At 30.3% G+C, this 72,089-nt stretch overlaps 4 protein-coding genes and 1 pseudogene across 8 annotated transcripts in view; 1 reads left to right on the top strand and 4 right to left on the bottom strand.

Annotated features, from left to right (window-relative positions):
* The window catches only part of LOC129304163 (anthranilate synthase alpha subunit 1, chloroplastic-like), a 3,398-nt gene extending 2,759 nt beyond the window's left edge, over positions 1-639 (bottom strand). Inside the window, exons 1-2 of the mRNA XM_054943852.1 lie at positions 494-639; positions 52-236 (exon numbers count right to left, since the gene is read on the bottom strand). Coding sequence (XP_054799827.1) covers positions 52-236; positions 494-554 — 246 coding nt within the window. The 5' untranslated portion in view covers positions 555-639. The remainder of the gene's footprint in view (positions 1-51; positions 237-493) is intronic.
* Positions 640-11,259: 10,620 nt separating this feature from the next.
* Positions 11,260-16,439, bottom strand: LOC129303322 (probable zinc metalloprotease EGY2, chloroplastic). 3 transcript variants are annotated; one of them, XM_054942565.1, is made up of 13 exons: positions 16,301-16,439; positions 16,039-16,204; positions 15,867-15,939; positions 15,106-15,237; positions 14,531-14,581; positions 14,326-14,436; positions 13,758-13,832; positions 13,538-13,643; positions 13,356-13,449; positions 12,942-13,095; positions 12,090-12,297; positions 11,743-11,903; positions 11,260-11,581 (listed from the first exon to the last, which is right to left on the bottom strand). In XM_054942565.1, the coding sequence occupies exons 2-13, from the start codon at positions 16,191-16,193 to the stop codon at positions 11,333-11,335; spliced, it is 1,569 nt and encodes a 522-aa protein (XP_054798540.1). In that variant the 5' UTR covers positions 16,194-16,204; positions 16,301-16,439; the 3' UTR covers positions 11,260-11,332. The 3 variants fall into 3 exon arrangements, with proteins under 3 accessions (XP_054798540.1, XP_054798539.1, XP_054798541.1); XM_054942564.1 differs by having other exon boundaries at positions 16,039-16,361; XM_054942566.1 differs by having other exon boundaries at positions 15,106-15,234; positions 16,039-16,360.
* Positions 16,440-18,141: 1,702 nt separating this feature from the next.
* Positions 18,142-26,134, bottom strand: LOC129301879 (uncharacterized). 3 transcript variants are annotated; one of them, XM_054940504.1, is made up of 8 exons: positions 25,858-26,134; positions 25,597-25,746; positions 23,888-25,516; positions 22,272-22,376; positions 22,089-22,190; positions 19,786-19,927; positions 18,505-18,811; positions 18,142-18,335 (listed from the first exon to the last, which is right to left on the bottom strand). In XM_054940504.1, exons 4-8 carry the CDS (start codon positions 22,329-22,331, stop codon positions 18,263-18,265), a joined length of 684 nt encoding a protein of 227 aa, XP_054796479.1. In that variant the 5' UTR covers positions 22,332-22,376; positions 23,888-25,516; positions 25,597-25,746; positions 25,858-26,134; the 3' UTR covers positions 18,142-18,262. The 3 variants fall into 3 exon arrangements, with proteins under 3 accessions (XP_054796479.1, XP_054796477.1, XP_054796478.1); XM_054940502.1 differs by lacking the exons at positions 23,888-25,516; positions 25,597-25,746; positions 25,858-26,134 and adding an exon at positions 22,545-23,543; XM_054940503.1 differs by lacking the exons at positions 23,888-25,516; positions 25,597-25,746; positions 25,858-26,134 and adding an exon at positions 22,545-23,542 and having other exon boundaries at positions 18,142-18,401.
* A 5,492-nt stretch (positions 26,135-31,626) lies between these two features.
* On the top strand, positions 31,627-31,963 carry LOC129302548 (uncharacterized; annotated as a pseudogene).
* A 1,144-nt stretch (positions 31,964-33,107) lies between these two features.
* LOC129303612 (auxin transporter-like protein 1) lies at positions 33,108-37,674 on the bottom strand. The gene is made up of 10 exons (XM_054943037.1): positions 37,492-37,674; positions 36,993-37,107; positions 36,648-36,850; positions 36,372-36,557; positions 36,156-36,268; positions 35,874-36,057; positions 35,677-35,774; positions 34,747-34,954; positions 34,360-34,617; positions 33,108-33,698 (listed from the first exon to the last, which is right to left on the bottom strand). The coding sequence occupies exons 3-10, from the start codon at positions 36,828-36,830 to the stop codon at positions 33,468-33,470; spliced, it is 1,461 nt and encodes a 486-aa protein (XP_054799012.1). The 5' UTR covers positions 36,831-36,850; positions 36,993-37,107; positions 37,492-37,674; the 3' UTR covers positions 33,108-33,467.
* Between the last annotated feature and the right edge of the window lie 34,415 nt (positions 37,675-72,089).

The raw sequence follows: 72,089 nt of genomic DNA on the forward strand, positions 1-72,089 counted from the left end.
TCTGTATACTTTGAAAATGATGAAGCTAAGATCGAAATTAAACAAACTCACCACATTTGAAACTTGAAAATTGGGTTCTGCAGACTCGAAAAGAAAGCTGGGAGCCTCCCGGTCGTCTTCCTTGACCAAAATCCGGTAAGCTAGAACAGGGGTAAGCTGATCAGAGAATATGCATCGATATAAAGGAATCAAATTTCCACTATGTGAAGCTTCTACGAACTTTATTTCCTCATCAGCTGCAAAGTAAATCAAGAAATGGATCAATGAAACAGTACTGCCGCTTCGTTAAATACCCCTGCCCTGTTTTGAGTATAATGCCATACAAAAAATATGGAGCGTTTAAGTATAGTTTGAAGTATCAGAGGTTGATTGGAGAAGCACTTCAATCTTCAAGCTGCTTTCACCAGGAAGGAACAACGCATCTAAACACTAAAAATTAGAACTTTTGGAAAGATTACAGAAACTCAAAATGAGAGCACCTGAAAACACTCACCATAGGAAGGTGGGCTTGAGAGTGACGAGCACCTTAATGCGACTGAGGTCAGGCCACTCATTGAAACGCCAGTGCCCCGTGCCGGAGAGGAGCGGCGGCTGAAGGGCAGAAAACGGGGAGAGAAGGATAGAGAATGCGTTGCAATGGTGGACATGAAATTGAAACATGATGGGGTGGTCGGGATCTGTGCAGATATCATGTGGGCAAGGGGCATTGTAGAGTGGCTCAGTAGTCCTGGAGGATCTCTCGGTCGTAAGAAACTCAGATTTATAGGATTTTCTTGCGATCATGAAGTGAACATTCCTCCCATTAAATTGGTGAAGCGCTTCCCATGTGATCATCATCATTGATGAGCATGGGCGTGCTGATCAACATAAGCTGTGAAGCATGGATAGTTCAAAAAACTTTAAAAAAATTTTAATATGTCACTTGAAAACCTTAACAAAAACACTTACTCGCTCCGTTTAGAAATGGTTTGTATTTTTAATTGAATCATATTAATTATTTATTTTCAATCTAACATTATTTTTTTTATATTCATTCCTATTAAATATTCTATAATAAATATAAAGTTATTCATCACACTTAAAAAAAAAGACAATTATTACACTTCGAAAGACTAAAAATATCTTATATTTTTGAACGGAGAGAGTAATATTTTGATTGATTGCTATAAATATTTTTATATTACTTTAAAAATTCTTGTTTAAAAATTAAAATACTTATACTTATATTATAAAATGTTAAAATATTTATTATAAATATTTTCTTACCCATATCTTAAAATTTTAAAAATTTATTATATCACTATATCATGTTGTATCATATCTAATATTTGTATCTGTATCTATGCAACCTGGTCATAACTATGCACTCTACTGCTCCTCACTGTTATGGCATTTTTAAAGATTTTTTTTTTTTTGCTTTGGTTATTAATACAAGACATGTGCTGTTTATAACACAATTTAGAAAAATAATAATGACATTTTATAATTTTTTTTAAATATAAATATAAACTTTTAAAAATATTTCTTTACATTATAACATCATTTCAATTTTCTTTTCACTTAAATAACAATATTAAAAAAATATCATTAATAAAATTTTAATTTTTTTAAATTGTCTTATATTTTGAGATAAAAAATTTCTTCAAAGTTATTTTATAATATGAGGGGAGGAAGTATCATTTTTTTTAGTTTTACTTCTTTTCTAAATTTATGTGTCTCTCTTTATTTTCAACAAGAATAAAGTTGAAATTTTTCCTTTTTAATATATATTTAATGAATTAGTTGTCCTTAATTTAAGTGAAATAGTTGAAAATGATTTATATTTCGTCTAGTCCTATTTATATGGCAGAGAGAGAATATTTAATTTAGATAAATTTAATTTTTTCATATATTCTCTTGCTTTTTGGTGAAATTTAATCTATTTTTTAACCAACAAATTTAATCTATTTTTAAGAAATAAAAAGTCTTTTAAATGTTATTTTTTAAAAAATTCACTCTGGTTTTCCCTTTAATTTAGCATAATTATGAGTAAAATTAAATAAAAGAGTGACTTAAAAGTTGAAAGGATCATTATGGGGTCTTTGGGATATATCTTGATGACATGTGATTGAAATATGATTCATATTGGAAACGAAATAGTATGATTTCTCTGGAACCATCGCATAATTACAACGATAAACATGAACACCATAAGAAAATTAAGCCGTGAACGTGATGACCTGCCAAAAATATAAGCTTTTGTAGATTTAATTTAATCAAAGTCTGCCCAAATTAAGCCTCATCATCTCCCCTCGTCTCTATAATTGGTATAGAAAAGCCACATCAACAAAATTTTATTTTATTTTTTCATACTAAACGATTTAATTCATATTTAACAAATCATTAAAAAAAATATAATACTTCATATTCGTCTTCAAATAAAATAATATTTTCTTTAACAAATTAAAGTTTTTTTTCCAACAATATAAAGCTTCAAAAATTATAACTATTCAACTTTTTATAGGAGATTTATAACTATCTTATGCGAGCGCGCATATATATTAGGGAAAATCACTCTAGACAAATTTAATGTTTCGAATAAACCTATAACTAAATACTGCTTTGAAATTCTTAAAAAACATATAAAATGTAACAAAATATTTGTAAAAAAGTTTACACTTTAAAATAGAGAGAGCATTTGGAGAAAATTTAATGTTTCGATAAACCTATAAATTATAAAGTGACTAATTAAAATGATAAAAAGCATGGTATCTTGTATAAAATATTTTTTTACAATTCTTTACCGGCATGTCATTCCAACTTCAATTTTTCGTTTTTCTATGCTCACCTATATATGGACATCCCAACCAAACATGAGGTGTTCATGCTGTGAAGAGCATTAAATGAAGAGAAATAGAATGAATTCATGTGTATGCCTGGTACAAAAAAAAAAAAAACCTTACTGTTTTCCTTAAAAAACTGTAAAGCATTTTTAGCATTAAAGGTATAATTCATGTGTTTTTTTTTCAAAAATACTTATAATAAATATATTATTTTAGGCTTATTTTAAAGTAAAATATCTTATTAAATAAGGATAAATATAAAAAGATGTTATTAATTTAAAAATAATTAATTATTTTATCAATAATATTTAATTAAAAATATCTTATATTTTTTAAGAAAGTGAATATAAATATGAAAGCTATAAATTAAAATATCAAAAGCTAAGTTGGAAATGACGGAAACTTCAGTTGAAAATCCTAAAAGCCAAGTTACTTGAAACATGTAAAAGGTTTAGTTGGAAACATTATTTATAGAGCAATTTTCTCATATTCAATTTTTCTTTTGGGTATTTCTAATATGTCTGCATTATTTTTTCCAACTTAACTTTCAGTCTTTTAAAATTAAAGGATGATGTAAAAAATTATACCTGAAAACGATTCTAATGGAGGCTTCTAATTTCCAACTTAGATATGTATAGAGACATTTTTATTAGTTGATTTGTTTCATAATGTCAATAAAGGATTAAGGTCCTTAATTAATTGATATTTTAAAATTTTAAGGGCTTTAATTGTCTTTTTTTTTTTGTTTGTTTCCAGTTTCCAAATTCTCATTTCTCCAAATAAATAAATAAATAAATATATATATATATATATATATATAAATTGCCAACCTCCAAATCCCTATCTATATATGTGTGTTTGGATAAAACTCAGGCCGACGTGCCTTTATCAATTAGATCCAATTTTTCAATCAAATCTTGTTATATGTGGTTTTCATTGTTAACAATGGTCTAAACAAATTTAAAATTTTACCCATGACAATTTATGTTATGAAAAAAATTTATGTGCTAAATTTTGACTGGAGAATTAGATCTAAATCCCTAATAAATATAAGCACATGGATTTAATCAGTTTTCTTAGGCAAACATACTTTCTCTCTCTTATCTAAAATATTGGACATTTTTTCTAAGTTATTGTTCGTCCAAAATACTGCATACTTTGAAAAAAAATAACATTAAATTCTTTTTTTTTCACAAATGTCTTTATTAATGTATCATAAAGAGAGATGATACAAGAAAGAAAATAAAGGTAATTAAGGTACTCCCCTATAAGGCAATTAAGATGCATTAATTTTAATGGGAGGGTACATGGTGATAATTTTTTACCCATTTAATAGCATAAAGCATAAAAAGATTTTAACAAACTTTCTTAATTTTTGTGAAATTAGTTAAAAATATTTTATTTCTCTGATCTTACTTATAAGTGACTCTCAACATATTTCACTATAATCAATGAAAGACTTTAAAATTTATTAACTTTATTTAAAAATTTAATAAACTTTCAATTTTACTCCTATTAAATAACATATTTTCTCTCACTATGATTTAAGATTGAAAAGGAAAAATTATGATTAAAAAAATTGATGACATGACTTATAAATAGTATTAAAAAAATTCTTCCATATATGCATGCTGATGTGGCAGAGTAATAAAATGAGAAAATGACAACCAAGGACTTCATAAAAAAATTGATGCTAAATTAGTAGCAAAGCTCATAAAAATACTTGAAATATAAATTGATAACATATATATATTTAACATAATTCAATGACTTGTCAATATTGAAAGAATAAGTTATTAAAAAATTAAAAAAGTTTGATTTAAAGGTTGACAAATTTTTTTTAACGTATGAACAAGTCATGTTAAGAATATTTATAAATAATTATTTAAATATAAACAACAGTAAATTTATAATTAATGACAACTCACATAATTGCTTGAAAACAAGTAATAATACACAAACACGCGCGCGCGCATATATATATATATTGCAATATATAATTAAAGTTATTTTGTGGTTTAGTGGTGGTACTTTTTTTTTTTTTTTTTAACAATCAAAGAGTCAAAGGTTTAAATTTTCTCTTGATCCCTTAATACATTTGACTAGATTTGACCTCTAGTCATTGTTAGTTCCAGTGACCAGCAGCGGTAGCAACCTCCTTGCTAGCTCCAGAGCTTTGGCAACCAGCATGGTGACTCTGACGACCGATGACAGTGACCACTTTTTTTATATAAAAAAAAGATTGAAGAACATTTGAATCATTCCACTGAAAATTTAATTGCAATCTAGGCCTTTAAGTCTACAGAACAATAGCAAATTCTGTTGGGTGTTCTTTGCTAATATCTTGGTTTTGAGGGTCTTCATTGAGATTCTCGCTAATTTTTACTCAATTTTCTGTGCCAGCTACCAAATTAGCCTGTTATACACGTGGATGAAAGCCAAGCCACAGTGAAATATCTCAATTATCATGTTATTTCTTCGAATTTGACATCGTTTATTTTTTTTGGGGCCAATCTTCAAGATTGGCATTACAGATAACCAATGGCTTCAAAGTGTGCGTGTCTCACCAAAATAATTGACGTCATTCGGTGGGAATAAAGAAACTCACGTGATAATCATTTCTTTTTCGGATACAGGCAAAGTCCAATAGAAATTGAACTGAAACTAATCGTGGGCAAATCAAATTTATTCTATTTCTATACAGTATATCAAGTAAGCTTTTAAGAGGCTCACTCAAAATTTATAGTTTACATTCCTGTGAGAAGCTTCAATTAACTAATCAATCCACACGAAAATTTCCTCCTCGATAAATATGTGCCACGTGAATATTCCAACTAACATCAATCATAGTTAGATTTGACGAAGGAATCGATTCTTCACACAAGAACATGACAATATCTGCTTCAACATATGTACAAGTGCAGTAGAATCAGATTCAATGATAACCTTTCTTAAACCCAAACTTTGTAATAAGAAGAACCCAGATCATAAGCCGTATAATTCCGCCTCTAAAGCTGCACACTTACCCACTCTATTAACAAAATTCCTTTTCCAATCACCAATAGAATCCCGTATGATCTCTCCACAACCAACGTCCCCTAGTCGCCCCTTAGCAGCACCATCAAACTCATGTGATAATCATTTTAAATGGCTAAACAAATTATTAAAGTGAAAACTTTCTTACTCCCTTCCTCTCAAATTATAAAATACTTTTAAAAAAGATTTAACATTTCAAAATATAAAACATCTTGATATGTTTTATAAAACTAAAATTTTATTAATAATTTTTTTATTATTACCCTTTTTATATATTCTCTCTTTTTAATATTCTTTTATTAATGGAGTATTAAATAAAGAATATTTTTAAAATTTATATTTTTATTTTTAAAAACTAAAATGATAAAGTGCATTTAATGAGTTTTTTAATATATAAAATTTTATTTAAAAATATTTTATAATTTAAAATGAAGGGAGTATTATTTTTTATGTGTTGACGATATTTCTTTAGATTTTGGCCACGCATGACGAGACACCAACTATTCACACCTGCTCGTCTTATGAGGAGATGCGTTGCAAATTAAAATGAAGTGATAATAATTTTTTAGTCTTTTGATTTTAATTCAGTTATCAATTTTTAAAATATATAAAATTCAAGTCCCTCAACCACAAATATACCAGGTTGATATAGTAATAATTTTTGAAATATTTTAGGAGTTGAATAAGAAAAATAACTTTGGTATTTTATAAAAGCAAATTGTTTTGAAAAGGAGTTTAATAATTATTTCAAAATGTAAATAAAAAGCAATGAACCAAATCATTCAAACAAGCAACATGAATTATAATTCACTTATTAGAATAACTTACTCTAATTTAGTTAATTTATTTTCCTTTTAGTTAATTATTCTTGAGGTGTCATAATTACCTTTTAGTGCATTAAGATGTGTTTAATTAGCATTGAATTGGTTTCTGCCTAACTCAAATACTCTCATTAGATCTTGAAGCTACATTGTAGATCTTAAATTATTCTCGAAGCAATATTATAAATAAAATAATTCAAGAAATGAGTCCAATTAGGCATTGCAAAGTCTATTCAACTATCCACACTAGATTGGACTACTAGAGCTTTTTCTTAGATACATAGCAGATGCACTAAAAAAAAGGGAGAAAAAGAATCAATACAAAGAAAGAGATATTTACTAATTGTGTTTTCCCTTTAGCCACCCACCTCTCTTGATAATGTGAGAGGATTTCATGAATCAGTAAATTCCGATCATAATAATTCACCTAATATTAGAGAGAATTAATATGATGGAATATTTTGCAATAAATGTGGGGGAAGACTTCCTGTTTTGGAGCCAATCAAGAATTAATCCACCATTAATTCTTGATTTTCAATCAACTCTCATTAATCCAGAACATGTCAAATATCCACTTATTAATTTGACATAATGACCTGATTCCCATCAAAAGCAAATTAGTAACTTCTAATAATTCCTAATTTAGTTATATCTGTCTATCTTTTTAAGTTTAAGTTAGATTTTCAATTTTCAGTTTATCAAATAACCTACAGACAAATTATATAATGTTCATCTTTATAGAAAGACAAATAAATCAAGAAAAATAAATATAAATAGAAACCATAAATTATTATAGACAAAAATTAATGTTTAACAAAAAAATAAATAAAACCAAATAAAATAACAAAACCATCACAGGCAAGCTACTCCCTACTTTGAAAGGACGTTTTGAAAAAACTCAAAAAAATTCCAATAAAAAATAAAATAAGAATAGGGAAAAGGGAAAAACTCCCAGCTCAAAACCAAAATAAATAAATAAATAAATAATTCCGTACTCTACCTCCAAGCTCTTAAATATGAAATTAGATCATCAAAATGAGGCTCCCTAATTGTTGTACAGCTTTTGCAGCTTAAAGCCCTAGAACCCTGCTTGGCCCAAGCGTATTTTTAAAAGATAATTAAGATATTTCATTTAATAATTTTATCACGTGCTAGCACATGTATCAGATGGACTTCTGCCTGCGGTGGAGCCACGTTGTGGAACGACCACGCGGGCAAAACAAGAACACTCGCTCTCGTCCGTGACTAAAGATTGTTCCTTCACTCCTTGTCTGGCGCCGGTTTGGAACAGAGGGCTTGAACCTTCTTCCAGCTCCCCTCATTCGTGAACGGTCTTGAATTGCACTGCCCTTATCCCCAAACGATTTGGAACAGAGACATCATCACAATCATGGGATACATTGAGCACTTTCTGACCGGTTTTGATCACAAGCGAGGATTCTTCTCTCCAACGTGTTTTTGGTCTCTCTTTGCCTCTCCTTTCTCTACGATATAATCATGTTTTCCCTCTATTTTATGCCATAATTCAATCGAATTGGAACCAAAACCTATCCAAAGATGTGTATAAATTGGGCCCATTAGTAAACTAGAAATATATACAAATGATAATGGCTTGAAAGTTGATCAAGTGGACCGGATATTTGATTAATCTGTGAATTCTTGTATTGTCAAGTTTAAGAGCAAATTGTGACGGAGACAATTGCCTGCAATGAGCATCATTTATATGGGTCAGACAACGAGAGAACACCGGACTTCACTCACCCGAGCCACCTCATTGTTAAATTATTAACATGGATGATGGTGAATGAATTGTTTTCCACGTTCAAAACAGGTGTGAATAGTGATTTAGACATTTGCTTGCAATGAGCACAGTTTGAATTTATACAGTCCAAGACAACGAGGCAACAGGGGACTTCATTTTAAAGTGAACGTGATTGACAGAATTGCCACAGCCCTTGATGCAATTAAACGTTTGTCACGTTGATGTTAAGAAACCAACTTGTTCACCTTTTGATCATATCTTTCACATGCCTTCAGCTTTCATGATTATTGGCTTTATTCTGCTGTCCTTTACCTGTACTGGAATTAAGTACTGCTATTTACCTATTCTATTCTGATAACCAATACTATGCTATGAAAGTCATTGACAATTAGCTAGCAATAACAAGTTCAAACCAATTTAACTGCCAGGCAAGTGACCTTGCACTCTGAGTTTGTACCTTTGCAGGAGAATCTGCTGATTTGACGTAATCTGATTAATGGGTAACTAGTAATAAATAACTGACCAGAGCTTTAAAATCTGTTAGTCCTGAAAATTTGCATAAATAGTACGAGAGTGGCTTTGTTTTGAAAGTTGTAAAAGCCTCTTTTCAACGGATTGCAATCATACAATCATAGGCCGATAACATGGATTGCCTTCCCAGCTTTACATGCATGTGCTGGAAACAGTTAAGTGAGACCCGTAAAATTTTTTAAAAAAGAAACTTCTAACATAACGATCAGTTTATTTTGACCCAAAAAAAAAAAAAAAACACACTGCCAGTTTATTATGAGGACAAGAGAGATGAGGGGGATAAAAAGGAAAAATCAGAATTAAAGATCACTGGACATAATTAATTGCTCTGCTCTGCAGGACTAAATAATTTTGATATTATTCCACAAAATAAAAAAACCTATACGTAATTAAAATTTATTATGAAAAAACAAATATCCCTTTATATATATTTGTTGTGATGAAAAAATTGATTATTATTAAAATAAAATTTATTCCTTAAATTATAACACTTATTTCTCTCAACCACCAAGAAGTAAATTTTTTAAAATTATTAATAAGAAAATGTATTATTATTAAAATAAAAATAAAACTTATTTTTTCTTAAATAGAGATTCACTAAACCATAACTTATCCTTCTCCAACCCAACGTTAATTTTTTAGAGTTGTTAATAAAAAAATTAATTATTATTAAAATAAAAATGAGAACATTTTTTTGGACGTGGCATTTATTAAGAGAATATACATGCACGCATTAATAAGGATTTATTAATAAGAAAATTTATTATTGTTAAAATAAAAATAATTTTTTTTTCGAATAGAGATTCACTAAATCATATTCCCCCTATTTAAAAATATAAAATATTTTTTTATCAAATCTCACCCCTAATAAAGTGATTAACTACTTTCAAACTAACCCTATCTTTTCATATTTATCCTTATTAAACATCCTATAATAAATATAAAGTCACTATTAATAAAGATACTTTTTGAAAAAATAATAATAATTACACCTTAAAAATTAAAAATGCCTTGCATTTTTTAACGAAGGGAATCACACTTATTCCTCTCCATCACAATGTTAACTTTTTAGTTGTTAATAAAAAAATTAATTATTATAAAAATAAAAATGAGACTTATTTTTTTCAATCGAATGGCCACTTATTAAGGGCATATACATGCACACACACATATGAGAGATTGTTTTATTTTTTCACAATAAATTTTAATTACATTTAAATCCTTTGATCTTACATAATAATATTAGTCCAATAGAATAATTAATTGTGTCTAGTGCCCCTTGACTCTGATTTTTCCTAAAAAAAACAAAGATAAAGGTACAAATTTGGCCCCAAACTATTTTTTTAAGAGTATCTGATAACTTAAACTATCAAATGGTGTAAAATAAATTACAAACTTTAAAAGATAAAGCATCCAGTAGCCTGCTGTTAATTTCAGCTAACGAACATTATGTGGAGCCAACAATGACACATGGCACAACATATGCACAACACGTCAGCATGATAAATGTGCAAATTTAATCATGAACTATTTTTGAAAGAGTGTTGGATAGCCTCTACTTTAAAAAAAATAGATCATCCAACACCTTCCCCTCAATTTTGACCAAACATCATTTATTTTCATACTTATGAGACCCATAAAGCATTAATCTTTCAACTTTTTTGACTTCATTTTCAATCTCAATTCCAAAAGAAGAGATTCAAAGAGTTTTTATTGAAAAATATTCACGAAGGCAACGTTAACAAAATAAAAAAAATAATTCATCACTAAATTAAGTTAGAACCAATCTTTTCACATGTATAGTAAAATCAAGCTTCTATCTTTTTGACATCATCCTTGTGAATGTCTTCAAATAAAAACTTATTGAATCTCTTCTTCTGAAGTTTATATTGAGAACAAATGCAAGAAAATTAAAAAGATTAATGCTTTGTGAACTTCATATGTATGAAAATAAACAATGTTTGGTCAAAATTGAGAAAAAAGTGTTGGATGGTCTATTTTTTATAATAAAGGCTACACAGTGCTCCTCGCAAAATAATTCGCAGCTAAATTTACACCTTTATCATACTAATGTGTCGTGCACGTGTCGTGCCCCATGTTATTATGAGCTCCACATAACGTCTGTTAACTGAATTTAACTACGAACAACTGGATGCTCCATTTTTAAAAATTTATAATTTATTTTATACCATCTGATAGTTTAAGCTATCAGACGTTCCTGAAAAAATTTGTGGTTAAATTTGCTATTTTATCCAAAAAAAAATCCAATCGTTTGCCTATATCATAATTCACGCGCAAATCCTACCACGTACTCCGAAAAAATTATGGTTCGGCCATAGTTCAAGTGGACGTTAATGCTGCTAGAAACTCACAAGGACTTCGTCTGTAAATGGGAAAGGGTATGGCAAACATACTAACAAGCCAAGTAGCAAAACTGATACTCCAAGAGCAACATACTTCTCACCAGGATCTGTTATTTCCTCAGAGAGAGGAGCAATGGGACCTCTTTGTAAGAAGAAGATGAGAACTACCCAGTAAAATGCCACGTCGTTTAACAGAGATGATAATCCAAGAAGCACAATTGATGCTGCAGTGAAGCGGGATGATGCCTGTGCAATTGACTCTTGTCAGTACTTCTACCCAATAAGAAATGAAGTGAACGGCGTAAGATCTTATATTGAAAAATGTTCGCTCCACTTTGCAGGCATATTGAGGCTCCCTGCGAAGTGACTGAAGGTTCCAATTATTACTACTTTACTATATAGGGTACCTTTCTTCCCCATAGGGCAAACGATATTCTTCCACCATCAAGTTCTCCAGCTGGGATGCTGTTGATGGCATTAATAAGGAGGCCTGCCCAAGCCCAAATAACAAGAGGATTGACAGAAATTGGAGTTCCTTCTTTGAGCACGTTGCCGAGAAGCAGCTTTGCTAAAAATAATAAAGAAAAGAAGTTCACGAGACTCGCTTTATATTCTTTTTCTAAATCCTTAGCGAACCAAGCAATAAATCAATATGACTAGCAAACAGGAAGTTGGGGATGTAATTAAGACTTCTTTTAGCAGATAACAAATGCATATATGAAGCGATTTTCCCCATCTAAAGCATGGAGCTTACCGATGCCACCAGCAAGAAATGACTCGTGAAACACAGAAGCATCAACAACAATACCGATACCATCACTTGGGGGTAAAATAAAGCCTAACAACAGAAGCACAAGACCCAAGGTAAACCCAGCTATTGGTCCTGCAGCTGCAACTTTGAGAAGATCTTCCCGATTGGACACAATGTTTCTTATCCTCGTAATAGCACCAAAAGAGCCTATCTGCCACCACATCACTCATCAGAATATCCAAACCATCATGTAGTAAGTTATTAAATAGCACATGTCAAACAACAGGAAAAATTGTTTGTAATGCCAACCAAGCATCTGCCAGGATATTGAAATCATGCCATAGCAATTTATGGAGCACAAATTTAAGAAAAGAAAGAATAGAAGGCCTTGTATTATACTCTACGTAAAATGCTGTTATATAGACTACTCCTGGAGTATTAAAAGGATTTATCTTCGTCATGCAAATCAGATTCTGGGATAACTTTTCAAGGAAAACAATGCAACAGCAAAAATTCCCAGATGGCAAAAGAATCAAGCTATCTGATTAATGGCCAGAACATTGTTTAACAGAAAACACAAAAAAAATAGACAGATTTCAATGACATAAATCAAAAAACATAATGTGTGCGCGTGTGCGTGTGTTGAATATTGCTTTATCCATGCATCCTCAACATCAATATAAAATATAATCATTGGGAAGTCAAACTATTCATTAGCCATGAACAATATGACTCATCTCATACTTCGTGCAATGCATGGAAAAATGTGTCAATTGTAAAAAAAGAAAAGAGAAAAAGAAAATAAACGTAGAAAGCATCATTCGAACCTAAAGATAAAAGCTTTTATCACACAACCTGCCAGCTAGGAACAAAGTATGGCACCCCAAGCTTGACTCCAGTCTCTTTGGCAACCAAATAGTGACCGAGTTCATGTATCCCCAAAATAAGTGCAGTAACAACGGCTCCAGGTAGGCCATCCTTTAATAAGTTGAGATTGTCAAAAGTTGATCTGGATGATTAATAATACAACTGTTGGTAAGACAACAAGATGCAGGACTAATTTTTTTTAAAAAAAAAAATCCAAGCTCTTTGCAGATCTGCCAGAATATCTCTTTTATATGCTTAATAAAAGAAGATCAAAGGATATGGATTCCATGGTAGATACGAAATCAAGTGGACAAAACAAACTTTAAATCACAAATCAATTTTGAGGTAACTCTTGAAGAGAAAGAGAAAGGTTAAGTTCTAATACAGAGGGAAATCACTAACAATAAATTAGATTGCAATGCAGGGACATTGCGAAGCAGTAAGGTAAACACTGTAACGAGTCCAAAAGCTCCAGCAGCAAACCACTCAGGTACAGCTGTAGAGAAAAACCAAAGCCATAAATACAAATTATAAGCTCCACTAACACATTTTGTATCCTAGATTTCACAGGGGCTCATCAATACCAGTTGTCTCTGGTTGTAAGGTTGATCGTGGAACTACTACAGCCACTGGTTTATCATCTTCAGGATTGATCAGAAGGAAAAGCTTGTATTCATCTCCAAATTTATCCTGTGACAGAATTTATCCAGCAATCACGTTCAGTAACTGAATGTAGGACATAATTAGTCTCCAATTCACAAATAATAATAATAATAATATAAATAAATAAATAAATATGCATACCTGCATTCTCCTTGATATCTTTTCATAACTTTTTGAAGCTTGCCCTCTTAGATTTCCTTTGAATAAGACTCCACCCTGGCAAGGTAGGTAAAGCCCAATGTTTTTATGAGTGACAAATCTAAAGCTTAACATGGGGGAGGGGGCAAAAATTAAAGCTAAATGATGATTTTTTTGGAGGAGGGGGCCTACAACTAATTTTAAATTTTTTACAACTATAAGAAAACAAATTTTAAAAGGAAATTTTAAGTTTTTCTTCCTTTTTTTTTGGGGGGGGTGGGGGAGGGGCTGGAAATTCAGCTGCTTGCTCCCTTATAGATTTTTCAATGGCTTTTATGTCAAGAATTTTTGCATATCTAGCTTGGTAAGTTGGTATTGGTATCATGTTTAATTCAATGTAACATGTAAAATGACTTCTGCAAGGACATTATTTCTGAAAAATTTACTCCAATTATTATCATCAATGTCATGAAAAGAATTTGAAGTCTGAAAATAAATTCTTAATAGTATACAGAACCATTTTTGAAATGATGTGACTACATCTTGTGTGCTTAAGCAAGTGAGATCTCACCTCATATGGGTCCTGGCTTGTTATGAAAAAAGTATCAAAGCCAAAAACTTGGTTCTTAAGAACTTCAATCGTTTCCTTTGGAATTTGTATTGCTTCCTCCAGTTGCTGTGGCTGCTTGAAGATATGAAAACCAAAAATACAGAAAAATTAAAAAAGGAGTATGCCACTTCTAATGCAGGAAAGGCTGAAGATTAGTTATAATCACCTTCACACCTGGAAGAGGTGAACCACTTGCAACTTCTACACTATCTACACTCTGTTTACATGAGAAACCCAAATAATACAAAATAAGACAAGTAACATATACTGCTCCTAATTCCAAATGAAACAATTTCTCTTTTTTACATTTTAAGAAAGAAATTGGAAAATAAAGTAGAGCTCATGGTAGAAACAAGTTTTTGGGCGGGAAAAAACCATTCTTGTGTGGACAATTAATTAATATGACCTAATAGAGAATAAGTCCGAAGGTTTAATTATTGAGGCAAGCATTAGATAATGCTCATCAGATAATTTTCAGACTTTCAGCAAACTTGAAAGAAGTACAGTTGGCTAACTGTAACTGCAACAAACATTAGCACCTTTGAATGTCATTAATGCATAAAAGAATTCATGTAAATTTAATCAAGTAGCTTGTAGAGTGCTTTATGTCCATGGGCAAAAGAATGCTGAGAGTCAATGGACATTCGTAAATAAAAAGAAAGTAAAATAGGGCAATGCACCCATTTCCAAGCAAGAATGTGTGCGTCAAAACTCAATCTAAATATAGGAGTCATGGATTACCTGCTCATTATTTTGACCTAGATTTTCATCGTCAAATTTGTTTACTTGCTCCCCATCTAAAGACTGAGAGACATTTTGCTCAAGAGAATTTACCGAAGATTGTGTTTCTCCATTTTCATGTGCCTCTTTCTGCTAAGAACATTCAAGAAACGTCCCTTGGCAAGTAAGAATATAATCCATTAAAAGACCCACCTATCACATAAAACTAGTCATCTTGAGTACAGAGGGTTCAGGGCTTTTATAAAAATGAACATTTTACGTCGCTCTATTAGCTAAAGTATAAAAAAATATCCCATGATCATGAATTTGCTGAAACATGAACATTTCAATCGACAGTCTAAGGACCCGTCCATTACCAGCAGCAACTTATTGAATTGACGCTCATACTTCTGCTTGATGGCATCATTTAGAACTTTTAACAAGCCAAGCACTAATGACAATATTAGCACCAGGCCACCCTTAGTATGGTAATCAAAATTCTCAACTTTATATGCACTTCTTTCCACAAAAATAAGTACAATTCCGTCTTCCAAATTCTACTCAAATCTCTTCCGTAGGCCAATTACCTTTCCAACAAGTAGAACAAGTTTTAAAATTTTTTATCAACATATTTTAACACAATCCAAAGAATCCTGAGCATGTTAAACCAATGAGAAAGGGTTAGTAGCACTAACAGAGCTCTGCCTTGAACATGTTTACGACGTAAAAATGATCAAAACGAAAAGAAACTTGAAATGGAGGCAGTAATTGATTGGAAGTACCTCCTCGTTGTCACCATCTGGTTCGGAATGTGGCTCAGTAACTCTACAAGCAGTTTCTCGCTTCCCATTTGATCTTAATCGATAACCATATCATCATTTGAAGCTAAATCAGTTCATCGCGAAATAGAAATCGACTCCCATCAAAACCAGCACAAGGGAAACAAACCCTTACCGTCGATTCCGAACTATCTTCAAGCCACTCCGAGAAAACCGTAAATGCCGATAACCATCGGAAGGAGGCAGGCACGGTTGAAATCGAATATCACAGCAAAAGCTGCATCGGGATAGAAGGATGAGATTCCCGCGAAAAGTTGCCGCAACACTCATCGTTACGCTTCCTTATTTGAATGCAGAAAGAGCTCTAATTCAGATGAAACCCTATTGCCATTATAGATTTTAAACTAGCCAGGGAAATTTAAGTCGCAAGGCCTTACAGTCCAAGGGGCTGTAATCTATCTGGGACGAGCCACGATTTCGTTGGGGGTTGGGTTCCTTCTGGCTTCTGCGCAGATATTTTCCACCGTTTCGAGAACAGGGAACGGCGAATTCGGCCAGCGAATCAACTTTTGACACGTGTTAAGTTATGGATCATAGTGCTAGACTTCGTGTTCTTTTCTATTAATTAATCTTAAATAATAAATTCTGCATTGCGCTTTTCAGAAAGATACTTTCCATCCCTGTCTAGCCAATGCTGAGTCGAGTATGTATGTAATTTTCTGCTACGTGGGCGTCTTCTCTGTCTTACGAGATTATGGGAATGTTATTACCTTCTACATTGAACATGTTCTGTACTTCAATAAGCTAGTTTTTTTTGTAAATCATAATTTTATAATAAAATGATATGAGATATAGATTAAGTTTACCCAATTTGTGGGCCCTTTCGAGTTGCCACTCAAAACATCATGAATTGATCATTGGGATTGTTACGTCCCACATTAAAAAAATCTAGAAAGAATCTTATATGTGTGTGTGTATATATATATATATATTAGTGGGTACATTATACACTTTATTAAATTAGTTTTTTGGAAAAAAAGTAATTCATTATTGACAATATTCTCTCAAACACGCTCCAATCCACAAACAGTCTGTCAAAGTTCTAGTTTTTAAGCTTGTGTCTCAATAATGTAGCATGAGAGGCATAGTACATTTTTAAGATTATAATATGAGAGAATTACATTCAATCCACTTTCAAAAAAAATTTATCACAGATAAAAACCAATAAAAAGTTTTATTTGAAAAAAATCAAACCAAGTTTCTATTTTAACAATAATCCGTTCTGCATTAACTCTCATCTATGATTAATTTTTTTGGGAAGAGCTTGACTGTGATTTTCCTGTATAATATTTAGCCTAAACTTGAGGGAAAATGAAGCAGTCTATATACCTTGACCTGATGTTGAAGTATGATATTCCTTCAAAATGTAAGAAATAACAATTCCTTACAGCTAGCACTCAATCCCCATATTTTGGAAAGGGGTAATCATTTGCATCCTTAATAGGTTTATGTTGTCACTTGTCACCATATCAAGTAGTCACATAATCCGAAAGAAAAATGACCAAGAACGAGAGAGGGGCCAGACCCCTAAAACCTCCTTGGCTAAGTTGATTTCGCAACTGAGTTTGACAGACGGATGTATAATTCAAGGCCGTTGCTAAGTAAACTAATGATAAGGAGGCTGAGTGGATCGGGTATTAAGAAAGCGAGCCACTTCTTCCACATTCTACATCCATCCAAGGGTTGAGAAGCAGGTTGAACTTGAACTTGCCAGATTTCATGCGTCTTAAGTATTACAACACTCTGTTTTACAGTCTATCACAAGAACGAGTGATCGAAGAACACTCAGGATGCTTTTCATGAAGTTAAGGACTTTTTTTTTTTTTCAGGTACAAAGAATAGGTTACACTGACAGAAGAAATATCTCACTTGAAATATTAAAAACAAAATATAAATACCTTTCAATTAAATTATTACATCTACAAAAGTTGATATTCAAATTCCAACCACTTACTTAAATTACCCTACTGTTCACACCAACTTTGATTGGTTATTAAGGACATTTTTAAAATGTTATAATAATTTTTAACAAATAGAAACCTCCTAACTAATTTGATTTGATTAAAGAATTCTTGTAAAAAGGGCAAGAAGGATTTATTATTATTATTATTACGTAAGGTAAGCTAGAAGCTTAAGGAATCGAACCTGCAACCCTTTATTGAGAAAAATAAACTTCACGCCACTATGTCTAGGCCATAGGATAAGACTACGCGCAGTATGTCAAAAATCACATCAACACAATCTAATCCAATATGCTGAGAAAATCTCCTTTCACATCCAGTACAACAGCATCACAAATAAGCTCCATTTCCCACACCAACAGCCATCGTTATAATCCATCATGTATTCCCTATATGGTGAAGAGAACTCAACGTGTATTCCCTATATGGTGCCCAAGACAATGTATATACCCTTCACAAAAATATAGTTGAGATCAATCTTCTGACATGTACAGACCAAGTCTTGTAGAGAAAGGATCTAAAGAAAGAAAGCAAAAGGGGTTAGCTTATCATATCATCTGGTTTCTCATCTCAACTACTCAAGGGGTTAGCTTATCAAGTCATCTGGTTTCTCATCCCACCTACTCTTGCGCCTTCCCCGTTTGCCACTTTTGGGAGCTGCATTCTGCTGAAGCAACTTCATTAGCTCTTCAGGCAATGGCGGCACAGGGAGATGAATTAGATCATTCTCATCGTCTGCATCGCTGCCAATCCATCCATAGCATGGCTTACGCCTCTTGATAGGAGCATCCTCGCATGGTTGTGAAGGTTGGGTCACCGGAAGCTTCACATTCTTAGCACCTGAATTTCTGTTGCTCCTAATGGCATCATCAACAGACTTTCTCTCATTTTCTGCCCCCAACCGGAATTGAGTTGAATCCTCAACATCTGGGAAAAACAGTGTTCTGAAATGAATAAAAGGACAGGAGAAAAATTTTCAATGATCTTTTGCATACAAACTTTTTTTCCTTCCTTTTCCTCAGTGATGATTTGAACTGAAACATACCTGGCATTTGAATTTGTCAAGGCTTTAGTTTTAGATGAACAAGGTTTACTCCCTCTTTGCAATTACCATCCATTGATCGGAAATTGTTGGCTTTAATAAAGGACAAAATTTAGGTGAAGTTCCTTAAATATTTGTTTTCAAGTTTTCCAATAAAAATATATCCCATGAAAAAATCACACACACAGGTCAAATGTATGAGGCTAGTTGGTAAATACTATGAAAGGGGGAGGTTTTTTTTTTTTTTTTTTGGGGGGGGGGAGGGAGAGCTGATAGGGAACGCTGATAGGGAACACCAAATAAGCGTAGTGTACTTAATCTAGTCCTTTAATAAAACAATCAAATATCAGCCAGTGGGTTATCGATCAGGTGCATGTTTTTTTTTTTTAAAAAAAAATAGATTTATGGGTGAGTCCAACTTAAAAATTACCGTATGCTTGGCTGTGTTTGGAGCTGAAAGTTCAGGAAACTGCTACTCTTGCCAGCCCAGTTAACTTATTATTACAAGATATCAAAGATGACAGGGGCTGTTAAAGTTCCACAATACAAATTGAACTTGAAAGATAGAAACTTACTTGAAGGACCAAAGTTATAACTTAGTATCATTGATGTTTTAAGAATGCTTTAGGTTTTAAAAATTTATAGATAGAATGAATGATAACTTTGAAAAGCATTAGTAGCTCTGGAAAGAAAGTGGCAACTTCAATCACTAAAAACAATTTTAATTTTTGAAGTCTTTCTCTATTATTACTGGATTGTGGAGCTCCCTATCTGTCATTTTCTCGATGGCTAGATCAAATTATGCAATTTAATTATCAAATTCTAGATCAAGCCCAAAAAAAAAAAAATTCTAGATTACCAAGTGAAGCTGAGACTTGAGCATCATTGGTCTGAGGAGCCACTCCCTCAGCCACCAGATTAGAGGAGCCAGCTTCAGAATTCACGCGTGTGGGGACATCAACTGATGTGACAGTTTCTCCTTCCCCTATTGCAATATCATCCTGCAAAAATTCATCATGTTTCTTTTCTGAAAGATTGGGATAGATAAGCAGTTCCCTTTATAGAGTCCCTTAACAAACTTGGATGATATCCAAACAAGGGAAATCCTCCAAAACTTGTAATTTCAGCAGAATTAAAGTTGAACAGTTTTTCCAAGAGGAAAATACAAGAAACGAAAGAAGAAGAAGAATGTACCACTATATCATATTGGAACTTCAATTTTAGTAAACTATAATGAATATAGGAACATCAAACAGGTGCAGATAATATTCCACTCCATTTCTGAGTCTCGTGCTTCTTAGCCCTTAGGCTACATTCAGTAGAAACTTTGGAAAAGAATTCCTTTTCCATTACACAAAAATCAAGATGAGAAATATCTATTATATCCCAGTAATCATTTATCAACAATTATTTTCATTTTATTATTTATATCTAGGGATCACCCATGTTTTACAGCCGATCCCAAGTCTGGATAAAGGAGGAGGATTGTGTTAGGCCCTCAACAACCAACGTAAAACTTCATTGAATCACACATGGATATAGTTGTATGTATATCTAGGGATACAAATGACATTTCACATCTTAAAAATCACTTTTATAACATTCCCTTTTCATTCTATTCCATTTTGCAAACCAAACGAGGCCTTGTGGAGAAAGCAAGAGAGACCTGGTGGCAAGAGGTGGGGAAGATGAGAGACATCAGTGACTTTTTACGGAGATTCAATGCTGATAGTGCATTTGAAAATGGAGGTGGTTATAAATTGATAAAATTGAAGCGGTGTTTGCTTTTCTGGTAAGTAAAAGCATATTAGATAAAAAAAGGTTACCACAAAAAAAAAAAGCCTTTCTTAAGCTTTGCGCTATGAAAAGCTAGAAAAAACTAACATGCAGGGCCTACTGCCCTACTCACATGGGTCTTCTAGGAAATGGACTTGTATGCGAAACTGCATATTCTGCGGTACTTTATGCAGAGAGAGTAAAAATAATGTGTCTTACATAATTGTCACATAATTCTTTTACATAACTTTATGCAGAGAGAGTAAAAATAATGTGTCTTACATAATTGTCACATAATTCTTTTACATAATTGTCCATAATATCTATCCATTACTACTATCAGCAGAACAGAGGTTAATGCCATGAGCTGGATTAGCCTCCTTAGTTCCCCAGAAAAATTGCAGATAATTGAGACATCATGCTAGTGATGTTTTGATATTCAAAGTGCATGAAGAAATAAGGAGATAATTTCTCCCATGGCTTGGTGTGATCACAATTATCATTTGTCAGGAACAGCAAATATCTACTAAAGAGCTTCAATATTTGGTAAATATAATAGCTAATAAGCAAAGTTCATGTATTTATACATGGGAAATTTTCCTCTTTGACAATGACTATATACCTTAGATTACCAGAATCATCAATAACAATAAAATAATACCATGTAGTTAACTACACCAACTTTAGATGGTGGGAAAATACAGATATGCATCATAAATACCAGTAAAAATAATAATAATAATAATAATAATAATAATAAGTAGCATCCAGTTGACCATATCAGATAAGTTGTAGTTACCAGAATATTAGGAGAATTAAATAAGAAAAACTATTGACATACAAATGCCTCTTCCAAGTTCTCAGTCTACTTGATCTGTATGGCAATGGATCTTAACTTTCATTTACAATTTGAGCGCCGTTTTAAGGAAAATGGATTCACCACAAATAATTTCATAACCCTAGCTGCTACTTGTTACCTGTTTGTGTGTTAGAGAGCTAGAGGGAAATGAAAGAGAAAATTATTTTGGAGTAATGAAGGGAACCATGAAGAATTATATTGTGCTGGCCGATATTAGGGTAGCCCCGCATCGTACCCTAGAATTTAAGAGGCATTAGGACAGATATCTGTAAATATAGAGGCAAGTTTTGTTGATAGAAGGGGTTAAGCCAAGCCCAATAAACTAAAAACGAAATCTTCAGAAGTCCTTTTTGCTGTTTTTTTCCCCATCACCATTTCTTAGGAATCAAGCAAAGCATTTTGTTAAAGGAGCAACCAAGATAAATGTCAAATACTAGCATACCGATACTTCGGAGAAAATAGATGAGTAAAGAGAACGAAAGGAAAACGTAAAATGGGAGCCAATAAAACTCAGTCCGTGTATTTACCTTCTCTTCTGAAGAAATTTGTTGTTTGCTAAGTATGGTTTCGATTAGGAGCTCGTAAGAATGCTCTTCAATAAAGGGCCACCCTTGGGTTCCTTCATAAACCTAGAGAAACCTCAGGTATTAAAAAAAGATAAAGGAAATAAAAACATCTACTATTTGATGAGTTTGAAAGAGAAGACCAACATCTAGAAGCTCGTTAACCGTTTCTCGAACTAGCCTTTCATTAAATCCATACGGAAGCATAGCGTCAAGAGCAGCATCTATTCTTCTATTACCAGGTGCGTTGTTCTGCATGTAAATTCAAAACTTCAGTGAGGAAGGGGAAATGCGAGAATGCCGAGAGGGGAATTATGTGTTGGAGGAGGGAGAAAGGAGGGGCAGCTGCGAAATGTAAAATGAAAGTGGGCAGTAAACTAAACAGGACGGAAACGAGAGAGCGACTGGGAAATGCAGAACCTTTCTGGTTCGGCCCCGAGACCTGGAGACCATAGTTGTGAAGGCGGCTGCTGCTTCTTCTTTAGTGATTGGGATATCGAGATTCTTCACTACTCGAGGGATGCACTACGATGCGCTGATACACTCGCCAGAGAAGCACATGACGGTTCTTTGTGACCTAGTATTACTTCAGACTATAACAACTAGTTGCGTGGGTATAACCAGGATGAGTTGCAACAGGCTTTGATGTAATGGCTATTATAGCCTAATTGTCTTTTCTTTTATTTTTATTTGCCCTACCTTCAAGCTTTTGCCTGCCATTCTATGGGGAAGAAAAGGAACGAAATTAAAACGCTTCTTTGGTTTTCTGGGCACGGCGATTAAACGTTTCGCAGACTCCTGGGGAATCCATTCTCTGCTCCTGAAAAAAAGAGCAAGCGAGATGCTGCTTTTGAATTTTGGCCCTTGGATTAATCGCCTTGCGATCATGATATAACTTGGCGAGAGTACGCGACTCAGAGCACATCCCTGGTTTGGCTCTTTGCAGAATCTGGAATGTGCGAATGGAAGATTTGAAGCTGACCTTGGGATGATCATGCCACGTGGCGTTGCCATCGGTATAGAATGAATTTTAGGGGTCAAAATTCAAGGGCAGCATGACCTCTCCCTACTTCTTGCAGTAGCTGAGAATCGAGATCATTGCTCATGTATGATGGTTGTATGGCCGGGCACGTAAGAGGTAAAGAAGCAAATAAACAAAGCGTGGAGCGAGGGGGCCACATATATATAAATGGAAAAGGACACCTCCAAAATAAAATTGTGAAATATAGCAATCTAGGGATCTCTGGGCCTGAGAGGCCCCTAAGTTCTGGGTTGAAATCGAAATTCATCAGACTGGCAGGAGTTGCTCACAATATTCTTAAACTGATCCCTTCCGTATTTGTATTTTTATTTTAATTCATTATTCTGATTTCAAAATTCATCCATTTAGTAAAAATTCAATGGCACGCTATATTGCACTAATCGTTTATTTAGATTTCTTAATTTTTACAATGCATTAGCTTAAATAAAATTTATCTTAAATTGGATACCGCCTGTCAAGGGGACCTGCCAAGAGCCCCTCTCTCATCATATAACACTTACGCGGAAAAGGGGAAGAAAAAAAAAAAAGAATTCCACAAGCAGCATATTTATCAGCATTCGGCATTTACAAGATGTCAAGAGATCAGAGCATAGACAATATAAGAGAACTTGGGAAATTGTCACAAAAAATTCATAAAAGCAAACAAGAGAAATTTAGGAAAATCATAGTCAGACATCAATAGTTTAAATATACTAGAATTGATTGTCACTTAAAAGTGTACCTGCCAAGCATATCTAGAGTATCTTTGTAAACCGAATCTTGTTTAGATTTTTATACTTTTCCTGGGGCTGGCAATAGATACACTAAATCATTCTCGTCATTGTCAACGTCGCTAATCCACCCAAAGCAGGGTTTACGCTTCTTTGCGATAGGGGAGGATCCCAATTCCACTGATGGTCTCGGACACATTTCAGGAGATCTAACATCAGCAACAGTCAGTGCCCTGCATTGTTCTGTAGCAACCTTGTGTTCTAGGATATTTTCAAGAGGGTGATTAGAATTATCTGTTGGTGCCTGGGCCAGAGAGAAAACTTCTTCAGTAACTTTTTCCTGAGATGTATGAGAGTGCCCAGGGACATCCGATAGTGTTGTTTGATTGATGCATCGAGAATCATCTTGAAGGGATTGGGCATAAGAGGAGTGAGATTGTGCCTCAGACTCAGCCTGAGATTTCTCACTCCAGAGAAATTAGATGTTAGACACATGAGGAAACAGTAAGTAGAGTTTGTTATAACTAGCTCTGCCGTGAATGGTAGCCATGCGCATCCATTTTTGTATGATATGAATGAATAGTACAATGGGTGCTCATCCAGCCAATGAAATCATATTCAAAACGTGTCAAATACCATAAAAGAGACTTAATCAAAAAGTGGCACAAAACTGCTGAAATATAGTGTAGTATATCATTTGAAATTTGCAGTAAAATCAATCACTTGCGCAAGCTAAAATGAACATTCTACTTTCAACTTGAACAGCAGAAACAAAAAACCGAAATACTTGGCATGAGAAAAAAAATGAAAAAAAATCACATCCACATGTATGATTAACTAACAACAGACGTCTAAACAGGTATATCATTTTGTTGAGACAAATTCTACTTCAAATATTTGCAATTGGATCTTAACATTTATTTTCAATACTTTGGAGCATCTTCCACATTTAAAAACAACAGGTCCTACTCAGCATATTGAAGAATGACATGACTTTTAACAAAGCGAAGAATGAACATACACACACATGAGGATTACAATTTTACTTGAAAATTCAGGTTTAGAAATCACAATGACAGTTGAAATTTAGAAACCGTCTTACATCTTAACCATAGCATTGAACAATGCAAGGTTGTAAACTTTATGCATACCCAGGGGTGGAGACAGGCCAAAGATAGAGAAGTTCTGTTTATATCCTAAACCCAGTCCCATTCCTTTTCTTTCTTCTTCTTCTTCTTCTTCTTTTGGTAATCCAACACAGTCCCATTCTAATCAAATTAATTATCTGTTATGCTAGTTCAGAAGGGAATAACGATTTTTCAGTTAGAGTTTGAACTATATATAACATAAATGAGCCTTGCTAGTTATCATCAAGAGGGCGAAATTAAGTAACTAAAGCTGATGCCATTCGATTGACTCAAGACAAAAGCATGAATCATGTAAAAACTGTCCATTTTGACTCTTGAGGAACTGCATCACCGAAGCAGTTTAACATAGAAATGTAGCATCAGTACATGCACATTAGAGTTAAAAAGGTTCCAATGTCGTTCAGTTAACCATTTCTTTCCCAGCATCATTATACCATCAGCTACAAGCAAGCCTGGAAATTCTACTGCTTCATATTAGCTCTGTTTTGGAACCTGACTCGAAGAGTGGGAAGAGTCATAAATTGCGGAAAGAAAACAGTGAAATGAACGTATTAAAATCAGGTGAAGATAACCTTTGCTGAAGAAGAACGCTCCAACAACTTTGGCGGTGTGTTTTCCAGTTCAGCTTTCTCTTGTGACTCTTGTTCTTCAAGGATTACTTCAATAACCACCTTGTAAGATGAATCCTCGATGAATGCCCAACCTTAATCTCCGCCATAGGCCTGAAACACAATCCTTTATCTCCTCATACGATCACACAAATCCTATATCAGATTTATAGGTCGAAACGTAAACCTTTTTTTTAACAGTTATCAAGCCTCCAGAGGACTCACCTTAAGGAGCTTGTTTACAGTTTTACGCACCAAATCTCTGGAGAAACCCATGGGACAGAGGGAATCCAGTGCAGCGTCAATACGCTCCAGCCCCACCTGATTTATTTATCTTTTTCTCAAGAGGAGAAGCCATGAGAGACAGAAACAATAAACTATAATTCAAGAAATTCAAAGTAAATTGGTGACCCTGAGGTGAAAACCTTTCTTTTTCTTTGCCGAGAAATCATTAATGCGTTGTTTCGTCTCGCAGATCCCTCAGCTTTCTCGCAGATCAAGCCTCATTGCATTCCTTGTGCGAAACACTGCGGGGACGAATCCCGTGCTTCACAAGCAATGAACAGGAAATTTGATTTTCCTCTTCATCGAATTTAAAATATTAATCTGTTTTCTATTTAAACATTTTTTCAAGGATTTAGGGTTTGTGAAATTCAGTAATTTTCGCACTATAATTATTATTTGTTTAAAGATAAAAATATTGTGACATTGCAAATACTTAAAGATGTTCTAAAAATACCATTTATGATTCATAGAAATATTGTGATTGATATTGTCAAAACAATATTGTGATTGAGAAAGAAATACATAATTCACATCTGGGTTTTTTGACCTGAAATACATATACGGGTTTTGCACTCTTACAAATTTGAATTTTGATATACGCAGTATTTTAATATTTTTATGCACTATTATGCCCTACGTGAAGTTTTTTTTTCGGCCATGCATACGCTAGATGAAGTTAAGAGAGAGTATTTTATTCAGATGAGTTACTTTAGGATTAATTTTAATATTCTACTATCACAATAACAAATAAATTAATCTTTCATTGGTCAAAAAATTTGTTGCTTAATTCCTATAGAGAGAGAAGTTTTTTTATCCCTAAAAAAGGCGGTTCATTTTTTTGTTCATTTTTAAACTGGCTACTTTAAGCTTTGTTGAGATGTATTAAATAAATAAGACACTAGTCCATTGAATTTTTTTTATTAAAAAACAAAAACGAAATAAACATTTTCCTCTTAATGTCAATAAATTAGAAGTAGCTTCAACTTTCATTACTTACTCTTTCTTTTTTGGTCAATGAATTTTTCTATTGAACCAAAACAAGAAAACTTGCCCCCCACAACAGCAGATTCGTATCACAAGAGCACTAACATTCATATCATATCACTAATGAAATTATTACTATTATTATTAGGTTAAAATGCATAAAATCCTTATGAACTTTAAGACAGTTATATATAACCCCTCTCACTTTTAAAAATTTAAAATTAACTCCCTAACATTTAATTTTATTTTTCAAAACCCCCTATTATTAATAATGTTATTTTTTCATGAAAATTAAAATGTCATTCAACTAAAAAATATTATTAAAAAAATATTAGGGTAAAGGGGCAAAAATACTCACAAAATAGTCAGCCATGAGCACCAAGTATCCTAAACTGATAAAAAAGACAAAAATACTCATAACGTTATATGGATTGGTGCAAAAGTAATCAAACTGTTAACTTTGACCTAACACCGTTAATTTTAACCGTTAAATGCTGACTATGCATGTCACGTGTTAGTCTTTACTGACGTGAACTAAAAAAAGATAAAAATACCCACGAAGTCATTGGCCAAGGGCAAAAATACCCATAACGTTGTCAGAGTTAGTGCAAAAGTGATCAATCTATCCAATCCCTTAAATGTTTACTGTTTAGCTAACATCTAAGCAAAGTTGATTATTTTTTCACTGATATAAACAAAAAATATTCCTAAATAAAATTCTCTGAAAGTTAATCAGTTATTGTATAAATATCATTTGAAAATTTTAAATATATCGTAAATGCAATTGTTTAAGGTTGTGACAATGTTCTTAAGCTATATGTGCTCAATCTCAATCTTTAATTTTGAACAACCTATCTTATTATGTTAAAGCTCAGGTTTTGTAGACAAGAAAAATGAGTAGAGAGGGAGAAAGGAAGGGAGCGAGATATGTGGTGATGGAAAGAAACCATATGACATTGATTTTGATAGATTGGTCACTATTGCACTTACTAAAGTAACATTATAGATACTCATACAATGATCGATCAACATTTGTAAAAATTCATCTTGAAATATTTTTGTCTATATCGGTGAAAAAATAGTCAACTTATACTTAGGTGTTAGCTAAATGATCAATATTTAAGGGATTGGATGGATTGATCACTTTTGCATCAACTCTAATAATATTATGAGTATTTTTGCCCCTGGTCAATGACTTTGTGGGTATTTTTATCCATTTTTTAATCCACGTCAACAAAGACTGACACATGACATGCACAATCAGCATTTAATAGTTAAAGTTAACGGTTTGATTACTTTTGCACCTATCTATGTAACGTTATGAATATTTTTGCCATTTTCATTATTTTAGAATACTAGGTGTCCGTGACTGACTGCTTTGTAACTATTTTTGCCCCTTTACCCAAAATATTATATTGCATAACTATTTGTAATAAATTTCTTATATTTTTCAAATAGTTGAGATGTTGATAATAAAAAAAAATATTATTATCACTGTATAAAATTTAAAATATTTATATTTATATTAATTTTATCAATATTTTTTTGTTATCAATGGTGCATGATTTTATTATTTTAATTTTATTTATATTTTCATGTTAGATTAGTGTAATGCACATAACTAAAATATTTAAAATTTTAAATATTATCATGTTAGATTAATTTATCTTTTAATACTAAAAAACCATGCAGCATTAATAACAAAAAATAAAAAAACTAACACCAAAGTAAATATTTAAAATTTTATCTGGTGATAATAACATTTTTTTTGTTATTATCAATGCCTCAACTATCCAAAAAATATAAAAAATTTATTATAAATACTTATACAATAAAATTTTTAATAATATTTTTTAATTAAATGACATTTTAACACTCATGAAAAATTAACATAATTAACAATAAAGGGTTTGAAAAATAAAATTAAATATTATGGGGTTAATTTTAAACTTTTAAATTGAGGGAGGTTATATGTAATTGTTACAAAATTCAGAAGAATTTTATACATTTTAGGTTGATGATGATGATGATGATTATTATTATTATTATTAGGGAAAACAAAATTTTTACCCTCTCAAGTTTACTTTTATCATCAATTTGATCCTTTAAATTTAATTTTTATTTATTTAGTACTTTAATTTTATCTCGGTTATAGATTTAATTCTTATTGTTTAAAGAAGAGGTAATATTATTAAAATATACTCCCATTGATATCATAATATTGATGAACGTTATGTAGATTAATTAAAAGAAGTGTGATTAATTATGAAAAACAAACATGCTCTAAAATACAATATTACAACATAAGCACAACATAAAGGATTATATTAATTAAAATTAAATTAACTTGAGAATTGACTTATTTTCATTCAGCTATATATGAATGTCAAATTGTCAAAATACTTGACACATTAAATTAATTTAACAGTTAATTTGTATTTTAAAACTTATTTAAAGAATAATGTAATAATTTTAAAAAATATACATATAAGAAATGAAATTGATAAAAAAATAAATTTAAAAAATAAATTAATAATTAAAATAAATTTAAAAAATTAAAAGTTTTATAGTACCTTCATTCATGTACTTCGCTTTTAAAATCAGAGGGAGGAGCTCAGTTTCAAGTTTCAACGGTCACCTTGGGGACATCATGAAAATTTTGGGACCTTGGTAAGCGTACACAGTCCGACATCTCTAATTTTTTAAATACGCTGCACTAAATTCACAAGGAGAACATTCCTACAAATTTTAGGAGATAATTTTGACATGAAATGATTTTATAAGTTGAAAAAATGACAATTAGAGACTCATAAAAATATTAATAATAATTATAGACTTTGACTTAGTGAATGTCAATAACACAATCTTTATTTATAATAAATTATCTTTTATTGATTAGCTTAAAATTTATAACAAACTTTAATAAAATTTTCAACTAAAGCCACAAAAATTTCCAATCATCTTTCATTGATTTTTCAAGCGATGTCAAAAAATCACAAGTGATTAATTTATGTAACTCTTGTAAATTCTCAAATGACATTATAATTAATTTTTAGTGTATTTAGTAGATTTTTTAAATAATTTATTTATATATTGACAACAAACAAGTGATTGCCTTACGATTTATAATTGATTCTTATAAATTTTTAACTAATGTTACGATTAGTCTTAGGCTTATTTTTTAATTTTTCAAGTGGTTTATATGTATATTGATAGCAAAAAATTAAAATGTACAATTAACTTTCATAAATTCTCAACTAACATTATAAGTAATCCTAATTATATTTAGTAGATCTCCCAACTGACAATTCACATTTTTGATTGAAAGTAAGGACCATAATTTATTATTGGCATTTTAATAATTTAAGGTAGGTAATTACCATTAATGTTGTTATAGGTTCTTAATTGTCATTTCACCTTAAAAATTTCAACCATATTCTTATCTGCTTCATAAAAGAATTTTGTCTTTCCTGGGAAATGCAAAATGCATGTCAATGTCTCCTAAACAAATTGCCTTGAGGTACGGTTGTGGATGTGTATGTATAATATTTTTAAGTGAAAAAAAAATATTTTGGTTAACAGAAGTGATTATCTCGCAAAATATTTAAAACAAAAGACAGACTTCTCTCATCTCAACAACCCAACTAAATTGTTGTGTGTATAATATCATTACCTATATTAAAATGCATATTTTTAAAAGTTGTGTTGTGAATAGTGAGAAGTTGATAATTTGGCAATTTAATGCGTAAGAATTTAATTTACTTAAAAAATAATGTTAATTAATGTTATAAAAAAAATAGCGTTAGTTTCTTCACATTAAGTTTAGAATCTCGAAGTCCTCTAATTTAAATGTATATATGAGTAAAAGATAAAAATAAATTTTAAAACCACACACAAGGAAATAAGAAATACCCATACTCAAAATTTCTTGACTTAAGGTATACTTTTATTTTTAAATTATTTGTGAAAAATTAATATTGTCTTTAAATTATTCAATATAACAATATAATTTTTAAATTAATTAAATTGGAGCAACATTGCCCCTGTTGTTCAAGGTCCAAACATTTAATCGTTAACGAGAGAGTAAGAAGTTTGACCAATGAAAGCCACGGATCAAAACTCCTCCTTCAGCCCCTCACTTCACTTCGCTACCTCCCTCTCTCACTCCTCTTGGACTCATCATCCTTGCATTGCCAAAGCCTTAACAATGCTCCTCGAACAATCCCTCTCCAGCATCAACCTCCTATTACTAGTTGCCCCTAAGCTTTCCTCCAACATCTCAAAGTAAATTGAGAATAGCCTAGGCACTTTTCGAAGGCCTTCATAAAGTCGTCCCCTGTTGCTTAAGAAATATACCTCCTCCTTCTCCAACGTCACTACTTGTGGATTCTATGATTTGAACATGGAGATCACTTCTCCACTCTTAGTCTTCTCAAGGCACCCACACAGTTTATGGCCACCGCCTCCTCCTCCTCTTGCACCCCAACCCCTCCCTAGTCAGCTCTCCCAAGTGATTCAATCAACTCACCACAGTTCTGGATGTCATCAAAATTCTTCATTTTCATCGTCTTCCTAATCTACTACTGATTTCATGAGTACCCAAAGCCTTTGTGGATTTAGTCCCTTCAATTTCATAACCATCTGAGTCTTTTAGTTTCAATTCTAATTGGGGTTTTGTTTTTTCCAATCACATAAAGTGTGTTTGCTTATGAGACTCTGGAAGCCATGAATTTTAGAAGCTTGGAAGATTTATGGGCTTTCTACATGAACCAACATTCGAAGCCATCCACAAGGCGTTGGCACGTTGTGGGCACTCTTTGGTATCATCTTCTTTCTCTACTCTCTTTTATTTAGCTAGTGGTTTTTAATTTTTGTACCTCTCTCTGGATATGGATGTGCTTGGTACAAGCATTTTTTGGTTGGATGGAATGTGCTAGTGACTTTTGAGCATCTTTTTTGGTCCCTCCTTTGCGATTTCAAAATGTTTGGGTTAATGCTTACATATGGGATGGATAGAGAGATCAAAAGGCTTGGAAAAAAGCCTATTCTACAAGTGTTCTGATTACTATCATATGTGTCAAATAAATGGACCCACTTGCTTCAGATAAAAGACATTTTTAAATTTTAAATGTTAGGGTAACATTGCTTCAATTTAATTAGTTCAAGTGCTATATTATTATGTTGAATAATTTTGGGATAAAATTACACTTTAACCTAATTTTCTTTCTAAATACATTTCTCAATTTTTTAGAAAATACTTTCTCGTCCATTAAACATGCATTCAATGTGAAACTATTTATCAATTTTTTACCTTTTCCAACACGCACACGCACACACACAAATATATATATATATATATATATATTCTAGTATTAATTATTTGAAAAGACACAATTATCAATCCCTATAGTTTTATCAAGTTTTACTTTTAATTCTTATAATTTTTTTTAGTATTTTCAATCTTTATAAGAACTAAAAATACTAAAAAAAAAAACTAAAACTATAGATATATAAATGTCACCTAATTTTTCTAAAATTATAGGAACTAAAAACATTAGAAAAAAAAATTACAGAAATTAAAAGCAAAACCTAATAAAACTATAAAGATTGATAATTGTATTTTTTCTAATTATTTTGGTGTACTTATATGTATTTCTTCATTAAGTTAGAGGAGAAAAAATAAAATAAATTATCGCGTTCATAATTCCCTTATTCCTTTAAATTTTGAAAAATTCCAAAATTAGAAATGGTAAGTATCCTTACACATTTTTTAGACAAGGTGACTACCTCGGTCCTGATTTTGATTCAACCACCAAGGGTCAATCACAATCATTGTTGGACATTTTGGTGTTTTCCCCTTAATCCAAGGTACACTTTCCTCCACAAATACCAATTTATTTTCTTAATTAGTAGCGAAATAGGGCAATGTTTGGGGGGTGTGAGGAACAGAGCCCAGAAGTACAAGTCACAAATTAAGATCACCAAATAAAAGTACTGAGGAAAAGCCTGCAATATTTGATTATTTCTTAAACCAGCAAAATCAATTCCTATTTTGGAATAAGAAAAGAACTCAATACTCATTTCTTCTTGTGACTCCGCTAACCTGTGAATCTTAGGTATATAGCCTGTTAATCATGCCTAAATGTCACTTCTATATAATTAGGAAAAAGGTTTCATTTAAAAATTCTGTAGTGAGAGCCATAAGGTCCACTTAAAAAGTACTCCACAAAACTTGCATTCCAAACAACAAAAGTTCAAAATTATTGCCTTGCGTTAGCTATAAAGTGAAATCCGTTTAGGCATCATAATGATCCTACGGTCTTTTGAGAAAGCAAGACATTATTAGAAACTTAGACTCGATATCGCTCCATGGCAATAACATCAATCACGTTGCTAGCAATAATGTTTATCACCAAGTACATGATGATGATGATGATGTAGGCTTGTTATATATAAGGGAACGTCAAGCATCCATTGGCCAGAATGAAGACATCTATATGGAGATTAAACAAAAAGAGAGACAATACAACGAAGGCACCACAGCAGAAAGAGAGAGAGCTTTCAGTTCAGGGATGATGAGGTGCTGTGTGATTGAAATGAGGAGGCGGCTTGGTAGGGGGGCACTGATAGCACTTGGCAAATAGACCAAAGGTTGATACCTGGTCAATGAAATTAGTGAGGCTAGCCCACCCTCCAAATCCAAACCCTATCACCAAAACCCACACCACCAACAACGCATTCACCACGTACATCACCGTCCAGTTTGGTATGAATGCTGGAAGCTTTTCTGCTGCATTCTGCATGTTCAAACGCAAACATGTCATGACTATTGAGTAGTTCCAGCTCAATCTCATTGCCTTAGGACAAGGGATGAGAATAGTGAGAGAGTGACTTTGAGTGTTATGAGTAGGGTCGCTTGAGAAGGCTGGGGTGGCCCAGGACTAAAGCATATAACTGAATGACAAAGAAATGACACCAACTTCTTGTCTCTCTCAAATTTCAAATTTGAATAATTTGTTATTATGACTTGTGGGGCAGCTGACTCTCACTGCCTGGGACCTTGGAAGTCATTTCCAAGTTAAATCACTAGAGCTGGACTCATATCATATCCTCCCAATTATACACTCCGCTAATTTATTTCAACCATCTCTTCAGTTCAGCTGCTTTCCTATATCAATCCAGTTAGGCATTGTCATCTGTCTCCAATGCATAACTGGACATCACTGTTTTCTCACAACATACAGATTCCAGCCCTATTCATTCCATCTCTGGTTTTGAGATCACAAGTCGATATCTTAGAACCTGACAAGATGCTAGGCACTTAAAATTTGCCTGCTAGTAGTTAAATGCTTCATTGAATAATGCATTTAGTTGTGATAGTTGATTAGGAGCAGGAAAAATCAGGGTGGCCACAGTGAAACTGTTAGGAATAGATGTGGGAGAGATTGGACCATTTACCTGACGTGCGGAGGCAGACCTGAAAGTGAGCATATGGGCCATGGCAGGGATGATGTAGACGGTGAAGCTGACCAGAAGAGCCCCCACAGCGGAGTTTATGGGGCCGAAGAAAGGGAAAATGATAGCCAAGAACCATATGGGTACAACAACAGGCAGCCTCGCAAGAGCCCTCAAACATATGCTCTTCGTGTCATGCATTCCTATTACTTTCTCCCACACAAAATACAATGGCGTACAAGCAAACCCAAATGTAATGAACTGCACAATTTTATGTAGATAGCCATCAGTTACTAACAGATTAAGCCACAACTCGACTTTTCATTTGTTAAAGTCATTCTGTCAAGCACATGGTGTTCAATTGAGTTACAGAAGTGTAAGTGCATGGACCTGGTGAATGAGCATTAAAATCACAGCGAGATCACGCCAGCCGGAGCGAGGGAGGAGCGCCAAGGCATTGGACTGCTTGGTGAGTTGGTCTCCAAAGGCCCAGTAGACGGTAGCAGCGGATGGTATGGTGAGGGTGAACACATAAATGGTGGCAAATAAATAGATGTATTTGAACTTCTGAGGCTTCCACATTGCATGCATGATTTCCCTGTAATACCATATAAATCAATAATGCTGAATCAACATTTCATCCTTCAAAATCAGTTCATTCAACTCTTGCCAAAAAGGAAATTGTAAATGCGCAGTTTCACTCGTCCCTCTACATAAGAGCTGGTCTCTACTTACATTAATACCAGAGACTAAGAGAATTCTGAATAAACCAGGCCACATATGATGAGATGCATACACTGTACACCCATATTTTGGGCTTATTTCTTCTCTTGCATGTCCAGACAATCTGCTTTTGTAATATATGAAAGCATCTTGAAATTCACATTGAAAAGGATAAGACATCCTTCGGAGAAATTCTCAGACCCCCCAGTCCCCAGTTGGGGGCGGTCTGAGAAATTCTCTTGTGCGGCAGACTGGCAGTAAAATATTATTGGCACGGTGAATTCTAGAGAGAATCTACCATTGTCTGGAGGGAAACGCAAAATCTGAAGTTTATGATTTTTTATATCACCAGTGACAGAGTATAACTTGAAGACAAGACACTAGCGAGTGTTTCAAAAAGTGCAAGATTTACCATTTGTCTTATTTCCAAGCCCCCAGCAAGAACGCAGGCAAAAGCTGCATCTCATTGGGGGGTCCATTTCTCCATATTATTATTACTCCCTCTGAACCATAGTCCAAGACAATCATAAACATCACAGTATCATGATTGGCTTTGTCCACAGCTCAATGAGCAAAAGCTTAAAAAGAAGGGCTTACACTGTGACGGCGTGCCCACCGAAAGTGTACAGTATATTGGTGGCGCCAGTGAAATACGGAACCAGATTGGTTGGGCCCGAGTGAGTCACGTTTTCAACCTGAAACGACAAAGTTTCAAGGCAAATTCAGATCCAGCGGCTACAACTGAAGAGACGAGTTACCAGGAAAAAAAAAAAACCGCTGTTGGCGTGGCAGACCTGACCGTGTACGGCAGATGCGATGGTCAAGTACCAAGCGGTGTAAGTCGTCATACCAAGGCCAAGGAAGGACCAAATCCTGTAATTGTGGAAGGATGGTATGAAAACGGTGGTGGCACAACATGCTCCAAAAATATAAGTCCATGTCCTCTTGTCCAGGTTGTCATTTATGTAGTATATATTACTGCAAAAATCCACAAAACCCATTAAAATTAATCATCTAAAAATCTAAAAACAATGTTAACCCATAAGTCTGGGGTTAAAAAAAAAAAAGACAGGGACCTTGCACAGGCAATAAGCTGGATAACAGAGCCAAAGAGGAGGAAAGTACAGTTGAAAGCCAGTCCGATAGCTTTCCAATATGGACCCAGTAAGCCATCCAACACTTCGAACCACTGCCATGAGTTAAATTGAAGTATCGAACAGAAAACAGATATTTAGAGTAAGATGGTTCTGAGTTCGGATTAAAGAAGAGATTATTAGAAAATTTTTGTTGACCTGAATGACGTGGTTCTTGAAGTTGACGTTTTCTTTCTCTTTCCGGCTTCGGTACTCGATGTACAGAATGCTGATTAAATAAGCAGTCCAGCTTCCAAGGAAACCATAGAATATTTGAAATATGATGCCCGAAAGCATTCCCAGCTGAGAGAAAGAATACGGCAGCGTCAACAGAACTTGAGCAACCTGCGGAGCACAGAAACGAACCGCTTCGTAATCTCGTACCTAAGAATATGAATTACGAGGCGGGCCATTTGTGGATTCGTAGGTTGTTACCTGATTCGAAGCGCAGCTGAACCAGGCATCATAGACAGACCCGCCATGCCAGAGAAAGGATTTGAAAGTAAAAACAGTAGTATCGGCATCGCCCTTCTCTCTTTCCTCTCTCCCGTCACGCTCAGTCGGCGTCGGATTCATGCTCGGCATTATGGCTTCTTCGGCTTGCTTCTGGTGCGACATTGTGTTGAGATTATAAAGATCTGACAAAAGGGGAAAACTTGCAGAGTTAAAGAACTCAATCAGACATATACCAAACCTCAAAACGAACGAGAGAGAAATTGACAGGGTGCAAGAGAGATTTCGCGCTGTGAAAGATACCAAACTAAAGAAAAAGGAACCCACTCTTGGTCAATGTTGGCGAGTCGGCGAGAATTTCAACCTCAGGATATACGGAGAGAAACGAATGAAAGCAGAGGACTACTTTATAGCTGGCTTTCTCGCGTACTCGTTTCCTTTTCTGAATCGAGAGGGGCAAAAAAAAAACAGAGATATTAAATAAAATATGAGCAGCAGAGCCACCTGATAGGGCTGCTCTTGCGGCTCTGCTCAGTTGGAAACTATTAGACTCTATCTGTCTCTACATGAACACTCAAATTCCAAGAGAGGAAAAGCCTTAAATGAGCATTGAAGAAGTTTCATGCGGGCGCGGCTCCGCTGATATTACGCGAATCGGTTGAGGTGATAAATGCAGGTTCAGAGAATGGAGGTGATATAATATGGGAAGACGAAAACCCAGAGAGCACGGAACAGTTAGTGAGTGGCATTAAAAAGGGGGAAGGGAAGGAGAAGGAAGCGAAAGGACCATAATGGAGTTGGAGAACTGAAATCCGACAAAACGTACACTTGACTGAGAGAGAAGGCAGGTTGTGTTTGAACGAAATCGGCGTGAAGAGACGAAGAAAATAATGCCGAAGGCTGCAGAATTTGTTTCAAACTACATCGGTTTGGATCATTATTGTTTAATGTGAAATTGGCTGCTTCCCTTATGGGGAACCTCTCTCTCTCTCTCTCTCTCTCTCTCTCTGTGCGCGCCTCTGCGTATGTTTTATTTTAGGTTGGTGGGGTGTCCACAGGCGAGCGTAGACTTCGGGTGGGAGAAAAAGAAAAAATTGCAGCTGGAATAACATACTGATAAAGAATGATTGAAAAAACCGTCTATGTTTTTCTGGTCCAAGATAAAAAAAAAATGTATATAATTATTAATTTTATTTCCATGATTCCATTCTTAAACACTGCTATGATTTTATACAAGACACCATGTTTTTTTTATCATTTTATTGGTCACTTTATAATTTATAGGTCCGTTCTTGAATTGAAACATTACATTTTTTTTTATGTGCTCTTTCAGTTTAAAATGTAAATTTTTTTTAAAAATTGTATCATTTTATATTTTTATATGTCTTTTTAAAATTTTAAAGCGGCGTTTACTAAGATTTCTTCTATTATAACCTAATTTACGTCAATAATTTCAACTTATCCAACACATTTGATTAAATTAAGGGCAAGTTTGACGATATGATTAAAATTTTATTATATTAATTAGGTTATAGTGTATTTTTGATCATCTAACTATATATAAAATTTTAATTTGATCTCTTAATTTTATAAAAAAAAATTCAGTCATTTAACATTTAATATCATTGGTTTGAAATGATTATTTTTTTATGTTTGTTTAGACTAAAATATAATTGAGAAAGTTATATATAGGTCCTGTAAAACAGACTTATTTATAAATACGTTTTATAAAATTTAAAAATTACAACTAGATCCTTTAAAATTAGGGTGTAATTTGAAATTATGATAAAAAGATAATAATGTCCCTATTATACATATATATTATATTAGTCAAATATTTTACAATTACTTCATTAGTAATTTATAACTATAATTTCATATATTCAATAGTTAAATTAAGTTTAATTTTTTTATAACTATAACTTTATATGTTCAATAGTTAAATTATAATTATTGAACATATGAAGTTACAGTTATAAAAAGTTAAACAATTGAATATAATTACAGTTATAAAAAGTAAAAATTATAATTATAAATTACTGATGAAGTAGTTATAAATAATTAATGTTAAACTTTATTAATAACGTATGATTGTCTAAATATTAGATATATAAAATTATATTTGTAAAAAGTTAAAATTATAGTAGTAAATTGCTAATATAAATATAAATTAATTATTTATTTGATATAATATATGTTTAATAAGGGTATTATTGTATTTGCAGCCTAATTTCAAATTACACTCAGGTTTTAAGAGATTTAATTGTGGTTTTTAAATTTCACATGACTTATTTATAAATAAGTCTATTCTATGAAATTTATATGTAATTTTCTCTTAATTTTTACTCCAAACCCAAATATTTGGACTAAAAATGATGATTTTGGCTGAAGATATTTTGTCTTTTAAAAGAGGGATGGTTAATAAGAAAGATTTTGACTCCTCCATAGAGTGGGAAAGTGGAGAAACTTGAGAAAAATTATAACCAATGACTCTAAAAATTGGAATATAAAATTAAAAAAAAACAAGCACTTTATGCTTTTAAAAGAGAAGTCTCCACATATCACTCTCCAACATTTTCAACAATTACAACTCTAATATTCTAAATGCTTCAACACTTGGATTGATAATATGAAGCACTTTATTTTTAAACAAATTTGATATAGTTTCCTTAACATGTCACACATTTAGTAGAAAATAGTGAATTCTCTAACAATCAATAGAGCCCTAACTCATAGTAAAATAGTAATAACAATATCTCAACACTTTTCTTTTAATTTTTTTATCATCATTATCAATATTGATATCATATCAACTCTTACCGTACAAATCTTGAATGTTTCCCTATATTTATTTTTTCATTCCTTTTATTTTTAAGTACTTGTATCCGGGAGAATTGTGGTAAAAAATTCAAGAACTCACCATTTAATTTAAAATTAGGTTTATCATAATTTTTAAGGACACACTCATCTGGCAAATAATATCAATCATTGTTAATTTTAAAAATTTAAACTTAATATGATAAAATTTAAAAATGATTTGTCAATGTTTAAAAGTTGAATGTATAAATTTTTTATAATAAAACTAACAGTGTTAGAATTAAAATACTAAAAGAATATTTTATAAAATTAAATAATTAATATAAAACATTAGGTAAAATTAAAGTACCATATGCATGCTTCAGCCTATTAATATATTTCTTAATAGTAAAAAGTGATAATTCAATTTATTTTTAGCACCAATTCAAAATAATTTTATGCTTTAGTAAGACTTCTTTTATATTTAGAATATTTTTTCCTAATGTATATGCATTGAATAGTTATATATCTCCCATAGATAATTCTTGAAAAATTTAAGTTGTTAAAAAATATTATTTTATTTTCAAACAAATTATAAAAAATGGATAAAATTTTTTTGTTATTTTCTGCACTTTTTTAAGTCCTTTTTTTATTGTTGACTAATTATCGATGTTAACTTTTGTTAATAACAAGGGTTAGATTATATTATTTTTAAAAAATAAAAGAAATAATTTACACAATAAAGGATTTCAAAGTCTATAATATCACTAAACATAAAGTTTAAAAGGTAATTTATTCATTTGTCTTATTTTTTATTAATTTGTTAAAGATGATTTATTATACTTTATTATAAAAATAAAATAAATTTTGTTGATGTGTTTTTTTTATGCTAATCATAGACGGGTGCATATGATAAAACTTAATTTGGACAGACTTCAATTAAATTTGGATATGGATAACAAAAGCTTGTGTTTGTGACAAGTCATCACGGCTTAATTTTCTTATAATGTTCATGTTTACCGTCGTAATTATGCGACGGTTCGATGAATCATATTTCGTTTCCAGTACAATGAATCATGTTTCAATTACATGTCATCAGGATATATATCCCAATGACCCAATAATGATCTATTCTTTTATATTTAATTTTACTCTTAATTATGTTGAATTAAAAAAAAAACAAAGTGCAATTTTATGCATAAAACTGAGGCTATGAATCTGTGCAAATATACCTATAAAAAGTAATATCACTTTTGCTAATGATCAACACGTACAGGATTTATTTAATTAAAATATGCGTCTGGATGGGTGATATGAATAGTATTTATATCTCATTAAGCTGTAGGTTTAAAAAAAAAATGGAAATTATATGTGTGCGTGTGTGTGTGTGTGTAAAGAAACATGTTTTTACCTTGCCAAAATTTTTTTCTACACACACACACATAAAGATTAATTGGCTCTATTTTGACGTGCGTGTCTGGATTTATTAGTTTCACTACAGTGACGGTCTTCAAGTATGGACTAATTAATTCATTTACCCATCTATATATATAATTTTAAAAAAGTAAATTCTGAAATTACTTCCGTATAATATAAAATAGATCCTGAATTAATCTACAATTAAAACAATTTATTTATTTAAAATTTATAGTTTTTGAAGCTATTCATATAAAGTATAAAGTAGGTTCTGAAGTTACTTACATTTAAGATGATTTGTTATTTTATTCAAATATTTTTTTATAATCGAGAATCATAATTACCAATATCTTGATTTGTTTATTTCATTTGTTCTAATAATATCTCAATTTCCTATTATTTTTTATTATATAATAATATGAAGTTACCAATTTACTAATGTAGATCGCGCGTTCCTCTCAATTTCTAATAAATATATGTTGTTTATAATATATAGCGTTGCTTCTTCACACACGCGTACACGCAAATACACACTTACATGTGCTTTCTTTCTTCTTTCTTTCTTTTTTTCTTTTTTTTTTTAACTTCAACTCAATATTTTTGCAATAAGATAATTGGTAGCCATATTAATTATTTGATTATGTGATTACATGGCAAGAAACCATATATCATTTTAATTTTTTTATTATTTTATAATGATAAATTTAAGGTTATAATAAATTATATGCTCAAAAGCCATATTTGATTTTTTGATTACATGGCAACAATCATATTTGATTTTAAGCATTTGATTTTATAATTATATGGCTTTAAGTCATGGTTAATTTTGTTATTATATGCCTAGAAGTTATCTCCATTTTTATTATCACTATCATGCGAAAGGATAATTTATGGCCCTAATGAATTATATAAACTTCATCAATTGATGGTCCTCTTTATTATTAATTCAATTGTTTTGACTACCACAACCCTAAAAGTTAATAGTTAAAAAAAATTGCCAGGTTTGAGAGATTTTTTTCTATAATTCTAAAGATTATAGTCCATAGAGTTTATGTTACAAAAAATATAGCATGTAGCCATATAAATACATTATCTATCATTTATTAAACTGAAGGTAAATATTAAAGAATGATTACACATGTTTAAAAAAATATTTTCACAAAATGTTACAAAGCATGAGTAAGTTATCTTCCTCTTTCTATGCATATGAACATTTCAAATTTTAAAACATATTTAATTTTAAAATTGTTTTTATCATGGCATATGAAGATATATTTGATAACTCTTACATATACATACATGTTCAAGCTATGATATATATGTTGTATTTTTATTAATTGTAAAGTTCTCTATGAAACTATCTATACACGTGTAAATAGTTACAGTGGAGATATATATATCATATTTAAGATTGAATAAAAGCACTCATTAGAGGCATACAAGTCATACAAGATGTAAAGCAATGAAAATTATAAATACATGAAAGTGATTGTATGTGGATAATTATTATATATGACTTTGTCGAGTGAGTTCATTTCAAGAAAATTTTTGAATCATTTTAAGAGTTCTTAGTGATCAATTCTGGAGAAAATGTTGATAAAAATAATATTTTTTCATAAAGACTTTCTAGATATAGGTACATATGTTCTTCAAAGTCTTAATACTTAACTTGTTGACTCCTAATTATAATGATAATATATGTTAATCTTTATATCCAATGATGGTGAAATTGAGAATTGACTATGTAATTATAATCAATATATAAGAAATAAAATATTTAATATCATCTTAATTATTGAAAATGTCAACACTACAATGTTAATTGATGGTAAAGGCTAAAAAGAAATAGCAAAAGTTTCAAAGTGTTTACAAAAAATTAGGAACTTGTGTTTTGTTTTCTAGAGAACTTAATGTAAAAAAATTATCTTTGTATAATATGTAAATAAGAGGATTAATAATCTTTTATTTTGAAATAAATGATATTATTGTTCATGTATATTGGATTGTACAAAAATTAACAGTGCCTTTCAAAGATTTTTCATACTTGTGGAGAAAAATTCATTTGTGATATGTTATTTACATGAGTTTTAAATAAGTTATTAAGGATTTTTATTATATTGAATGTCATATTAAGATTATAACTAAAAGTTTACAATAATTGATAAACATGTCCTAGTAAACTGAAAGTTTATTGTTACTTTGGTTTAGCATACTAAAAGTATATTGATATTATTTGTCATAATTGATTGGATCATCCCGAATCAACATTAATGCAAGAATTATTGAAAACTTACAATGACATTCATGGAAGAACTAGAAGATTCTTCTAAAATACCTAACACATTACATGTTTCAAAAATTCTCATGTGCCGCCTAAAGAAAATTATGATACCATCTCTAACAATTATTGGGATTAGATCTTAGATATTTATGGAATATAGTGAGTTGAAATTGGCCCATTTAGATACCAAGTGAACCATGTAAATATTTAATGGGATTGATAGAGGAATGTATAAGATGGTTACACATGTGCATCAATTCACAATTAAGAATTTTTCAAAGAGAAAGAACTATTATGTGCCCAATTTATAATATAGGAATCAAGATGAATAACTTAAAATTCTAGTGAATCTCAAGCTCTCAATAATTATTATATGAAGAAAAGCCTGTTCATTACATTATTTATGCCTCGAATAAGATGATTAGACTAAAATTTGTGACAACAAGATTTTTCATTTAAATATGTAAGTTTGCAATTGCAACACTTAAATGCATCAAACTAATAAAGTATTGAGAATATAATTTGGCTTTCTATCAAAATTCAGAGATTGAGATTTTGTGATGAAGGCTCCACCGTTATGTATGAAATACACTTTTAAAAAAAAGATGAGAATAATGTCGAAGTCTTTCATGGTTTAGTGAAATTTAATTAAGTTGTGATATATGGCACAACTCATGGATGCAATTTGAGCTACAAGCATCCAGCCTGCCTACACACTATAAGGTTTGGAATAAAGATTGGTTAAGATTCTTCTTCTTATTTATTTCTTGAACCATAATGATGTTTCTATAGGAAACAAATGGATCTAAAAGGCCTATATTGCATGGTTTGTAATCCCAAAAAGAGGGAGAGATGATGAAAAGTTAGAAATGAAAATACATGAATGCATTAGCAATAACATGTATAGATCATCGTATATGAATCAAAAGTTCATATAACATTACATTCATACAATAAAATAACTTCTAGATATGTAAATATTGATAGAAAGAATAAATTTTGAATTCATGCGCCAGCTAATAATACTCCAAAGTTATAAATAAAAATGAATCACACTTAAAGTGTGGAAGGTCAATCGATTCTAAAGAAAGAAAATCTTATAAAACGAAAAGGAAGTAGAAAGGTAAGATAATTACATTAAAGAAGCTAACATTACAAAAGAGGCCAAGACATAATTGATTTTAAATCTCCAATAGAAGATCGGGTACCTAATAATAATAATAATAAGATATTTAGAAGTTATGTCAATGTGAGAAATGAAGAATTAGAAAAAAAAAAAAGAATAAAGTTGTTGACAACACCTTTAATGAGAATGAAATATTACTATCAAATGAGATCTTGATAGAAAAAGGATAAAAAGCTAGTCAAATTAGGAAAAAAGGATGCAATACGAGTGAAATTACATTCACTTGTTCATGATATGACAGTTGTAATATAGTACAATCACCTGAAGTGAGATGTTATACATGAATATTTATGAGAAAGACAAATGAAATGTCACGTGCAAGGCTTGGCTTTCAATGTAAGAATATCTTACAAAAATTCAAAATATGCATTGATATATTGTGTGGTGAATTATGAATTAAATGATTAGTCTGGCAATATAGAAATTTGATACGCATCTACTAAATGACAGCTTATTTATATCATTCCCTATACAATGGCATTTACTTGAAAATTTCAAAAGAATTCAAGATGACAACAGCTTGTAAAGATTCTTGAGAAATTTTCTTGTTCATTATATTTGTTTATATGATTATATACATATTGACTTTCATTAGAATTAATTGATTGAGCATTCTTAAATATCCTGAAGAGTTTATATGAACACTTGATTGTTAAAAAATATGTTAAAATATTGGGGTTAGATGAGAATCAAGGTCATTTTTTTCAAAAGCATAATGAAATAGAGTCCTAAAACACCATATATGAATGTGTTTATATCACAATTTATGATATCGCATTGATTTGTAATGAAATTATGTATTTGATATAATATGTTTGAGAAATCACTATGTGTGGTTGCTTAATTTATTTATTATCAAAACTAATTGATTACATACATGTATTATATATGTCTAATTTGGACCATACGAGTTGATCATCAAGAGGTTATTTATTTGTAAAAATACATTTATATTAATTTTGTTTTTCTACTCTCACAAGATATACCACAAATGAATAAACATGTTTATATCTAGAAAATATGTATAGAGATGTTTCAAAATATTACATGAAAGCAATGATTCCTATATAGTCTAGCCACAAGAGCATATCAACCTGCAGACGTAAAGGCATCGGCAATGACAATATTTAAAAAATTGATATACAAGTTAGGATACAATAACTCAAGAAAACTCAAGAATAAAGAGTGATATTGTCATCAAGGGAGTAAAAGTTATATTATACTTATTTTTTCCTTAACTAAGGTTTCATCCCATGAGACTTTCCTAGTAAGGTTTTTAATGAGGTAACTTTAATAAATATGACGATATTGTATACTCTTTTTTTTATTGAGTTTTTTTCTCATTAATTTTTTCTTAATAAGATTTTAACAAGGCACAATATCTGGATATCCAAGGGGAGTTATTAATATTAAGATATTATGTGGATGTCCATTGTTTCAAAATTTCCAATACCTTTATGTTACTATAATATCTTTTAGTTATGTTTATCTTGTATGTTTTTATTTATTTTAATTTATATATTTGTATTTATAAATAAAAGGCACGTCAATTGTATTTTATGCACTAAAATAAAAAAGCTCTTTATTATTTTATTTTTTAAGTATAATTTTCTCTCTTTTCTTCTCCTCTTAATCTCTATTTTCATAACAATCTGACTGTTTTTGAACTAATTATTTTAAGTTTGACACTGTACTTTGGCCCAAAAAAAAAAGCTTCACTGTATATTTCTGTGTCGTGAAATTAAATTAAATGATCCCCAATGTATTATTATTAATATCTTATTGTTGTTGTTAACACTCAATTAAAAGTTCAGGCCGGAAAAAAAAAACTGAATTAAAAGTATTGTTTGTTCATAATCATTGAACGTCCTCCCTTGGAAGCGAAAAATAATAATTAAGCAGCAGCATGGAGAAGAAAATGACTTATGCTTTCTGTCCAAAATTATTACGTATGCATAACGTTTTTAACAGAATAAAGAAGATTATAAAATCAACATTCAATAATTTTAGAAATTTGAACAAGAATTACCCCCTGCAGTGCGATAAAGACGTTAAAACTTTTTTAGGAAAATATATTCAAAGTTGGTTAAGGAGATTTAATATTAAACAATAATTTAAAATTTTGAAATATCATCACAGGACAAGAGAATGATTTAAAATTAATTTTAAATAGAAAAATATTATATTACATACCCATGCTATTCTTTTTTAATTAACAAGTAGTCACACATTAATTAACAAATAGCTATTCACATTTAATAAAAAGTCATTTACTAATTTACAAGTTTAAAAATTTAAAAAAACTTTTGTTGTGGGAATGAACAAGAATAAGTCATGTTTCAACAAGTAGCAATTTATTAATTAATAATTATTCATTTGTTTTTAACAAAAAGCTTTTTACTAATTAACAAATTGAAAACTTTAAAAAAATTTAATTGTGAGAAGGGACGAGTGAAAATTATGTTTCAATAAGCAATCATCCAACCACTTATTCACGAACAAGTACTTATTTATTAATTAACAATAAATGAATAAGTACTTATTTATTAATTAACAATAAATAATTTATTGATTGACAAATTTAAAAATTTGAAAAGGCTTGGTTCAAAAAAGCAACATTTGCAAATCATGTTTCAACAGTTAATGGTTTGTTAACGAATAAGTACCAACTTGCATTTAATAATAAGTTATTTACTAGTCAAAAAGTTAAAAAAAAAAAAAGCAAGGGTATTATAGTTTTTCTATCAACAATTGTTCTCAAGTAAGTCCATTAATACTGCAGTAATATTTCATAATATTTTTATCTTTATTTGATATAAAATCTCTTCAATGATCCTAAAATGATATTTTTCCAAATTTTTTTTGTGTGCAAGAGACGTCAAATATATAACAACTACGATGATGAATTGATGATGATGATGACTGGTTAAGAGATACTAGCATACTCCTTTCAGTTCTTAATTCTTAATATAAGATAAAATTTAAAATTTTTTTATCTTTAATAAAAGATAAAGTTGGAGTAGGTAATGTTCTTCTCCCAGCTTTACCCATTCTTGTTTATTTATATCAGTGGATCAAATATTTGAATGCATCGTAAATTAAAATATCTCATTCAATTATCTTATTGAGTATTCTTTTTTGTTTTTTCTACTTCTCTTCATTTGAATCTCAGTTATTTGTTCCATCATCTTCATCCATACCTCATATATATAATTCTCTATGCATGAGGGTATTGCTACTGTGTGTGCCTAAACGCTTGGAGTTCCATCTTTTTTAAAAAAAAAAAATATTACTCTCTCCTATGCACGTATATATAATTTTTTTTGCCAACATATATATAATATCTTATGCTCTATGTATATTAAACAAAAATATACTCCCTCTATTTAAAAATATAAATAATTTTTTATAAGATAAGATGTTAAAAATATAAGATATTTTGAATTTTTTAACGTGCAATTAATAATTTTTTTAAATATACCCTTAATTGAGAAAGTTAATTAATAAATTAAGGAAATTAATTAATAACTTTTTTAAATGAGACATTCTATTAAATAAGGATTGACATATAATATTAATTTTTTTGAAAAGTCAATATTACTTTAAATAGATGGAGCATGTAATTTTTCTAAGTTTATATTATCTGTATAAAATATATACTAGGACTTACCTTTATTTTTTATTTTTTAAAAAATTATAAAATTCTAACTGATTCTTATCTTGTGATTTTTTTTCATCTTATAAAAGTATTTTAATCTAGTTTTTATTCCAAATATAATTTTTTAAACAATATTAGTGTATATGATTTTTTTTTTTGAAATTTGGCCCCCAACCCTTATGTTCTGGTTCTGCCCTTGTCTTTCTCATACACAATCATCATGAATCCTATCTTTGCTTGTATGCAGTGGCGGAGTCAGGATCTTGAACCGAAAGGGAAGAAATCATTTACATATTCATAATTTAAAAAAATGATAAAAATGATTTAAGAATTACATACCTTATAAACTTTCTCTACGTGCTTTCATGTTGTAAAATCGTTGAACAATTAGCTCATTGTCAATGCTTTTAAATATATTTTTTTAATATAAGTCACGGAATAATTATTCATTCGTGGGTTCCCCATTTGATTGTGCAACCAAATTTTTACAATCTTTATAATAAAAAAGACTCTTTCAACTATTGTTGTGGCAATTTCAAGAAAAGGTAAATTAATGAATAAACAATGTATCTTTTAGTTTTAACTAATTTTTTTACAAATTTGTTTTAAGATTTCAAGCGACGCAGGTGAGATTTTTTTTCCTTATTTTCTTAAAGGTTTAATAAATGTTAATTTTTTTATAAAATAATATTATTACTTAGGTATATTGAAATCGTGGGCTAAAATTTATTGGGCTTTTGAGTTAAAAAAATTAATTTTGGATTTGAGTTAAAAAAAATAAAATGGTTTAAAATGTAAACTATAAAAAAGATGGGGTGTAAAATATAAATACCTATACCCCCATTTTTGCGTAAGTTATTTTTCTAATTTGATATGCCTCCCCAAATACATGTGGCTTCGCCACTACTTATATGTTTATGCATCCATGGCAACATAGTCATCTATATTATTACTCTAAATTCATGTTTTAGTTATCTTTTCAAAGCTCAACATTTAATTAGTATCACATAATATAGCTCAGTAATAGGAAAAGTAAAAAGTTAATAGTAGCTAAATATGAGGCCCCATAACAAGGTGTATGCTAGAGCTATGTAAATGGATTGCAAGCTAGCCCTATGGGTTAAAGTTTAAGTGGGTTAGGTTGGTCTAGCATGTCAAGATAAATGAGCTGGAAAAACCCAACTCAACTTGCACATCAGTAAGTTGGAGAGTCCACAAGCTAGCCCATAAAATATAATTTTATTTTTAAAATAATTTATAATTTATAATTAACATATCACACACACACACACACAAATTAAATCAACCCTCTAAATTATATTAGACAAATCTCACACAATAAGCTTCATTTTTGCCACACAATAAGTGATTTAATGTACAATCTTGAAAAGCCACGGTACTTCAAAAAATTTAGAATCCAAAACCTTTTTTTTTTAACTTGGATGTCCTACTAAAGGGAAGTTAGAATAATAGAAATGGATATGAAATTGATAAAAGAAAAAAATTAGAATTAAAAATGTTTTTGGTATAAAAAAAATTTAAACATAATTTTGATATTATTTATATTTACTTTTTATGTATTAAGAATTAAATAAAAAATGAAGCCAAAATATTAAAAAAATTATTAATTTTTTACTATTAATCATCTTCTCGCCTAAGTGTGTTATCTTTCTCATCGAGAAAGAAAATTTAAATATAAATCTATATTATATTTTTTGATGAATTAATATTTGTAATTTCAATTAATATATCTTACGAGATTAACATATGATATGTATTTAAAATATTTTTATAAAAATTAATAAATTATCGATTTACAAATTATAATAAAAATTTATATTATCTTTTAAATATAAAGAATATATTTGAGAGTAATAAATTATAAATTTAAGAAATATTGTTATTGTTGTAGATTTATAAGAAGATATAGTATAATTAAAAATAAATTAATTTATTTAAAAAATAGGCTAGCCTCCTAGCCACCCTGTTTAGCCCACAGGTTAGTCCATTTTAACCCGTCAAATTTGCAAGTTGAGCCAGCCCAACTCATTTAAAAAAAAAAAAGTTAATTCCTTTAATCCAACCAGTCAAAATTGACGGGTTAAATCATCTAGCCTACTAGTTTAACCTATTTTTCTGGCTCTAGTGCATGCACCCATCACACTGCACTGATTTTATAAAAGCCTTAATTTTTACACGAAGAAAAGAACAAGAAGTTAAAGAAATTCTAACAAAGTTTTTATATTTATTAAAAGATGTATTCATATTTAATATCTGATCATATTTCAAGTGAGAATAAATCTAAGTCTATATCTAAGGGACAAGCAAACTCCATTGCAGGTGTGTGCATTTTTTTTTTTGGATGATGTGAGAGTGGATTGTGTGCCCGTGCGCAGGGAATAATTGGGTGGGCCCTTCACCTTTTTACAAAAAGAAAAAATTGGATTGAAGTCACATATAAAAAAATTATATTAATTTATAAATTTTTTATTATTAATACATGATAAATTATATTAATAAAAAAATTGAAATTTAATATTTATATTTTTTTATTAACTCAATATTTGTATTCTATATGTTAGCTTTTACTAATTGTTTAAAAAACATTTTCTTGAAATAAATTATTATTTTGAAATTTGAGCAATTATTTGAATATTTTTTTATTATTTAACTTGCATATAGCATTGGTTAATATTAGTACCGAGCATGTAATTTTTTATAGTTTCTATGCACAAAAATATATGACTTAACTTTTTTTTTAAAAGATTATACAATTTTAAATGATTCTTTATCTTATGATTTTTTTCATATTACAAAAATATTTTAATATAACTTTTATTCTAAATATTAAAATTTAAAAAAAATGAGTATATATTCAAATTTGGCCCCTTAACCTTCCAGACAGTAACGGAAAAGGAATGGGAATAATGTTAAAAAAGAAAAAGAAAAAGAAAAAAAACGCACACACAATATATATATATATATATATATATCATATGGTACATTTTTTGGGGCCATTTAAATGTTAAGAAAGTGAATAATTGATGAAGATAAAGGTATTATGTTTATATGAGAGGGACTTAACATGAAGGAGTGAGATGGAATGGTTGTAAAAAGTTTTGAGACTGACTAAGATGCTTCATGGGAAATGATCTTATCCTGTGTTTAGAATAATTCAAAACCTTCAAATTAAATAACGTGACTTGATTAATTAGAGAGAGAGAGAGAAAGAAAAAAAGAAAAATCTTTCTAAAAGAGTACTAAAGCATTTGACAAAACAATGTGGAGAGAGTGGATTTAAAAGAATTTGGCATAAACCAGTCAAAAAGTAAGAAGCATTCAATAAAGTTCAATGTTTGGTTGATTTTTATATCTATCAACATCACCCTTTGCTTTCTCATATCATTTGATCCCAATTAGCATTATGCTTACTAAGTGGTGGTGGGGCCTCCTCATTCACGGCCTAATTACCAACTTTTGCCTAATGTGCTTGTGCACCTTGTGCCCCCTTTTATTATATTCCCTCAGATTGTTTATTATATGCACAATAAAATGAATTTGGTAAAATAATAATTTCACAGATAACAATAATCATTTCATCGGTTGATACCAAACAAAATAGTATTAACTCTCACTAATGATTTGTTCAATTAATATTTTCATCACTGCTGCCCAACTTGCTCTCATTTATATATAAATTTGTTTAGTTTTTCAGTAGAGCGAGATATTTTTTTAATTTTCTTAATTATTATTTGCTTTATTTTAAAATAATAGTTATTTAAAAGTATATGCTAAGTCGTAAAAAGTATTAAATAACAATTAAGTTTAAAAATTGTTAATTGCATTTAATTAAAATACTCTAATTAGTCAATAGCTACATATTTGCAATTCGTAATTTATACCTAGTTATTAGTTCTGAAAACAAGACGAAAAGAATTTTTCTTTTTCTTTTTTTATCATAAACATTATTTTGTCATCCTAATTTCCAGTCTATTCCATTACTGACGAGTGTGGTAAACTGTAAACATAACCTCACATGACTGGGCTTTGTTCCAATTACGTTACTTTCATCCGAGGCTATCAAATACACCCAAAGGAGCATCATTTGTGCATCTCTAGGCAGCACCAAATCGCCAATAATCAAGAGAATCTGATGAGTTAACCCACCACTATGATCAACTTTACTTTCTGTTCCAACAATTTAATCTATTCTTCTTTGATTTCCTTCATCAAAGTGCTTTCTTCACCGGCAGGCCTATCTATAATACTACAATAGATGCTGAATTCTAAAAGGTTTACAGAAAATAAATTAAATTGAGTTCAACACTAAGCTAGAGAGCAAGCTAATGTGAACTTTATGCTATGTTTGAATGCATGGGGATTTAGATTTAAATTTGAGCAAAGTCCATTATTTGGGTAATTAAAAATGTATGAATTTAGATTTGACCTGGATTTGACCCAAATCCAAATTCAAATCCAAGTTTTATCTTAATCTCTTTATAATTTAAAATCTTTTCTAAACTTCTATTATTTTAAATCCTACATCAATCTCTTTATAATTTGACTGGCCCATCTACAGCATCGAACAAGACCAAATTGCCAAGGGTGATCAAGATCAAACCATCGCCACCATCAACCAAAACCAGATAGTCGACGCCAATTAGGATTAGACAGCTAACTTCCATCAAGACTAAGCCAATGGTACCAACTAGGACGAGATTGTCAACACCGACTAGGGCCTAACTGTTGGCACCGATCGGGACCAAACTGTCAATGCCAATAGAAACCGAAGCACACGTGATGACTGGGACTGGATAGTCGACTTTCACCGAGATCAAATCGTTGGGACCAAATAGGACCAAAGTGCAGGCAACGACTAGAACTAAACGCTGACTTCTACTTGGACCAAACCGATGGCACCAAATGGGATCGGAGTGCAAGTGGTGACTGGGACTAAACGATTGACTTTTACTAAGACCAAATTGCCAGTATTAAATGAGACTGAAGTGCAAGCGACGATCGGGATCGAATGGCTGACTTTCACCGGGACCAAACTACCGATATTGAACAGGATCAAAGTGTAGGCGATGACTAGGATGGAATAGCTAGCTATCTAATTCTGGTTGGTGCCAGCGGTCTTATCCCAATCATCATAGGTAGTCCTGTCTCGGTTGTTGTCAGTGGTGAGATCTCACTGGAAGTCAGTCGTTTAATCCTAGTAGGCGCAGGTAGTTTAGTCTCGATAAAAGTTGATCACCTAACCTCGGTTAGCATCGGTGATTTGATCTTGTAAAAGTTAGCCATCCAATCCCATGCATTACTTGCACTTCGATCCCAGTTAATGGCAGTGATTAGGCCCTGATCGGTGCTGACGGTGTGGTTTCGATGGAAGTTAGCCATATAATCCCAATCGTCATTTGCAGTACAGTCCTAATAAAAGTCTATTGTTCGATCTTGGTAGGCACCAACAGTGTGGTCCTGATGGAAGTTGACCGTCTAGACCATCAAATTTTATTAGGATCAGACAGCCAACATTGTTCGGGTTGGTTTTAAATTCAAATATAGAATTTAAAATTTAAAATTTTATTTAATATCTAAACAAATGATTTTAATATTATAATTTAAAATTTTTTTATATCACCCAAATAAAAAATTTAGAATCTATAAATTTCAAATGTGAGATTTGAAATATTAAATTTCAAATCCAAATTTCCAACTTAAATTCACACATTCAAATCCAACCTTAATTTTTATTTGTACGAAAATTTGTTAATAGTTATCCTGGACTAAATCCATCTAATCCCTTATAATTAATATGTAAGGATTAGATCAATACAAATTGATATAGTCAATAAAGACTTAACACATAACTAATAAAAAGATGTGAGCTCAAATCTGGCTGTTATTGTGAGAATCTTGTTAATAGATGATTTATAAGTTTCTCTACGAATCTAAGTATTTTTAAAATTTGGAAGTATAATGTTATGGTGAGCTTTGAAAATTCAAATTACTTAAACTTAAAAAAAAAAATACAAGGAGCAATAGAATACTAGTACTTCTTTTGGCATAAAGAAAGTTGATAACATTAATGTTAGGGTTAAAGGGCCAATCTACATATAAAGTAGTTGGTTAGGGGTACCCAATATCATAAAGTGAGAAAGGGAGCATAAATACCCATAATGTTACATAAGTAGGTGCAGAAGTGACCAACCTAATAGCTTTGCCCTAACAACATTAGTTTTCGATATTAAATGCTAACTGTGCATGTCAAGTGTCAATCTTTATTGATGTATACTAAAAAAGAGACAAAAATACCCATAAAATGGTTAGCTTGGGGCATCCAGTAGCCTAAAGAAAAAAGAGAGAGAGACAAAAATACCAATAAATTACTAGAGTTGTGCAAAAATGATCAATTCATCAAATCCTTTAAATGTTGACCACTTAGCTGATACCTAAGCAGAAATTGATCATTTTTTTGCTGATATAGACAAAAAATATTTTCAATTGAATTTTTAAAGAGATTGATCAATCATTGTATAAGTACCCATAATGTTACTTTAATAGGTGCAATAATGACCAATTTGTCCAAACTTGAGATTCAACACAGTGAGATAGGCTGTACACAATTGAAAATTGAGATTAAGCACACTTCCTACCTTACGAATAATGTCATAACCTTAAGTAATTTCACTTATGATAAGTTCAAAATTTTTGAATGGTTTTTGCCGTTGCTACAAAGAAGTGAGCGGTTTAATTTGATATTTGGTTAAAATGATATTTTCTCACATAATATTCATACAATGAATGATTAACCTCCATATAATTTCACTTGGGAATATTTTTTTTAAGTCACCAAAAAAATAGTCAACTTCTATTTGTCAGCTAAACGGTCAACATTTAAGAAATTTGATGAATTGATTACTTTTACATAAACTCTAATAATATTATAGGTATTTTTACTTTTTTTGGCTTTGGGCTATTGGATATTCTTGGATGATTATTTTGTAGGTATTTTTGCCTTTTTTTTTTAGTTCACATCAATAAAGACTAATACTGACATGCACAATTAGCATTTAACATCAAAAACTAATGCTGTTAGGATAAAATTAATAATTTGATCACTTCTACACTTATTTATATAACGTAATGAGTATTTATATTTTATTTTTTATTTTATGATATTGAGTGTCCCTGATTAATTATTTTATGCATAAATTTACCTTTTAACCCTTATTGTTAATAGTTATATACCATGATCCATGAATATGCATATTTTACGCATGATCCGTCACAGTATAACGGTGCAGGTTAGGTGAAGGAGAAAATTTTGAATTCTTAATGTTATCTTTCCTTGTGTCAAAAAAACAAAAAAGTAGCATGATAAAGCTATCGAGGTAATCAACACGCTTCTTTTATTTATTATGTCAATAAAAGTTTTCAACTTTTTTATTTTCCTTTCCCACTCGAAATGTGATAGGATATCACTATTAGTTACAATGTTCAATTTTATATACATTCTGATTGGCTCGATAATCAAAACAATATAAGAAGGAGGTTTGAAATAGGATGGAATATGTAATTGCCTTCACAACATCCCGTCAGGTCCAGTCTCATATATATATATTCACAACATCCCGTCAGGTCCAGTCTCATATATATATATATATATATATATATAATAGCATTAATAATATTAATACAATTGATATCAATTCTGCAAGATTTGAGATTTGTTTGGACCTCTATAGGCTTTTGATATCTTATTTTTAGTTTTTCTTTTGTCATCATTGCCATTGTTATTATGTTTTCTTCTTATCAAAAAAATTATAATTAATATAAAAATAAATTAGTTTAATTATAATTTTAATATTTACAATTTTTATTCAAAACTAAAAGTTATTGATACTAAAAATTTTAATGACACAAAGCAAGTAAAAGAAGGTAATCTCTTTTTTGCAATATATTAAGTTATAGATTTATAATTGTGATTGATATAATTCAATAATTAACTTTAAGTTATTGTGACTCATACACTTGTTTTGTTTTAATTTTAAACTTAATTAACAAGTCATGTCCTTTGATATTTTAATTAATAGTTATTTTGGTCTTTCTTTCACATTGTCAGTTTTACCAAAGCATCCCAATCCTGTCTCAATTACTAACGGAATGGGACAAAATACTATATTAATTCTTGATAAGATAGGACAATTTTTGAGATAAAATAAAATACAAAATAAAAACTTAATTTCTATTATTTTTTTGAGACGAGACAAGGCCATAACAATCCTAATTATTAGGATGAACAATTAAATAAGTTACTTCTAGTTAAAAATCACGTTTCCTTCTCAACTCAAAATTCACTTTGCTTGCTTAATTCGACAATATTAGATCAGACCATCATATCATAATTCAGACATCCACCAAAAAGGAAAAAGCACCCGATATTTTACTAGAGATTATCCCAATTAGATGAGCTAACATGCTTCAATTTACTCTTAATTTTAAATAAGTAAAAGACACACACACACACACACAGTTACACTTTTAATCATATCAAAATGATAGTTGTTGAAATGTTTGCATGCTATTGTATACTTTGTTCCGGAGCTTCAAGTCATCCATAGATCAAAACCATGTCTTGTAATCAAAGGCTAAAGGAAAAAACTTGGGTTGAATTTTTTTTTATTAGACCTCCAAATATTCTGAACTTGTCTCATTTTAATTGAAAGATTATCTAAGCCTAGCTTAATTCAAATCGAGCTCGGCAAGGTCATAAAGAGTGACAACATTCTTCTAGCAAATATTAAACATGTGGTTACATTTTTAAGGATCAAATTCAGGACCTATAAATAAGTTGGTAAAGCTAGTAGTAGATATAACGGGAGACCAAGGAGATAACCCCTTACTTTTTAATTTTTTTAAGTAACGTGTAAAAGTTATATATTTTAGGTCCCTAGATATATTTGATACACTAATAAAATTTAACTTTACATCAAGTTTAATAATTACTTTATTATCCAAAAGCTAAGACATTGTAACTGGGATAGTTTTTTTTTTTAAATTACTTTTTTTTTGTAGCAACCAAACTATTGAAATTTTTAATATGAATTGGTTTTTTATCTTGATAGAATTTGATATTGTTGACACAAAAATTATGTGACAATTAAGCATTATTATCATGTTGGTATATTTAATTTGCATAGTTTATCAATTAAAAGACTTAGAATAGATTAAGTGAGCAAGCAGTAGATTTTTTTAAATGAGAAATTCTTAGATAGATTGAATACGTTACATTATTTGGGATCTATCCAATAAAAATATGATATTTAGATGCATTAAATATAAATTGATTCTGACGTTAATGATAATAGAGAGAAAAAATGTAAAAAAATTAAATATGTATTCTATTATAAGAATAAAATTAATTAAAATAATGTTACATAAGTTTTTATTTAGATGACTTGGGATATTTTAATTGAAAAGACTATAAATAACCTGGCGCACCCAGTCTACCTAATAATTTTTTTCTTAAATTGAGCATAATTTTAAATTATAAAGATGCATTTAAATCATTTAATGCTAAGAACATTTGTAATCTTATTGAGAATTTTACTTTTCATACTTTTTTTGATCAAGAAAAAATTCAATTGAAATATGCATTACAACGTGATGAGCTTGATATGTTCAAAGATTCTAATTTTCATAGCTTCACTATTATGGATGAATTATGTTAAAAGTTTGTAGAAGTTAAAAAGTCTAATTTTTATTCTTTAATTGCTAAAACTTGTACTAAGTCTTTTGATGTCATGGGCAACTGTTGAAAGAGTTTTTTCAACTGTAAAAATTATAAAAACAAGATTTTGCAACAAGTGAAGATAACTTTTTCACTAATTTAATGATACTTTATATTCAGAAGAAAATTGTTGAACAATTTATTGCATATATGATCATCAATGATTTTATGTTATGAATGATAAATTGATGAAAAAAATAAAAAAAATGAAAATACATGTTTCTGTTTGGTTATATATTTGTAAAATTAACTGTGAATATGTTAAAATATTTATATTATGCTTTATATATATATATATATATAAATTTTGTTCAATTATTATGTGTTTTGTAATCCTGGCTCCTAAATTAAAAATCCTAGCGCCGCTCCCAGGCATAGCCCCCTGTCAATTGAGTAAGTACTCAGTAGTATAACACTTGAAAATACTGCTTCAGCTTCGACCTCGCCCAAAAAAATAAAAAACTTCAAGATAAAGATGGGATTTCATTTTATATATATATATATATATATATATATTATAGTTTATCCCTTGAAAATATTTGTAGGGCACAAGGTTTTCATTCCTTTTATGTTGAAACCTCTATTTTCCGTGGGCCTTCCTTCCTCCGAATCAGCTTTATTAGAACTAAAACAAAGCATCCAAGGTCGTGGCTGGTGGTCTCTAGCCCCAAAATTTAATTAATTAAGGGTTCAATCATAATCATAAATAGTTAAACGTACCTAATACGCGTTGCTTTGTTATAGTATTCATATAATTATATTATAATGATAAAAGGGGGGTCATTATCAAAGTACGTAGGACCCAAAACAGCATATGATTGCCGGGGCTGCAACTTTTATTATTATGCTTATCCCATCTTCAGTAATCAATGCTAATTAAATCGCATTTTTATATAAATTCATCAATGGGTTCGGAGTATATGGTAAAAGCTCTTGATGAAGTAGAAGCAGTACTCGATTTGTATTTATTATTCATCATTAGGACGATGGAATGGAGTGAAGGTTTCTTATCTTATACTATATGAACCATGGGGATACATTATGATTATTGGTTCTTACACTGCTCACAAAATAACAATATTTCATAAGAAGAGATGTCTGTAAAATGTTATCCATGAATTTTAAGATGTTTGGAATAAATTTCAACATTGATTTGTCACATGACAATAATAAACTTATTTTGGTAAAGAAACAGCTACAGCAAACTTTGTGAGCAGAGAGCTATAAAGAATTGTTATCGTCAAAACATTTTCAACCATAGGCTTGCTAGATTAATTAGGAGCTGTAATTTCTTATATAAATGCTACAGATAGATAACCTTTCATATAATGTTGGTATATATAAAAAAAATTAATCATTTAATTTTATCAGTTCTGATTTGATTGCATCTTAGTTTTTAAATGTTAATTCAATATAACTCGATGCTTATATTTTGACTTGATAGAAATTTAATCATTGAACATTAAGTTGATGTAACTCAATATTTATAAATTTCAGCCATTTAAAATATTAATGTCTATATTTTAGATAAATAAAAGTATAAGAACTATAGTTATTTTTTAAAATTTAGGAATTAACGTTTCAAATTGCACAGAGTTAAAATTTAGATATGAATTTAAATTAAATCAAAATTATAAAAAATAAATGATTACTTTTTAAAATATACTTGCTCCACTCCAATTTATAAAACACTTTTAAACAAATTCATATATATCAATAAAGTTTATCAAAATACTCTTTACCATTTTACTTTTTTCAAAGAAAAAATATAAACTCTAAAAAATATCTTTAGTTTAATACTTCATTTGAAAAAATATATATTAAGGAAAGACAATATGTAAGAAGGATAATAATAAAAAAATATCAAAGAGTTTTTGATTCAATTGGTTGAAGGAGTTAAATTAATTATCTTATAATTTTGACTTCAAGTCATAGGATATGCAGCTATGTTGAATAAATATGTCAAAAATATTCTTGAGGCATCTATGAAGCCATTTTTGATAATAATAATCTCACACAATGGTAATATGTTCAAATTTCTTAAAATGCCGAGTAGTTAAAAAATATTATTAATAAAATTTTATTTTTATTAAAATATTTTATATTTTAAATAATAAATTTCTTTTAAAAATATTTTATAATTTGTGAAAGAGAGAGTAAAATTTTTCATTCTGTATATTATCCCGCATTTATCTTCTTCTTCTGTTCTTTTCTTTTCTGTTTTTGGGTTTTGCCGACAGCCTTTATTTTCTTCGTTGGCTAGATAAACATGGCATATGTATGCCATCATTTCCACAGCAACCAGCGACGTCATCGCTGGTTGAATCAATTGCACTCGCAACATACGTATAGTTAACAATCTTTAGTTCCAATTTAATTTGATTTAATTAATTGATGAATATAATGTGGAGGCCTTTTGAAGCAATCAATAAATTAAACTCAAATTTGCTTCGATTTCACCTCAACGTCTCTTGACCTGAGAAAATTAATGATTGTCATAATGATTCATGAACACTGAAGTACTAGTAGATATGAAAGAAACCAGCAAATAACTATTCACTGTTCAACGCGCGCAGGCCATTAACCACTAACAGTGTACAATTGGGTCAATCTTAGTGGTGAGTCATAATTGAAGTGTATGGCCGAAATCATCGATGGGGTTACATCAAAAATCAGAATGGATACGCAAAGTGGAACACGAAACAGGGAAAACATCGTGAATTACACACAAAATCATGTCCCTAAAACAGTTCAGTCCTGCCCCTATATGAGCACGCCAATAACACTTAATTCATTACCCGAAGGTGTAACCTTCTTTGTTATATAAAAAAGTTACAGGTGCTGTTTGGTTGTTGAAAAGAAATAAAATGAAATAAATTAAAAAAATGATAAAAAAGAATTGTGAACCATATTCATAAAAGAGGGGGATAATTTAATTTATGAGTTTGAAATCATAATTCATGAGATTTTTAAAGGGTATAATAATTTTTACATTTAAAATATATATTAATAAGTTTTATCATAATAATTTGATGCACACAAAAATTAAATGAACACAGCAAATGTACGAGTCAATGCAATATAGTAATGTGTCAAGGTTAATCCCATCGAGAATTAAATGTCGTAGCAAATAGGCATCAAATTTTTAATTTCATTTAAGTTAGGTAAATCACACATGAGAGTTTATAAACAAGAAAGATTAGCAATTAAGATTCAAAAGCAATTAATTTTACCAAACAACAATTTCACAAAAAAGATTACTTAAACTCCTTCTCCCTTGTTTACTTTTTAGATTCTATTTCTTCCGAATTATCTAAGATTAGTTTTGTTTGGTTAATCTAGAGTCTAATTAGTTATAATTGTCTTCCAAATCAATTACAACCCTCTCTTAAATAATAATACAAATGTTAACACAATTATCCAACAGGCATTAAAAGTTCATTGACACTCTAATATGATTATATGAATCTAAGAGGTACATTCCTATCCTAATGGAAAATTAGAATAAATTTTAATCCCATATTACCTAATCTCAAGCTCCATTTAAGATTTTCTTTTTCAAGATAAGCCTTAAACCCTTGAATCTCAACTTAATGGTGCCCAATCATCAAGCAAGTCACAATAAATGAGATTAAACAATCCAAAACTAACATTAATAATAGAATAATCAGAGAAAATATTATCTAACACATCAACAAGTATATAGTTGCTTAGGTCATAAAGAAAATCTAGCTATACATTAGTGAACTCAATCACATAGCAGCAAAATGAAAGAACAAAACTAAAAACATTGGAGAAGAAAGAGAAAAAAAATTAAACTAGAAGAAATCACAAAATGTGGATGAATTTTCTTCTTCCAAAAGTCCTAGATCAGTGCCCAGTCTTTAAAATTACCTCCTCTAGTCCAGAGAACTTCCCAAATGTCGAACTCTCACAGATCCTTGTGTTTTCTCTCTTTTATATCTAAAAAACTGATGCTATACATTTTTGGTGTGAAATATGCTACAGCGGGCATTGTAGCAAGATCTGTTTCTGGTTCAGGATTTGCCTTATAATACTGATCTGCTGTAGTGGCTAATTTACAATGGGTGATTATAACAATTCAATTTATTCATTAAATTTATTATATTTTTCTTCTTTACCTCTTTTAAGCTTTCGTAGAGTTTTCTAAAATTCAAAATGACTCAAATTTACAAAATAAATACTCTAAAACAAAATCAAAACATAATATTTTGCAAGACAAGCTATCTATTATCAAAATAAACACTAAACACGAGGGGTACCAATGTTGCCCACTTCTTCGCTTTGTAGGAGATGTTGTAGGATCGAACTTAGCTGGGTCCGCGATATGCCATGCCCCTTGGTAATTCGATTATTGAGAAGGCTTGAGGATGGTTGTACTACCAGCATACCTTGTTCTGAGTAAATTGGGTTTGAAAGAGTTTCACTCTTCACCCCACCAGGGATACTTAGGGGTAAACTCTAAGAAAAGAGAGGGCAAACAACAAGACAAATAAACAAAAATAATTAGATGATTCTTTAAAAGATCAACAAAACTCCTTAAAATATATAAAAATATAAAGAGTCATCAGTGATTTAGTTTATTTTTGTATTGATTTTTTAATTTATTCTATTCTTTTATTCTATTCTTTTTTAATAAGCAAATGAGACTTGTAAAATAACAATGTAAAACACCTTTTATTCAATAATTATAAAAAAATTGTTGAATAAAAAGAGGCAGGATTTTGAAAAATCAATATTCAATGGTTAAATAGAATTGTAATTTTATAACCGCTGAGTAAGTTAAATAGAGAATATTTAATGGTTACTTTCAAGGAACTGTTTAATAATTTCTCAGTTTATTAAATGGTGTTGTTTAGGAAACAATTTAATAAACTAGTACTCAACAGTTATATTGAATAACTGTTAAGTAGTTTCATTTAATTTTTTAAAATCGAGCCCTTCGCCTCATCGTCTCTTTCTTTCTTTTCTCATTCTCAATATACCCATCACTCAAAATCCATTTCTAACCAAACCCACCCATTTCCTATACTCCAAATGTTGTGGCCGTTATTGCCCCATCGCGTAACCTTCCTTTTGTTGTCGTCTGCGTCATAGAGTGGTTGTTTGTCGGTTTTGGTGGCCGTTTGCTCACCATCTATCATTGTCAATAGGTGTCTTCTTCTATTCCTTTCCACCGCCATTGCCCATAGCTTCTCTCCTCTCCATTTCTTCCTCCACTGTTATGGGTTGCTCTCTGGCAAGGGCGAGGTTTTTTTTTTTTAAGAAAAAATTATAAATATGAGACTTTTATTTCAATTTAGATCTAGAGTTTGGTTGACCCAATTTAGATTATGGGTTCAATAGCATTTTCTATTGTTTCATTAGTTGAATGAGTGACTGAATAGAAATAGGTTATAGCTCTGAAATTGTCGTGGCATTTTTTATCTGATATATTTGTTCTTAATTAAATCGTTAAATGTATTTAAATCAATTTTAATGGAATGATTTGCTAAATGGGAATGTTATTCCGAAATTGTTAATAGTTGAATATAATTTTTAATTTGTTAAAAGAGGGCCGTAAAGCGCGGAAAATACTCAATTTTATGCAATTATGTTGCCCTTTTTTTCAAATTTTAGTTTTTCCTTTAATAAAATAAATATAAGCATTGATAAAGTTGTTTGAAGCAGTTTAATATTTTGTTATATTAAAATAGTGTAAAGAGAGGGTATAAGGCATGGGAAATGTACATATAATTCGTTATGCTGCTAATTTTTTTTTTAAATTTTATTTTTGCCTTTAAATAAAATAAATATGAGCATTGTTTAAGTTGTTTGAAGTAATTTAATATTTTGTTAGATTAAAATAGTGTAAAGAAAGGGCATAAGGTATGGGAAATACTTATTTGAAATCGTTATGTTGCCAAATTTTAGTTTTGCCCTTGAAAAGAACAAATATGATTATAGTTGAAATTGTTTGAAGTAATTAAAGTTGTGACTCATCAAATACTTTTCTATCTTTACCATATTTCTTAAATAAAGGCATTATAGATAAGAAATGAACGTCTATCAACCATCTATCTAAGAAATATTGAGATGGGGTGACAGATTTTATTAAATTTATAGTAAACAATGCATATTATGACACATACATTTATGCTTAAATGGAAAAAATCATTGAAGAGTTGGCACATAGCTAGTGGCGGTGCTAGGACCCTATGTTATAGGGTGTAACATTTTTAAAATTAATAATTTAAAAATAATTAAAAAAATTTGAATCCAATATCTTTAAACTTGAATTAAGAAGTGCAAAATATTTGGATCAAGAGGTCCAAAATATTAAAATACATGAAGCTTTTTTATAATTTTCTCCAAACTCAACGAATGCATTTGCTCCCCTTAGCTTTAATGTAGCACCACCCATGCGCACAATATGTTTTCAAGCATGATTTACATGCGCACAATATGTTTTCAAGCATGATTTACTTTTAAATGTGATACATGTGTATATTTAAAGTTCAAATAAATGATATACATAGGCACATGGTTAGCCAATTTTTGGGATTTGGAGATTTATATTTCAATCACTAATTTATTTAACTTAAGCAATTTCAAATTGCATATAACTTTTGTTCAGGAATTCATGATATATTCATGTATATATATGATTATTGTTGGCTGAAATTTGTTTCTAGATTTGATAGAATATTCTGTAATTTATAATGGAGGGAGTTGCTAGAAAATGTAGACCCTCTATTTTAAAAATTTTGGTCATAATATTCAATATTCAATGATTATAATGAAAAACTTTTGAATATTATGACTAAACACGCAATAGACAATTATTCAACAATTTAGAAATAAAATCATTGAATAATTACACTATTCAACAGTTCTGTATTCATAAATGTTGAATATAGGCACAATATTCAATGAGTCTAAGTAAAGAACCGTTGAATATTTTATCATCCAATTTTAAAATTGAATCAGACATTTATTTAGCTGTTTTGTATTAAAAACTGTTGAATAAAGTAATAATATTTAATGTTAAAAAATCATTGAATAAAAAGTTTAATAACATTTAGCGTCAGACGATTTAAAACGATTAAAGATTGATAAAAATAATCATTTTATATTCTTTTTTTTTTCAGTAATGTTTATTACACACGCAACTGCTTTTACACGCACATACACATCCGCTTCTTTTGATCTTTAATATAAGATAAAATTAATCAACTATTTGCTTATTAAGAAACTATAATTATGTCTTTAAAATTAATAAAAATTATGTAATTTTTTTAATTTTATTCTTCTTTACAATCAATAATCATATTAAACTGTTGTCTATGAATTCAAACCATAATAAATAAATATGGGATAAAATTGAAAAAAAATTAATTACTCTTATTTTGTCTAATACTCCCTTCGTTAAAAAATATAAAACATTTTTAACTAAATTTTACTCCTAATAAAATAATTACTTACTTTTAAACTAACCTTATATTTACCCTTATTAAACACCCTATAATGGATATAAAGTCATTCATTAATAAGAGCACTTTTAAAAAAAAGGCAATCACTATACGTTGAAAGACAAAAAATATCTTGTATTTTTTAACATCTAACTTCTCAAAAAATGCCTTATATTTTTGACCGAAGGGAGTATTAAAGACTTTTTTTTTCAAAATTTGTCTTATATTTAATTCAAAGGGAATATATTAGAGTTTGTAAATTGATTTATATATTAGTATATATACAAATACTATTATAGGTTTTCCCTCCTTATTGTTTATTGTCCTTTTTTAAGAAATTCCTCTTAAAATGATCAAATAACACACATACAAGTGTGTGTGTCATAAAAATCATATCTTTTTGAATTATTTTTTGTCTAATTAAATTAAATTATATTATTTAAATAAATTTCAATTCAATCTGTCATTTTTTTTTAAAATAGTATACAAATAAATTTCAATTTATAAAATTTAGCATATGAAAATGGAAATACAGCAACAGACCAAGTTAATCCTGCTTTCAAATTTCTATCACCACGCCAAATCATTGAGAATATACCTATACCCTTCAACATCGTACAACAATCAGCAAGTTTTTTGTCCATTTCCAACTTCTCCACCTTTTCAAATACATTTCTCTCCTTTCCTTACAAATAATTCCAAGTGTAGAATTCAAAGATCTGCTTAACTTTAAAGATTTGGTGACTTTTGGGTTCCTAAAAAATCATATGAATGATTCCTCATCAATAGAGTCGACTACTTAAACTTCAAGAAAAATGGCGTCAACTTTTTCCCCCTTTTATTGCACAAAAAGGTCAGTATTTTTTGATAATTTAACTGAGAACAAAACAGATTGTGTAGCACACTCTCCGTTCTAATTTATAATATATATTTTGAAGCGACTTAGTATTCCAAAAAATACAAGAAGTTTTGACAAAAATAATATTTCATTAATAATTATTATTCCAATATTACCCCTCATTTATTCAATCCTCAAATAAATTTATTCCCCTCTCTCTCATTAATGAAGCTTGAAAGGTATTTTTAAAAATTTATAAAAAAAATTAAAATTATAAACTGTATTTAATGAATTTCATTGGGTGTGTTTGGATTTCAATCAAAAAATAATAATTAACAGAATGTGATGATATTTCAATAATATTTTCTGAAACTAATGTTGATAAAATGGGAGAATTAATTAATTAATCCTCATAATTTTACCTAGTTATCAACTCAATTCTTACACTCTGAAATCACGCAATTCAACCCTTACAGTTTACAATGGCAGCGACTCAGTCTCTAACTTGTCCATCGTGTCACTAACAAACTAAAATATTGTTGACACGTAGACAATCAGCATCAAGCAAGATTAAAGTCCACTTGAACCAATGCTACATCACACACACTCCAACTCAAATATACCTGATGCAATTGCCCATTAATTGATTAAAAGTGGAAGACAGCAGGGCAAAAGAGCAAGCTTATCAATGGAGCCCTTGTTCATCATTCTTTCTGGATGCTCCAAGACAGGCTAATGCCACAAGCTGCGAACATCAAGGGTACTAGTTAGGAATATCCAATAGCAAGAAACACAAATTGTGAACTCAATTTTAAAAGCCCAAAACTATAGTTTTATGAAAATATATCCAAACATACATTAAGGTGTTCGGGTACTAGTTTTCAAAACATTGCTTTTGAACTCCATAATTAATTATTTTGGATATCCAAACAGGCTCTTTGATGCATACGTAATTTTGTTAAAAAATGCCGTGCTCTATCAATTGGGATGTAGGAAGTACTGTAACAAATACTGATGTTAATGGCGAGGTGAAGGATGTTTAACTTTTCGTACAGTTTCAGCAATGGATTACAGAGTTAGTCCCGTTTGCTTAATTGAACCAGTCAAATGTTTAACTGTTTTTTTTTTTAATTATAAATCAATTTAACTTTGATCCTTTTGAAATTAGATTATTATATCCATTCAGTATTCAGATTACACTAATACCATTTGAAAATCATATACACGTGATCTTAAGGTACAACTACCGTTGAAATATTGTTTAATGTGGTTCCTATAGAAGAGTTGAAAAGTGAAAACCCAACCCTCTAATCAGGGCAACCATCAATAATAATTTCACGGGATTTGGTAATAAGGATTGACTTACTTGTTTAAATCCTTTTTGAGATTTGAACTTTGAAAATTGAAATATTTTTATATAAAAAGACTTTGAGCACATATTTACTTTTACCTTTAAAAATAAGATATTTTAAATTTTAAAATTAAATTTAAACTTCAAAATATGCATTTGCACTTTAAAATTAGATTTTACACCACTTAATTTAATTTTTGAACAATATAATTTGTATTTTAACAAATGAATATGTATTATTATATATAATATAAAACTAATTTTTTTAGATAAAAATAAATAAAAAATAAATATAAAATTGAGCTTTTAAGGTTTAGGGTTTAGCTTTTAGGCCTGGCTTGAGCTTGATCAATAAAAATAAAAATTAAAGAATCGATAGATGATATTTCTTTTGATTCTATTTATAAGTTATTTATACTAACCTCATCAATACTAATAATCTAATACAATAAAAATATAAAAAATAAAAGTAAATAAAATTCTAAACATAATTTTTAAGTAAAAAATAAATAAATTATATAATATTATTATTTTATTTTATTTTTTAATTTGAAATAAAATAATCTCATTAATTAATAATTTATAAAATGAATTAGATTATATTTTTAAAAGTCGTCTAATATATAGAATTGGAGGGAGTAGATTTCAAGGTGGCCAATTGTTTGGGCCTAAACTCCCATACACCAAGCCCTTCGATTTACCATTTCTAAGTTTCTCACGGTCACTCTGGCCTCTGGGAGGATAAAAATAAATTTAAAACCTTCAGTATCTGAACAGTTTCAAAACCTATATATCTATATAGATAGGTTTTGAAGCTGATCAAAACAGGTTTTGGTCATCATGCTGAAACGAATCAAGATTGAAAATGTAGCAGATCGACTTAGAGCCGTGCGAGAGATTAGTTTCAGTAGAGGACAAAAGATGAGCTGAGTTTAAAAGATAAGGAACCAAATTGACAAAACGTGGATGCCTTGATGAACCCCACGTTTATCCCTTTTTTAAGTGAAACATCACTTCATTTCTCTCCATATATGATTTACATGTGTTCTCTCCTTTAGCCTTCAAGTCTTATGCGTCATGTACCATCCCATCATCTTTAGTTCTTTACACACTCTCTTTTATAAATGACTCGAATACTCACTCCATCACAATCATACATCATATATTTGGGACATTTTTGCCCGCACACCCATATATCCTTCAATTTTTGTGCCGAACGTGTGATAAGTATTTTTTATCTGCACATGAAACTAATAATATTTAGGGAGAATCGTATTTAAGGCTCATCAAGCAACAAAATTGCATATAAAGCCCAATACAAATGATTAACTCTGCAGGGTTGAAAGGAACTGAAAAAAATTTTGAACTTTAAATGACAAAAAGTACCTTTAATGAGTTGGAAGAAAATACAACGCTAAAATGGATATTGACAAATGACTGTTCACATGTTGACAAGTAAAAAGTTTATATATCAACAAATAATATGTATTTGTTCTTTAAAATTAGGCTTTAAAATCTGAAAACTAACCTTGCAGAGAATATTCAAACTATATTGAGCCTTGTCTGTGATATTGTTGCTTAAGTGGGCCGTGGATGCTATTCTTCCTAATATTCATGTATTTGTTTAATTCATGGATAATTTCACGGCATCAATCTTTTAGAAGCATGATTTGAATTTTCATGGACCACGTTTCCGATTTCTGGAGGGCACAGAATCTGTACAACTGATGCCTCCAAAGCAAGCTCTGATACATTATAATTCATGAAGGGATATAGACGCAATGCCTCCACACACACAGGTACTTGCTTTAAAGCAAGCCTGTGTTCGCAAGTATAGGTCATGCCACTAGCTTCTTGACCGTATCCTAGGAGAGAAAGTACTCAAAGATATGGTGGGAAACATCAAAATTGTGAATCCACCAACGAAAATCGAGTAAGAGAGAAAAGAAGGAGATTCCGATTGTCTATGTATAATTATCCTTCGATCTCAGCTGCCAATATATGGCATTATAGCTGCAGGTGGATTCCCGTACCTTGTACATTTATATAATTTACTTGCTTCGTGTTCTCGGCAGCTTCTTTCAAGTCTAAACCGAATCCGACCAAATCATGACATAGACATAGTTTGGTTGTTAGAAAGGATAAAAATTAAATATATATATTAAAGAAATAAAATAAAAAAATAAATTATCTACCTCAATATGATAAACTAATTGCACATTTATCTTGGTATTATTCTTTTCATAGAAAATATATAGAAAAACTCAACACTAAAAATGTGGGAAATCACCATACTCTTCATATACTTCATTAATCATCATGACTATTGAGGTTATGAATCAAATTACCCTTCACCTCTTAAATATGATAGACCTATCATTCATTTACATTTTTATCATTTTTTATTTTTATTTCTTTAATATATCATATTCTCACCACTTTCAATGACTAAACAGTGTCATAGTACCTAGCAATCACTGGGAGGGGATTGAAGACAAAGGTCAGGAGATATGACATGGTGAACTTGTGATGCAGGGGAAGTAATACAATATAAGAAAATACATGGCATTTAGAGCTGTCAATTAAGATCGAGCCCGTCGGGTCACCTTTTAAAACCTAAAAATAATTACGGTTGAGCCGCTATTTTTAAAAAAAATAATAATTTGGGCTTAAAAGGACCAGCTCTTTTTAGCCCTTTTATTATTATTTTTTTAAATTATAATATAAAAAAAATAAAAGATTAAATATATAACTCAAAGAAATGAACATATTAAATGCATTTATTCATTTCTCATTTATTTATTAAGATTTAGCTGATAATATTAGTTAAATCTAATTTTTATTAGTATTAACTTTGATGTTGCTATTTGATATTAGACCTAAATATTTAAATTTTCTTTATTGTTGTGGTGTAAATTGATTTAAAATTTATTTTCTTAAACTTAATTTTATGTATAATAACTTTTTTATGATTATAAATATATTTTTTTATAATTTTAAATTAAAAAAATTAAAAAAAATAGAGTCGAGGCCCTAGGAGCTAAGGTTGGACCTTATAAAAGAAAATCTTGACATATAATTGAGTTTATTAGGACCAGCCTATTCAGGCTCTAATCTTTTAAAGCTAAACTGGCTCTAATTGACAGTTCTTGATCCCTAATATTACAACAACAGCCTAATGAGCCTCATGGCTTATTGTCAAATGTGAAACATTTGAAAGCTCTTTGACTTTAACAAAAAAAAAAAAAAAAGAACAACAGCAACAACTCCAGAATGAGTGCGTAAATAATTTTGTTGTATATCCTAGCAAATCAAGGAGTAATTTGTACATATCAGATTTTTATAGCGATCCACGTTACGTATGCATGTTTTTTTTTGTGGCCAAAGTTACGTATACATGTTGAATAAAGCATTTTCTAACGTTTCATGCAATTTTTTTTAATCCTTTTACTAGTTATCTACATATTTTATTGAATAAATTAGCAAAAAAAATTAATTCCTTCAAGTTTTAACACATTTTAAAAGGATTTAAATATTAGAAACTAGCTAGGAACAATATTTCCAAAATTTTTGAAGCTATTATTTAATATTCTACAGTTGTTAAAAGTTAGGGTATGTGTAGACTGAGTGAGAAGTTAAATAAAATGGATAGCCCGGCTCACCAACATAATTAAATCCAATTAACTAGAGACGAGTAGAATGGTCATAATTTATGGCTACTTGTAAACTTTAAACGTTGCTATGTAGATATGGGAATTCATGAAGGGGAAACTTTGTGCAATAAAATTTAGAAGAGTAGCCCATGATTTGCATCGTTAGGGACCAATTATAATTTAGGCAATATGACATGTATTTTGAATTTTAGATTTATGGGTGAGATGATAATGATCCCAAAAATTGTATTCTTTTTCTTAAAAAGAAATTAACTGTATTCTTTATTGTCTCCATTTATTAAGATGACAAAATATAAAACAAGTCTATTTAAGAATTTAGCCCCAAAAAAAAGAAGGATTCTGATTGGGTTTTAGCTTTTAGGCCTTTTGCCTTTCAGATCTAGACCAACTCTAGTTTTGGATTGGGTTGGGCTTAGGTTCTATAAAGAATATACACTTTTTTTTTTCTTTTTCCTTTTTTGCAAAAATAAGACCTATTAATGAATTTTACAACTTATAAGTCTAATAACCAAGCTGATACATTCAGATTGTGACGTCTCAAAGGAGTAGGTCAATAAATTGGGTCAATTTTCTTTTAATTTCATAAAAAACATCTCTGAAGAATATGTTTGAGAATATTACTTTTTCATAATCAAAACAAAGTTTTTTCAGCATTAAAGTTCTATATATTAATATTATTACACATGTATTTAATATTTAATTTATTTTAAAATTTACTTATGATATTTCATATTTAATATTGTATCATTTTAATTAATAAATATCTATCATGAGAATAATTTTAAATTTAATCCTCAAAGATCAGTCTTCGCCCCTATTATTGTGTTGTATGTAAAGGCATAGTCTTCTCCATTTTTTTCACTTGTTTATGATTTGATTTTGCACTAAAATATAAATAATGCAAACATTTTTTAAAATAACACGATATGTAAAACGTGTTACTTCCTTCATTTTTAAAA

This window comes from Prosopis cineraria, unplaced genomic scaffold (genome assembly GCF_029017545.1).
Source record: "Prosopis cineraria cultivar Desert tree isolate PC_DT_omini unplaced genomic scaffold, ASM2901754v1 PC2, whole genome shotgun sequence".
Taxonomy (NCBI): Eukaryota; Viridiplantae; Streptophyta; class Magnoliopsida; order Fabales; family Fabaceae; genus Prosopis; species Prosopis cineraria.

Coding starts and splice junctions, on each gene's coding strand:
- LOC129303322 (XM_054942565.1), bottom strand. CDS start 16,193: ATGAGTGTTGCGGCAACTTTTCGCGGGAATCTCATCCTTCTATCCCGA. Junction 15,238..15,866: donor CAGATGGTGACAACGAGGAG/GTACTTCCAATC, acceptor GAATGTTCTTAG/CAGAAAGAGGCACATGAAAA. Junction 11,582..11,742: donor TTGCCCTATGGGGAAGAAAG/GTACCCTATATA, acceptor TCAATTGCACAG/GCATCATCCCGCTTCACTGC.
- LOC129301879 (XM_054940502.1), bottom strand. CDS start 22,577: ATGGTCTCCAGGTCTCGGGGCCGAACCAGAAAG. Junction 22,191..22,271: donor CGGTTAACGAGCTTCTAGAT/GTTGGTCTTCTC, acceptor AGGTTTCTCTAG/GTTTATGAAGGAACCCAAGG. Junction 18,812..19,785: donor TCAAGTCTCAGCTTCACTTG/GTAATCTAGAAT, acceptor TGTTTTTCCCAG/ATGTTGAGGATTCAACTCAA.
- LOC129303612 (XM_054943037.1), bottom strand. CDS start 36,830: ATGTCGCACCAGAAGCAAGCCGAAGAAGCCATAATGCCGAGCATGAAT. Junction 36,558..36,647: donor TCAGCTGCGCTTCGAATCAG/GTAACAACCTAC, acceptor TGTGCTCCGCAG/GTTGCTCAAGTTCTGTTGAC. Junction 34,955..35,676: donor GGTGGGCACGCCGTCACAGT/GTAAGCCCTTCT, acceptor ATGGTATTACAG/GGAAATCATGCATGCAATGT.